Source organism: Balaenoptera borealis, assembly GCF_965194805.1.
Source record: "Balaenoptera borealis genome assembly, chromosome: 8".
In the NCBI taxonomy this organism is placed as follows: domain Eukaryota; kingdom Metazoa; phylum Chordata; class Mammalia; order Artiodactyla; family Balaenopteridae; genus Balaenoptera; species Balaenoptera borealis.
Genome location: NC_138865.1, coordinates 97,110,803 through 97,182,732, shown reverse-complemented (window position 1 = coordinate 97,182,732; position 71,930 = coordinate 97,110,803). Strand labels below are relative to the sequence as shown.

The 71,930-nt window shown below is 44.0% G+C and overlaps 1 protein-coding gene and 2 long non-coding RNA genes across 6 annotated transcripts; 2 read left to right on the top strand and 1 right to left on the bottom strand.

Annotated features, from left to right (window-relative positions):
- Positions 1 to 14,554: 14,554 nt before the first annotated feature.
- KLF4 (KLF transcription factor 4) lies at positions 14,555 to 19,389 on the top strand. 3 transcript variants are annotated; one of them, XM_082404042.1, is made up of 5 exons: positions 14,556 to 15,172; positions 15,283 to 15,403; positions 16,054 to 17,044; positions 17,135 to 17,299; positions 18,300 to 18,464. In XM_082404042.1, exons 1-5 carry the CDS (start codon positions 15,168 to 15,170, stop codon positions 18,323 to 18,325), a joined length of 1,308 nt encoding a protein of 435 aa, XP_082260168.1. In that variant the 5' UTR covers positions 14,556 to 15,167; the 3' UTR covers positions 18,326 to 18,464. The 3 variants fall into 3 exon arrangements, with proteins under 3 accessions (XP_082260166.1, XP_082260168.1, XP_082260167.1); XM_082404041.1 differs by having other exon boundaries at positions 14,558 to 15,172; positions 18,322 to 19,389; XM_082404040.1 differs by having other exon boundaries at positions 14,555 to 15,172; positions 16,054 to 17,299; positions 18,322 to 19,389.
- LOC309634333 lies at positions 19,325 to 32,087 on the bottom strand. Of its 2 annotated transcripts, none has more exons than XR_014247991.1 (2): positions 31,988 to 32,087; positions 19,325 to 22,669 (listed from the first exon to the last, which is right to left on the bottom strand). It is a non-coding gene; the product is annotated as an uncharacterized lncRNA (long non-coding RNA). The 2 variants fall into 2 exon arrangements; XR_014247992.1 differs by having other exon boundaries at positions 31,927 to 32,033.
- A 308-nt stretch (positions 32,088 to 32,395) lies between these two features.
- On the top strand, positions 32,396 to 42,132 carry LOC309634309. The gene is made up of 3 exons (XR_014247966.1): positions 32,396 to 32,502; positions 33,185 to 38,277; positions 38,639 to 42,132. It is a non-coding gene; the product is annotated as an uncharacterized lncRNA (long non-coding RNA).
- The last annotated feature ends 29,798 nt before the right edge of the window (positions 42,133 to 71,930 follow it).

Genomic DNA, 71,930 nt, shown 5'->3' with positions numbered 1-71,930 from the left:
TGAAATTGCTAAGTCCTAACCACTGGGCCACCAGGGAATTCCCCACTGTATGTTTTAAACAGGCAACTCACCACCAGAGGCTGCACTACTGGGGAACACAAGAGGAGGTACGTGGGCGAATGTCATTAGCTGGATAATGCATGCGCTTCAGAACCACAGAAATGGTAAAAGCTAAGATACAAAAGAGAATCCAAGCCCATAGCCTTCTTCCAAAGGAGGCAGTGGCCCTTGCTAGTCATAGAAATCAGCAGTTTAGACAGAAGAGATTCTGCTCAATCACTAAATGTGAGACATGAGTGATAGACGAAATAAGTAAACTTTTTGTTTTTAACATCTAAATTGCCTTGATAAACAACAAGGTCCTACTGTATAGCATAGGGAACTATATTCAATATCCTGTGATAAACCATAATGGAAAAGGGTATGAAAGAGAATGTATATATATATGTATAACTGAATCACTTTGCTGCACAGTAGAAACTAACACAACATTGTAAATCAACTATACTTCAATAAAATAAATTTTTAAAAAATACAAAAAAAGAAAGAAAGAAATTGCCCTAGAATTGTTGTGGAATGGTTTTCAGCAGAATGGAATACAAGTACCACTGATAGGACTCAAGGTGATTTTATATGGCATATGGAGAAACATTTATTATTTGAATCATTATGCATTTATTGTATGATGTGTTATAAAACATTGAGCTAGCACAGCCAAACTGTGATATTGCACAAATTATTATGAAATGTATTTTAAAGTTTTAAAATATTTTTTAAATGAGTGGACTTAAAGAAAAAGTGTTATCATGACTGGTAGAACCTATCTATGCCAAAAAAATTTAACATAGTTCTAGAATTACTGGAAGTATAGAAAATACAACTTTAACCTGCGGGTCGTGAGCAACTGTTTGATTTAAGGGCAGTCATGACACTGGGCCCCTCAGTTTTTGTCCCCAAATGACTTTCCAGAGATTCCCAATCCCATCTACACACTCTACTTCGGCCCCACTGGATTTCACACCAGTCCACCTACACACCCTGCGCTCTCCCACCTCCATGCCTTGTTTGGCCCGGACACACCTTGTCTTCTCTCTCTGCCAGGCCAACCTCAAGCAGAATCAATCTCTCTCTCCTCTGGTCTCCTGCACAGTCTTGTGCACGATGCTTGCTATTATGACCTCAGCACCTTGTATTACAATTGCTTTCAGGGGTGGTCCTAGGCAATGCCTTGGGTTTTTTTAAATTATTTTTTTCTTTATTGAAATGTAGCTGACGTGCCACATTATGTGAGTTTCAGGTGTACTACATGGTGATTTGACATTTGCATACATTATGAAATGATCACCATAATAAGTCTAGTAAGCATCTGTCCCCATACAAAGTTATCACACTAGTATTGACTGCATTCCTTATGTTGTATATTACCTCCCCGTGGCTTACTTATTTTATAACTGGAGGTTTGTCCCTCTTAATCCCCTTCAGCTATTTTCCCCAACACCCCCTCCCCATTCTCTGAAGCTATGAGTCTTTTTGTTTTGTTTATTTTGTGCTTTGGATTCCACATAGGCAATATCTTGTTTGTCTCTGTGCCCTGAGTCCCTAGCCTAGACCATTAAACAACTTAAAAAAATTAATAACTTAGAAATACCATTGAGGCATGCTAGGTTTAGAAATTTAAAGGCATAAATACTTGTCTTAATCATCGGGGATCATAGGCCACAAGGAGAACATGACTTTCCTCTCCCCACTGTACTCCTTGTACACCCCAACTAGGCCAGTTCCCCTTTTATAAGCTTCCCTGCCCATTGCCTTCTCTTTCATAGCAGTGTTTACAGTTTGCTATTATTTTTTGTGATTATTTGATTAATGTCTTCTCCCGGCAATAGACTGTAAGCTTCCTGTGGGCAGGATCACATCTACCTGTGTTCACCATTGGCCTTTCAATCAATGCTCAGCACTGAGCCAGACACATAGCTGGTGCTCCCTAAATATCAGTCGTACGAATGAATGAATGAGCTTTTCTCCCTACACACACACACACACACACACACACACACACACACGGGCTTCTAGCACCTACATTGTTGTATAGATCACTGAGTAGGCAGATGGTTGATACAGACCAGTGTAAACTCTCCTGTTTGTTTTTCAGACAGATTACAGCGGAAACACGATGCTTGCCAACTAGAAGAGGAGAAATTCAAAATGGTAAACGGAGCGTTGTCGCTCACGGGGCTCGAAGAGGGCTTCACAAACAACAGGGAGCCAAAATAAATGTGTCAAAAGTCTACTCCAGCAAAAGAGAATTGACCGTGTCCTTTCAAGAATGTTCCCAGCCAGCAAGAATAAAAACTGTAAGGACTGGACTTTGAAGAGGACTCAGGAAACCAGGGAATATATTATCTGTGCCGACAGCTTCTCAGAACTTGGAGGACTCTGGGACAACAGAAAGAAAGAAGAAGGAAGAATTGGTGTCCTACTGAAAGGAAGGCAAAGCCACTCTAAGAATTGCTTTTGTCCAGCCAGACAACAGATTTTCTAAAAGGATCAAAGCTACTTTACCAGCTCAGTTTTCAGCAGAGTTGCAGGGAGGGTGAAGAAGAAATGTCTCAGCCTTGAGAGCTAGCAGATTTGTTGCTTTTTCCCTTTCTTACTTGAGAATATCTAGGCTGATGCCATCCAGACAAATTCAAGAATGGACCCAACCATCCAGATTAATCCTGATACTTTGGAGCCACAAGGGACTGGCTCCACTCCCTCCTTCATGTGACAGATGAAGAGCCCGAGGTGCAGACAGAGCCAGTGACTGACCCCAGCTCACGCGAGTGTGAACTAGAGGCCAGACTGCCCAGTTTTGTGGTCAGGCTCACGTCCCTGCCCACCCTGCTCTGTGGCTGCCCCAGACCAAACACCAAGCCTCTTCCTGCCCCCAGCCCGCGTGCCAAACAAAGCTGATTGGCTGCAAGCTTTGCTTTAAGATCAGCCAGTTGAGGGCCATGTTTTAGCTCGTCCGTGGTCGTTATCGAAGTGGTTTTTCTATCCCGTGGGCATTCCTGAGGCATCCGCACTCAGTGCCACCTTGTAAACAAGCAGTGAGCCTCTTGGTACTATCTTTTCTTAAATATCTACTGGTTTCAGGCAACCTAAACTAATCAGGTCCCAGTGGTCTGGAATACCAGACAACATATGTTGACTGGTCCTGGAGCTCCTTGAGGGCAAGAACCATTTTTTACTTATTGGTGCAGGTGCAATGCCAAGGCTAGTGTCTGGCTCATGGCAGGATGGCAAAATGGGAGGATATCCAAAAAGTGCACAGAATCTGAAATTGAAGCCAGAATGAACTGTGTTAGAATCCTTGGCCAGAAGCTTACAAAGATGCCCGACCTCTGTGGGCTTCAATCTTCTCATCTGTAAACTAACACAAATACCAACTACCTAACAGAATTGCTACAAGGACAGAAAATGATCTGCGTAGAGCATCAAGCACGCGGGATGCTCCATCAGTAGCCCTTACAATGATGCCCTTCATCACCGTAGATGCAAGGAAAAGATGAAGTAAGGCAAATTTTTGTTTTTCGGCTGCGCTGTGCGGCATGCGGGATCTTAGTTCCCCAACCAGGGAAGGAACCCATGCCCCCTGCACTGGGAGTGCGGAGTCTTAACCACTGGACTGCCGGAGAAGTCCCGTAAGGCAAATTTTAAATTGGTTCTTTTCTAGAAGCAAGAAATAAAGAAAAGGAAACAACAAATGCAATTACCCAGCCTGTGAGTGGTCAGACTTTCCTCTGCTATTTATTGTCAGAGCTTAAGGCCCTGCTTTAAAGCCAGCCCTGCCTTATCCCAGCTTTTGCTTCATCTCCCACTGAAGTCATAACGCTGGGCTCACTCTCTGTCTATTGACACAGAGAGCCTGTGAGTCACAAATTCAACAGGATGACTTTGCTGCAGTGTGATTGACTGGAAAATGTTCCCTCATCTGAAAAACTTTTTTTCAAGCAAATGGACATGCTTATTTTTGCAACATGGAGCGCAAGCTCTGTGTTTATTTGACGTTGGTCTCTGTGACATTCCAGCTGGGCCAAGGGAGGGCTCACGACGTTCACGACCTGCCTTGCAAAGTGACATATATTTTTCCCTCTCCTTCTTCCTTGCTGCCGACTGTTATATCTAAAGCAAACAGTCGCGGCACAATAGTTAGACTGCACTTCAATTTGGTGTTTACTTGACATTTACACACAGGCCATGCTGGACAGCTCAGTCATTCCGGTACGGGGGCCCGGCCAGCAAGCACTGGATTCCACTTGTGCTCAACCCCAAGCAACACAATCCTGAACCAGCTAGATGATGTCTTGAGAAGTGCTTGTGCGGCTGGGTTTTACTCTTATGCCTGAATTAGTGTATGTTAGGGGAGGAGGTGTCAGAAGGTCCTCAGCCTTCCCAGAAAACATCTCCTTGATCCAGGCAGGGCAGATGGGTCTTGCTAATACCACCCCTCCTCCCTTTAAAACCAGCGCACACACTGTCTCTTCATTCACTCTAAGACAGATCTAATCTAGTCCCCGGTGCGAAATCTCCTCAGGACTGGGCACAGATGACTCATTTGATTAACTTCATCTCCAGTTCATCCATTTCCTCCTCTGTATAATGGAATGAATGATACCTGCCTCACAGGATTATTGAGGGCACACAATAGGCAAAGTACCTGAGGCAGGTTGAAGTGCTTAGAAGGTGCACTGAAAATGTTGCTTCCCATCCCCTCCTGAGGTCCGTGCTTCTGGTTGCAGGAGGGAAAGGGGCTCAGGGAAGGGCAAGTTATGGGGGTTCCTGTCAGTGCAGTTTGATGCAGGGAGGGAGGCTGGGACTTGACTGGGAGCCAGGACACGGGTTCTACGGTCCCAACTCTGCCAGTGTGTGGCACGGGCAGTCACCTCTGTTCCCTAGGCCTCTGATTCCATACGTGCAAAGTGGAAGCCTCTGATTACATTCAAACATTGTCCAATTTCCACACCCGCAAAATCTGGAGGCAGTCCAAACAAACTGCCCTACGAGGTTGACTAGCCCCAAAGCTGATATGTGGAGATGCCAGTATTTCAAAGGAGTAGCAGGGAACTATACTCAATATTTTGTAATAACCTATAATGAAAAAGAATCTGAAAAAGAATATATATATATACACATATATATAATACTGAATCACTTTGCTGTACACCTGAAACTAACACAGCACCGTAAATCAACTGTACTTCAATTAAAAATAAATAAATAAAAACAAATGAACTTATTTACAAAACAGAAACAGACTCACAGACTTCAAAAACAAACTTATGATTACCAAAGGGGAAAGTGGGGGAGAGGGATAAATTAGGAGTTTGGGATTAGCATATACACACCACTATATACAAAATAGATAATCAACAAGGACCTACTGTATAGCACAGGGAACTCTACTCAGTACTCTGTAATAACCTATATGGGAAAAGAATCTGAAAAAGAATGGATATATGTATAGGTATAGCTGAATCACTTTGCTGTACACCTGAAACTAATACAACATTGTAAGTCAACTATACTCCAGTATAAATTTAAAAAACAAAAACAAACAAAAAACATAATAAATAAATACATACATACATACATAAAGGAGTAGCAAGAGAATAAGATGCCAATACTCAGTGCTGGGCAGCATGTAATACCTTCACACCTGGCTAATGTGAATGGAAATGCTGATGGGAATGTAAATTGATGGGAATGTAAATTTTTTGAGGAGCAATTTGATAATGGGTGACAATGTTAACCTAGTAAAACAATCTGTATAAACTGAGCCTAAGGAAATGAGCGAATACATCTAAGGGTGCACAAGGAAGTTCTGGAATAGTGAAAAATTGGAAACAATCTACATGACCATCAATGGGAGACTGATTAAATACCAATATTAGGAACTACTAGGATGTGTTTAAAAAATAAGGTATATCTATGCATTAACATGTACAGCTGTCTGTGGTACAGCTAAGAGAAAATAAAAGCAAATTTACAAAGCTGTGTGCAAATGATAATTGGTATTTAAAAAATAAATTTTAGTATTTCTATAGATGCATAAAAATCCTGAAAATTTGTACACCAAACTGCTAATCATAGTCATATCTGGATTAGCAGGATGTGGATTCATTTTTCTTAGAACCACATTATTGATTTTTTTTAAGCAAGCAAGCATTAATTTTTTAATAAATTTATTTATTTGTTTTTGGCTGCGTTGGGTCTTCGTCGCTGCACGTGGGCTTTCTCTAGTTGCAGTGAGCAGGGTCTACACTTCGTTGCGGTGCACGGGCTTCTCATTGCGGTGGCTTCTTTTGTTGCGGAGCATGGGCTCTAAGCGCACGGGCTTCAGTAGTTGTGGTGCGTGGGCTCAGTAGTTGTGGCTCGCGGGCTCTAGAGCTTAGGTTCAGTAGTTGTGGCGCACGGGCTTAGTTGCTCCGCGGCATGTGGGATCTTCCCGGCCCAGGGCTCGAATCCGTGTTCCCTGCATTGGCAGGCAGATTCTCAACCACTGTGCCACCAGGGAAGTCCTGCAAGCATTAATTTTTGAAATCAGAAAAAAAACCTACTTTTAAAAAATAAAAGGAGCAAAGGATTTTTTATTAAACGTAGTGTATTCAACAAGTGTGATGCTCCTTCTGACGCCCCGTTCAGATGACAGTAAAGGAATTGAAAAGGCAAAACCTACCAGGACAAAGAGGATGGGAGCTGGGAAGCAATGGACATATAGCCACAAACTTAGATCAGAGGAAGTGGAAAACTAGGCACACTGATTTCAAGGTGCAGGACCCTTGGAAGGCTCAGGATGTGGAGACACCAAGTTACTCAGAAAGTAAGGTGCATGTGGGAATGGAAACAGGACTATTGATTGAAAGCCTATATAAGTAGCTGTTGGAAAATCCATTAATCTATCCATCCATCCATCCATCCACCCACCCACCTACCCACTAATCCATCCATTCATCCATCCAAGCAGTCAAGCCCTAAGATTCCCCCGTTACCCGATGCAACAGGATGACTACTTTTCCCCCAACTTGAGAAGAAGATTAGAGCTTTATTCACTGGGGAAACTGATCTAAGAACTCTGGATGGAGGGAAGCCCGGCACAGCTGAGGACAGGAGCAAACAAGGATGACAAAAGGGCAGGCCAAATAAGGAGAAGTGATGCCACAGGCCTCTTTCCCCACGCGGGCTCCAAGAACACTGGCTGCCTCACTTACTTAGCTGCACAACCTTGGGCTAGTCAGGTTTTTTTAAAAACTGTAAAATGGGGTTCACTTGTTAAACAAATATGTATTGAGCACCTACTATGGGCTGGCAAACTGCATTACATTCTGGAATAAGAATAAGTCAGCCAGGGCCCTTGTCCCTTGAAGCCTGCATTCTAGCACATCAGTGGCAGTGCCAACCTCAGAAAGTGCTCAGCACAGTATCTGGTACCGTGTCTGATAGTCGTGATGTTAATTATTACTTTGAATGTCCCCGCTTCTTCTGAGTCCTGGAGGGAGAACACGGCAGACCCTTCCAGTACTCCCAGGAAAGACAAGCTTAGAACTTTGCCAAGATTGTTTACCAGCATATAACTCTTCAGTGGTGAATTTGACTTTGAAACTCCCCGCTGTCCAACCTAAGTCTTGACTGGCTTATGAAGGGTCAAGGTCACTGTCTTTCTAGATCGGATACAGCCCAAAAAAGGCCTTTGCAAGTCATGGCACGAATCCAAGAAGTGTGATTCCCAAGTTAATTTATACCTGGCCCTACTTAAAACGGTGCCTTTGTGAGGTTTTAGGTGAGCTTGGTCCTTAGTTGTTGCATCTGCAGTGATGCTGGGTATAGGGGGGGTGGGTAGAATTTTGGGAAAAAGCATTTTGGTCTTCAAACCAAGATACTGTATCATCTCCCAGTGTTGGGTACAACAGAACCAATTTCAAGCTTATCAAATGGGGATAACTATGTCAGGTTTCATTGCTAGAGTGGAGAAGCTAACACTGATGGTGCCTTTCACACCCAATGTCTCAGGGCTCACAACAGCTTTGTGAGGCAGGTACACTCATAGCCCCATTTCACAGACAAGGAAAGTAGAGGGCAGCTAGATGACATGCCCAAGTTCATCCAACTAGTAAGAGGCAGCACAGGGCCTGGAATCCAAATTCTTGGGTGGCAGTCCCAGCCATCTCCCCCTGAGTGTCTGCACTTTCATCCCAAGCTTTTCCTTCATCCCCCATAAGCCAATGAATTCTGTCAAGACCTCTCCTTCACTGAGTTGAAGCAAGAGGGGGCAAAGAATCAAACTCAGATAATGACACTCTAATCCACACTCACATAGACCAAAGATACTGTCTTGTCTTTAAAGAAACCCAAAGGAGTCTCTATTTTAATGGAAAACCGAGTTTGCTGAATGAAACACAGAACATTGAAATTCAACAGTTCAGTGTTTTCCATAAACACTTGACTCTGAAAGCTTTGTTGGGTAAGTGTAGCAATCCGAAAAATTCATCAGTAACTGACAACATAGACCGAGTGAGTCTCTGAATAGATTACCTTGTTGAATCTCTATTATGATGCTGGAAATTCCTCTAAGATTAGGTAACTATTCTAGGGCTTTCTCTTTCAAGAAGCTTCTGATCATCCCTTGATATAAGAAAAGCCTGTGTCTAGATTTGAGCTAGCAACTTTGAAAAATACATCAAGCACAATATGAGATATTTGAGGGCTGCCAGAAATTTATTTTGACCTTTTTTTTTTTAAACACTGACACTGGCCATCCTCCCAGCACTCTTCCCACCAGCCAGTATATTAAAATTGATTAACAAACACAATGTTTGTGAGAAAGAGTGAACCGCAGGATAATCAAATGTATTGTTATTATTTTTTTAAAATCATTTCCTTGGCCAGGAGTACATAATGTCAAATTGGCAAAAATAACCTATCCTCTTGTCTGGCCCACAAACTGGGAAGAAAATTAAACACAGAATTGTTTGTTTCTTGTTTGCATTTCTCAGGGTGTGAAACACTCATTTTCAAACGCTCAAAATCTCTACACTTTCCATACTGCAAAAATCTGACTTCCATTCTGATTTAAACCAGGGAACCATGTTTTCCTCAGAAGGGCGACATTGTACTGGTCTAAGAATCTGAGGTACAGAAACTTTTTTTTTCCTTCAGTTTTACTGAGATACAATTGCCATGCAGCCCATGGAGGCTTTTAAATTAAGGAGATAGCATCTTCCAGAGTATAATAATGTTTTGCTTCTCTTTTCAATGCTAATTTTCCCTGGGGAAATTCTTTACCAGGCCAGGAAAATTTGGTGAACCAAGTCAAGGAGAAAATTCCAGGAACAGGTTTCTCTGCTGATTTGCCTTCTTTGCTGATTCATTTACTTTAAAAGCTAGATTTCTTTTCAAAAGCATATAGTATCAGGATTCTTCTTGTGGCCTTAAAAACAATCATAGTTGATAAAAGATGGTAAATGTTAGACCCTAATAATTTGTTAAGATTAATATTACTACTATGTCTCTTACTCTTAAAAGATATTATGCTGTACTTAGACATTTAAAAATAAACAATCTAAAAAGAGATTTTGGTTTTTGTTTGTTTGTATCCTCTTACCATCTCAGAACAAGCTGAGGACACTGAAAAGCCCGAATTTAACATATTGCTGTCAGAATAGTTTAAGTCTTTAAGATAATCCCATTAGGTGTAGAATTTCTTTTTAAATAGCTTAAAGAATGTATGGGCCTCACAGTTTTGGTCTAAGAATGTAGCTTAAGTGATCAAACCTAAAGGTTCATGAAAAAGATTTTAATTAAATTTCTGAGAATTGATTTTTTAACGTCTGCGATTCATTCTCTGCTCTAAAAACTTCAAAACCCAATGTTTGGGTTTTGAAAGGCAATGGATTTGGCTCCAGAAAAGAGTGGACACTTTCTCTGTCTGGTTTTGGTTTGGCTTTCGGTTATTTTTGTTTGTGTTTTCTAGTTTGTTTTATTACAATGCCTTGGCCTGGGCTGTTCCCTCGCTTTTTGTCCAACTGTTTTGAGAGAACAGAATTATGAAGGACTTTATTTTCTGTCTCCTTCATAGAATTTTTTCAAAGAAGAGAAGTGGGTGGTAGAAGAGAAGGGACTGGAAAGCAGAGACAGTGAACTCTCCACCAGAGACAGACATTACTGATGAGATAAGGGCAGGGCTCCCAGATGAATCCTTTCACCAAGGCAGCTTTGCTGGCTCCCTTCATGCTACAATGTATACTCGCTGGGCATTTGTCCTAAAGACGCCCCAGGGGAACAGGAGCCACAGACAAGTAAGCAGATAATTGTAGTCCGCTGGGTGAGTAGCGTAGAGCGAGTGGCTACATGGCTTTATTAGAGCTCAGAGGAAAGAAGATGAATCTAGACAGGGACTAACAGACCAAGGGACAATTAAGAGGGGCTCAGGAGTTTGAGGCCGTTGAGAGCCCGAGGGGAGAAAACAGAGGAGGAAAATGCACATTGTGTATTCAGAGACTTGAGAGAGCATCCAGCTGAAGTTGAGGGAGGGTGGGATCAGCGTCTGGAGCTGATCCTGTTAGTCTGTCTAGAGCCAGAGTAGGAAGAGTTTGGTATATCAGCCTAAGGAGTTTGGTTTTGCTCCTTTAGGCAAAGGGGAGCTGATGGAGGGCAGTTGGGCAGAAATGGAACTGTGGTGATTTGAACAAACTCGATTAGATCTGGCAGGGAAATTCCAGGGAAACTAGGATTCTTTTTTTTGGCCACGCGGCATGTGGGATATCTTAGCTCCCTGACCAGGGATCCAACCCGAGCCCCCTGCAGTGGAAGCACGGAGTCTTAACCACTGGACCACCAGGGAAGTCCCTCCAGGGGGACTATGGGGGAGGTGGAAGAAGAGGACAACAGTTTAGAGGCTTACAGCAGTAATTAAAAGCGATAAATGAGGAGGGCTTGAACCAAGGCAGCCCAACTTGATCGTAGGAAAAGGATAACAGATGTTTAGGAATAGAAGTGGTTGAACTCTGCGGATGCCTGGATGCCCAGGTCAAAGAAAATGAGGCAGGAGCGGAGGGGAGTCTAGGTTTCTAGCTTGGGAAGCTGGGGAGGGTGATGAAATAAGGTGGGGAAAATTAGGGTACGAGTCTGAGTGGATTGAGGTTCTTGACCCAAAAGGGGATTAATGAGCATACAGGTGAGAGCGGAAAGGGAAGTCCTGCACTAAATACCTTACTTGGATGATCCCATTTATAGTCCTCATTATTTTAAGCAGTAGATACTATTAATATCCCCATTTTGTAGAAGAAAAAACAGGGAAAGTGAGGTCAAGGAACTTGCCTAGCTAGAAAGCAGCAGAGCCAGAACACGAACCCAGGAAATCTAGTGTTACAGCCCACTTTCTTAACCTCTGCACGAGACTGAGGTGAAAAAGAGGCTGAGAGTTTACCAGGACATGGGAGTCACTCAGAGGCTGAGAAAAGCTCTGCCACCTTGAGAAAGTTGCAAGACCCTCTCCCAGTTATGTATCCGTAGGGATTTCATTTCAAAGTAATGGTTACTTAAAAGCATCTCTTGCTTTCACCTTCTGAAAAAGCAGCTTTTCCTGAGTTCTGTGGCATTTACGCACAGACACCAGGCCAGGGTGCTGCCAGGTACCCAGATCCAGTGTCCAATTCTCCCTGCAGAGTCCTTCCCTTGAAACATTATGTAGCCTCTTCAATCTATCACACCCGTCCATGGCTCCACATTAACCCCTTGGCACTAATGGTTTCCATCCCATCTTCTGCCAACTAATGCAATTTGTGCTGGAAAAAAAATCTATTTTATAACTCCAAGGACATTAATAATTAACTTCCATACCACAAAACTTGTAGTATCAGTTTGCTGAAATAAAGTCACCAGTAAGTATTTAATTCTCCTTTAAAGGGTGTCTTCCATTATTATTTCAGAGTGCAATTTAGTCATCAAACGTTTACTCAGTCTCATGTTTATAAATTATATAGGGCAGGGATTTAACTCTTCTGGACCTACCTGTTCTGAAGAGGAGAGGGAGGGTCATAACCCTGATGTCACACCGGGCACCTGCCTTGAAAGGAGATGATTTGTGAACTTGAAGTTCCTTACCTCTTTTAGAAATCTGGAGCAAATCTAGAGATTTCCCTTTATGATGCAATCAGAGGAATAACCAGAAAGTTGCCTGCCACAAAGAGGGACTGGCTTCCCTCCTCCAGAAAGCTGTTCGGAAACTACAAGTTGGTCTTTTTAATTGAGTTTCAGAATCTTCTCTTGATTATATGACACAATAATAGTGGTTTTCCAATTCATCTGTGTAATATTGTTTTTTCATTGTGGTGGTTACTTTTGTCGAAGGGGAAGGGCTACTGCCTTAGATAAATGGGAGAGAAGCAGAAAACTCCTCATGCACTGGCTACCTAAATAGGAAATTCCAAGTCCTGACAAACATTTACATCATGAAGGTGATGGCTGCCAATCAAGGCTTATCCAAGTTCAATGCAGTTTAGGAACCCTGGCCTTGATGGTAAAGTGGATAACTTCTCCATGCAATCCTCAAGTCCTAGTATCCCAAGAAATGTTTGCCATCACAATGAAAGGAACAGCGGGAGGAGGTAGCAGGTATCTTTCTTTCTTGGTTCCTCCTTTTGAAAAGGGCAGTATTTTCAGACTTAAAGTAACTGGCTGGCTCCTATGGGGTGGGGTTGAAACCCTCCAGGCCGCGGGAGGAGGTTCGGGGCGGGGGGGTTCCTGCCAAAGCATGACCTTCCCCCAGCTGCAGGATCTCGCAGCCATTGGCCAAAGCCGGGCTGGAGGATGGAAGTCATCCGGACTGAGCGGGATTCCTGGCCTTGGCATAAAGGGTCGAGTGGATTCATTCGGGGAGCGATGCATTCCAAGAATGCTTCTGTGGTTGGCAACGAGTGGAAAAATCAAGGATAACAAATATTCTGAGGAAACCTAATAGGTACCAGGATCGCAGGACTCAAACAAACAAGGTGACAACGACTTAAAGTACGAGGTAACTGGATCTCGATGAGGGTGAGCGCACACTGCCCAGGGCAGGGGCTTCGATCCTTTTCCCGGCCCGCCTCCTACCTTTTCTCTCCTGGGCTGACACCCGGACGGGAGCGGCCGCGTTTACTGACAAGGGGGCTCGGTGGAGAGGGCGGGCGGAGCCCTGTGCTCGCCTGAATCCAAACAAAACACCTCGCGAGCCTACGTTTAGAAAGCGATACCGAACACCACACTCACGTTTAAAAAAAAAAAAAAAACGGCGCTGTTCGCAGAGAAGATGAGAACGAAAACATTTCCCGGCTGGAAAATTACTGATCACAAACTAAGGGGGAGTGGGGGAGGGGAGGCAGTTACAAGACTGAAATAACGACCGCCGTTTCCTCTTCTCTACCCTGTGGGCAGGCACGGCTGCCGCGAGCTCCGTGTGCCCTTTTCGGGAATCGGGGTCCCAGCGCACCGTTCCACTTTCTGGCACGGGGACACTTTCCAGCTAAGTCCCTTTCGGTGGGTTTGACCGCTCAGAGCCTAAGCCAAGGGAGAGAGTTGCCGTTTGACCTTTACCTCGCCATTTCACCTCTCTCTGACTCAGTTTTCTCATCCATAAAGTGGAAAGGAGAGCTGCGTGCCTTGCAAAGTGCTTTGATTCCACCTTGAAAGGTGTCCCCACGCCTCACGCCCTTCTCCTCTCCCCCAACCTCACAAAGTGAATCTTGAGCCCTTTCACTCCCTTCCTCGCTCCTTCAAATATCAAAACTGTAGTTCCATTTCCAATTCCGGCCTCTTTCCGCCCTTTCCAGGCGGGGAACACCCCTCCGGCCTTCTCAGGCTCCCGGTCCCAGCCACGCAGCGCTGGGCACCCGCCTCCTCTCTGTTCCCCCACCCCCATCCGGCAGAAGAGCCCGCGAAGAACCGTGCGAGGCAAGGCCAAGCGCCCGCACTGGAGCTCGGGCCCTAGAGCCGCGGTCCTGAGTGCGTATAAGAGGGACCCGGGCTGGAGGAGTCACGCGGATAATCGCGCTCTTCTCTAGAGCGCAGACAGCTCGACGAGCGCGTCCCGGGACGGGGGTGGGGGCGCGTTACCGTCCCCCTTCGCCCCTACCGGCCTTCTCGACCGTGGGCTTCGAACCCAAGGAGCCGCCCGTGGCGACACCGACCGTCCTGGTCTCGCGGCGACCAGACCCGCGCCCCGTACCCAGAGCCCCACGCCGGGCCCGCTGCCGCCACCGCCGCCGGCGTCAGCGCGGCTCCTGCCCGCCAGCTGCCGGGCTGGCGTCACAACCCGCCGGGCCCCGCCCGCGCCCCTCCCTCCTCCCCGCCCCCACGTGCGCCGAGTTTGTTTATTTAGCTGCCACGGCAACGCGCGGGGGGGCCGCGGGGGGGAGGAGAGAAGAAAGGGAGGGGGCGGGGCCTGGCGGCGGGCCCCAGCACACAGCGGGTAGGAGGCGGGGGGGGAGGGCGGGAGCCAAGAAGTTATAAGTAAGGAGCGCGCCGGCGGGCGCCGGCAGTTCCCCGGCCCGAGAGAACGAGCGCGGCTGCGGGCGCGCGGGGAGCAGAGGCGGTGGCGGGCGGCGGCGGCGGCACCGGGAGCCGCCAAGTGCCCCTCCCCGCCCCTCCGGCCCCCCACCCAGCCACCCGCCCGCGGCCAGCGCCCATGGCCGCGAGCGGCCCGCGCAGCCCCCCGGACTCCGCGCCCCGCGCCGCCGCCCAGTCCGCAGATCCGCGCCACCGCGGCCAGTCTCACCTGGCGGCGCCGCCCGCCAGCCACCCCGGCCACAGCCCCAGCGCCCACGGCGATAGCCGCGGCGACCGCGACAGCGGTGGCGGACGCTGCTGAGTCGAAGAGAGCGCAACCCGGCCACCGGACCTACTTTTACTCGCCTTGCTGATTGTCTGTTTTTATGAGTTTACAACTTTTCTAAGAACTTTTGTATACAAAGGAACTTTTTTTTTAACACATCTCCCTTTTATATTTAATCCAAAGAAGAAGGATCTCGGGCAATTTGGGGTTTTTGGTTTTGGCTTCGTTTCTAAGTCTTTTTTTTCCCCTCTTCGTTGGCTTTGGGGTTCGGGTACCCCACTGCTTCGGACTCCCGAGGATCTTCTGGGGCCCCACATTAATGAGGTAGGTGCGGCGCCGGGCGCAGGGAGGGGTGAGGGCCGGTGGGACGCGCCGGAGCGGCAGTCGAGAGTGGCCCCTGACTCCTGCCTCTGTGCTCCCCACCCGGCCCGCAGGCAGCCACCTGGCGAGTCTGACATGGCTGTCAGCGACGCACTGCTCCCGTCCTTCTCCACGTTCGCGTCCGGCCCGGCGGGAAGGGAGAAGACACTGCGTCCAGCAGGTGCCCCGAATAACGTGAGTGTTGCTCCGGGCCTTTGGGATCCTCCGGTGGGCTTCTGTGGGTGGGGTGGGGACGGGCGGAGCCCTGGGGTCACCGAGAACCACCGGACGACGGGGAGGAGTGGCCACCGCACGGGCTCCGCAGCCTTCCCGGGATGGCTTCCGCGCCCTTGTCTCAGCTGTACATGCGTGTGGTCCCGACGCTGTGGAGCGGCCGGGGGTGCACACCGGGTCCGCACATACCCCGGAGCGTGCAAGCGGCAGGGCGGGAGGTGTCTGTGTACCCAGACGCTGGCTGGGCCAGAGTGAGCTTGGCGCGTAGGCGTCCCCCTGGCGAGGGCGCACCGAGAGAGCCTCGGTGTCCCAATTCCGGGGCGGCGGGAGCGTCCCCAGGATCCGGCGGGGGAGGGACCCAGGCTGGCGAGCCGCGGCGCTGGCTAACACGCAATCGGGCCGACACAACATAACATCCTCCATATCGACGCACTGCCTCTCCTCGGACCCGGGTGTGGGCCATGACTGCAGCGCTGGCACCCGTAGTCCCCGGGCGCTTCCTGCCTGCCCAGTCCCCGTGTGTAGGCGGTGTAGGCGCGGCGGGCCCACCACTACATTGGGTGGCGGTCAGGGACAGCACTGACGGTCTCTCTCGCGTCCCGTCCCCGCAGCGCTGGCGGGAGGAGCTCTCCCACATGAAGCGACTTCCCCCGGTGCTTCCCGGCCGCCCCTACGACCTGGCGGCGGCGACCGTGGCCACCGACCTGGAGAGTGGCGGAGTCGGCGCGGCTTGCGGCAGCAGCAACCCGGCTCTCTTACCCCGGAGGGAGACGGAGGAGTTCAATGATCTCCTGGACCTGGACTTTATCCTCTCCAACTCGCTGTCCCATCAGGAGTCAGTGGCCGCCACCGTGTCCTCGTCGGCATCAGCCTCGTCCTCGTCCTCCCCGTCGAGCAGCGGTCCTGCCAGTGCGCCCTCCACCTGCAGTTTCAGCTATCCAATCCGGGCCGGGGGCGACCCGGGCGTGGCGCCGGGCAGTACGGGCGGCGGCCTCCTCTACGGCCGGGAGTCTGCACCCCCTCCGACAGCTCCCTTCAACCTGGCGGACATCAACGACGTGAGCCCCTCCGGCGGCTTCGTGGCCGAGCTCCTGCGGCCCGAATTGGACCCAGTGTACATTCCGCCGCAGCAGCCGCAGCCGCCAGGTGGCGGGCTGATGGGCAAGTTTGTGTTGAAGGCGTCGCTGAGTGCCCCTGGCAGCGAGTACGGCAGCCCGTCGGTCATCAGTGTTAGCAAAGGCAGCCCGGACGGCAGCCACCCGGTGGTGGTGGCGCCCTACAGCGGCGGGCCGCCGCGCATGTGCCCCAAGATCAAGCAAGAGGCTGTCTCTTCGTGTACCGTCGGTCGGTCCCTAGATGCCCACTTAGGCACTGGACCCCCTCTCAGCAATGGCCACCGGCCGCCTGCGCACGACTTTCCCTTGGGGCGGCAGCTCCCCAGCAGGACTACCCCGACCCTGGGTGCCGAGGAACTGCTGAGCAGCAGGGACTGTCATCCTGCCCTGCCGCTACCCCCGGGCTTCCATCCCCACCCGGGGCCCAACTACCCTCCCTTCCTGCCCGACCAGTTGCAGCCGCAGGTCCCACCGCTCCATTACCAAGGTCAGTCCCAGGGATTCATATTTGGGGCTGGGGAGCCCTGCCCTGGCGGGACACACGGGATGACGCTGACCCCACCTTCTTCACCCCTAGAGCTCATGCCACCCGGTTCCTGCATGCCGGAGGAGCCCAAGCCAAAGAGGGGGAGAAGGTCGTGGCCCCGGAAAAGGACGGCCACTCACACTTGTGATTACGCAGGCTGCGGCAAAACTTACACGAAGAGTTCTCATCTCAAGGCACACCTGCGAACCCACACAGGTAGGAGGCCAGAAGCCGCGGAAAGGAGGGGGGCTGGTGTCCAGCCTCATCGGCTGACTACGGACACTCCTCAGGGCCTCCCTTGGGATGTGGGGCGCAGTCTATCTCCTCCATCTCCTGGATCACAGGAGAGAAAGCAAACCGGCGCCTACTATTTTGCTCAGGAGCCTTTTGCTGGGCGGATGGTATCAGCGCTTGAAAATGCAGTTTTGTTAGGCCTTTGAAAGGCAGGGAGATTCCAGGCTGCATGTGGGCCTCTTCTAGCTTGAGCAAACCATTGCCCTTGTAATCAAGAAATTATACTTTGCAAAAAAAAAAAAAAAAGAAAAGAAAAGAAATTATACTTCGCAGTGCAAAAACATGGTATTTTTTTAAATCAGTTTTTTGTTTTCTAGGCTATTTTTATTGATTTTTTCCTTTCCCAGTTTCACCCCTCCCCCTTTCTAGTCTTAACAATTAGATTTTATTTAAATCCCAAGGACTTAATGGTTAGGCTTGCTGAGATTCTGGTTTAAGATTGTCACCGCAGAGAATTTGTTTGTGGATGTAAGTAGGTATATAAGGTCACTAAGGCATAGCAGTCATGAATAATGTTGGTACAGGAAAAGTAGCCTCCTGTCACTTTTTAGAACCAATTATAGTGGGACAGGATATTACTTATTTGGACTAGGAAAGGCACTATAGCAGCCATAATTTCTAAATTCATTTCCTCCGCAGCGATATCTTAGCTCAGAAGAATGAAAACGTTAGTCCAACAGAAGTATAGGTTTAAGTGGTCTTTGTTTTCTGTGATAAGGTATCTAACTTCCCCTAAAAAAAAGACAAGAGCAAAAAATTTCTATATTCCTGCTTTACGATCTAAAGTTTAATCTGGCCTTAAGAGGAGGTATAAAGACGTTCCTGGATCCTTTCGGAATGGGGAGCTTGGGGAGTTGGTTGAATGTTTGGCCTCTAGCTTAAAAAAATGGCCAGTTCTTAATTCTTTCACAATCGCTTCCAGTGGCTTTATTTTCCTTTTCCAGGTGAGAAACCTTACCACTGTGACTGGGACGGCTGTGGGTGGAAGTTCGCCCGCTCAGATGAACTCACCAGGCACTACCGCAAACACACCGGGCACCGCCCCTTCCAGTGCCAGAAGTGCGACCGGGCATTTTCGAGGTCGGACCACCTCGCCTTACACATGAAGAGGCACTTTTAAATCCCCAAACAGTGGATATGACCCACACTGCCAGACGAGCATTCAGTATTTTTTACCTTTCACACTGTCTTCCCGGTGAGGGGAAGAACGCAGCTGGAAAGCACTACAATCATGGTCAAGTTCCCAACAAGTCAACTTATGAATGGATAATCAGGAGACCTGAGGAAACCAAATGACAAAGAACAGATGGGGTCTGTGACTGGATCTTCTATCATTCCAATTCTAAATCCAACTTGAATATATATTCCTGGACTTACAAAACGCCAAGGGGGTGACTGGAAGTTGTGGATATCAGGGTATAAATTAGATCCGTGAGTTGGGGGGAGGGGAAGACCAGAATCCCTTGAATTGTTTCAATGCAATATAAGCATAAAGATCACCTTGTATTCTCTTTGCCTTCTAAAAGCCATTATTACGATCTTAGAAGAAGAGGAAGAAATTCAGGTACAGAAAATGTGTTTTAATAGCCTAAATGATGGTGCTTGGTGAGTCTTGGTTCTAAAGGTACCAAATGAGGCCAAAGTTCTCAAACTGCTGCATACTTTGACAAGGAAAATCTATTTTTGTCTTCCGATCTACATTTATGACCTAAGTCAGGTAAATACACCTGGTTTACTTTAACCTTTTTATGCAGACAGTCTGTTATGCACTGTGGTTTCAGATGTGCAATAATTTGTACAATGGTTTATTCCCAAGTATGCCTTAAGCAGAACAAATGTTTTTTTCTATATAGTTCCTTGCCTTAATAAATATGTAATATAAATTTAAGCAAACTTCTATTTTGTATATTTGTAAACTACAAAGTAAAAAAATGAACATTTTGTGGAGTTTGTATTTTGCATACTCAAGGTGAGAATTAAGTTTTAAATAAACCTATAATATTTTATCTGAACACCGTTTTTGGTTTTTGGTTTTCCCCTTGAAAAGCACATAACAGAAACTGCAGTTTAAACCCAGTGGGTAGGCATGTGAAAAGCACACCAAAAAGCCAACTTTATCTCGACAGATTAAAAGAAGACTTTTTAAAGACTAAAACTTACCTGGTTCAGGTTCCTCTTTCAAATGTACTTTAAAAAGTGCATGAAAGCAGTTTCCCTACCTATGAACTTCCAGGTAGAAACGGCTCAATAATTCTTCAGTTTGCTCAGTTTAATATAAGAGTAGTTGTACACGTTCACATTTTAAAAGATCTTTAAAATTAAATGAAAATATAAAAATCTTTTTCGAGGCCTGCCCTTGCACTCAGAACAATTTATGTAACAAAAGAACCTCCCCACCGCGGAAAACCCCAAAGAACGTGGTTCCACAGTGCCCTCCTGAGGATTAAAGGATTCACTTACGCTTTGTGTAACAGATGCATTACTTTTAGTTATAGCCCCAAAGAAGGCAGAACCAAAGTTTCTAGCAGATTTTTAAAACTTCTTCAGTCCTCTGAAGACAAGCCAGCCCCATTGTTTCAGCTGACTGAAACTAAAGAGGCAAAAATGACTCAGTCACAAAACCAAGTGTAAAGTAAATTTTAAATGGTGTTTTTGTAAGTTGGTAGCATATTTCTCAAATTATTAAAGCTTAAAACTTTTTTGTGGTAGATACCCAAGAATCTGAAGTTCATTTGTGGCTGTCACAAAATGGAAAAAGCATTTGTGACACTTGTTGACACTATATTTGTAATGGTAATGTGGGTGACTAATTAACATTGTCAAGCGGACAGAAGCTGACTGGCATTTTCTTTAGACTGCTTATTACCTATCCATTATAGCTAGTGTTCAGAGGTGTGTTTGCACTGTGGGTACATTTTATAAATGGAATGAAAAACAGAAATTCATAAGAGGCTCATGGTGGATCAACAGAAAGTATTTTCCTTGGCTTTTAAGAGTCCAACATGACTGGAAAACGTGGCATGTGTCTTAGCTTAAAAGAAAACAGGTGCATCAATAGGATGGAATTTTATGTGGCCAAGAGCATATTCAAAGCATATTTAATGACATGAAAAATGCTCATGGTATGTTAAGTGGAAAAAGCAGGATATAGGACTATAAACAGTATGATTCCAATTGTTTAAGTTCAAATGTGTGTGTGCATTGAAGGAGAGAGAGAAGCAATCGAAAATTAAGAGAAAAGACTGGAAGGAAACACCAAAATATTAATACTGGTTTTCTCAGATTAAATTTTCTAGTTTCCAAATATTCTCAAATAAGTGTCTATTTTAAATGGAGAAACTCTTTAAAAAGAGTACTGGTGCAATTAAAAGCTATTTATTTTAAAAAGCGCAATTAAAGCTATTTAAACAAAAAGCCTACATTCTAATACTTTTTTTTTTTTATTAAATTGTGGTTCCTGCTCTTGGAACCCACCTTTCTCTTATACAGAGGTTTCTGGCACATAGTTTGTGTATGGAAAGTGTTTATCAAAAAGTTCCACCGTTTTCATTTTCACTAAGTGCCTATCATCTCAGGTAGAAGAAACGTCATTGATAAAATATCAAGACATTTTAAATGTATTCAAATTTTTCTGATGTCATAGGGAAACATCACTTGCATTAACTTTTTCTAACCTGAATAAGAAAGCTTCGGTGTCTAAAATGAGGAAGATTTTCCAAAAATGTAACAGGACAAAACTATTCAAGATGCACAAATAGCTAAACTATTTACTTTAGTACCTATCAGTTCTGAGCTCCTAGGTGTACTGTCATTACTGCATTACAGAGCCGTTTACACTGTATAATAAAGAGTACCTAATAATTGAGATGCCTGCTTATTACATTTTTCTCATGACATTTAATTTGTATGTCCTAGATTTTAACTTGTGCGCACACACACACAGGATTAACAACAGTGTTTCCTACACATCAACAGACTTTCAGTCTCTCTCTTTTCCAACAAAGTGCCTTTTCCAACAAAATATTCTTTCAACCTGAGAACCTGTTTGACTCCTACTGTCTTGTTTGGGTTTGTTAAAACAAAACAGGAACCTTCACCATCTCAAGTAGGATAGTTGGGGATTAATCCTCTTCCTTTCAAAAACTGTTCCAGTTTTTAGAAATAAGCAATGTTATTCCATATTTGGAGATTCACGATTTTTACATATAATTTCTTTACATATAAGAAAGTCCAGGTAAGTCAGTCCTTATGCTATGGAAGCAAGTCTGCAGGGAAAATACTAAAACAAGCCGTGGTGGTACCCGCTGTACTTTGATCTATGGGAATATCTAAATTTAGCAACCTATGTAGCCACCTGTTCTATGATACGTTCTGGCTTCTGAAGCTCCATTCAGCACAATAAGAATTTGTAGTCCTTATTCTCTCTCTTTCTCCCCACCTTCACCCTTCTCCCTCTCTTATAAAATGCATAGACACCATCCAGACCTACACAAACCTTTTTTGTGTATTTATTATTTTGTCATTTTATTTATTATTGTATATTAACCTTTTATGTATTTTATTTCCTCGTCTTTTCTTAGCACCTTTTACACGCTGTTGTATAGTGACATGTTTTTATAGCGATAAGCTGAAGCTATGTACTTCCTAAAGGTCGTTTATGAAACTATCATTCACTGTTCACATGCAGAGTACTCAGTCAATAATGTTTCATACAAAACCACCAAGAACTCTCTACATAATGAATGCTGTGGAATATATCACGGAATGTTCTACCTGTGAAAATGCAGAGAATACAGTTGCAATCAGAATGCTGTATAAAGTTTTTTTTTTTCACATTAAGTGAAACTAAAATGAAAGTTGAGAACAGACACCCTTTGGAAAGCTTTACCTTAAACAAAAGAGTAAATTTTGAGTAAATTTCTCACCGTCTCCTAAAAAACTAACAAATTCTTAAATCTTTCTGAAGTACCTAGGGGTTCAATGCCCTGGTCACAGTCAAAACACAAAGGAAACCAACTGCTAAAATGTTAGCATAAACACAGAAAATCTTTCAGGCTGGTCTCTAGGCTACCATAGCCAGCTGACTTAGTTGAGGGGGAGGAAGTGCATGGGGTAGGAATATCAGTCAAATTGCTTCTCTGGAAATATGAACATAGGGAGCCTATCTTTTTAATTGTTTTCCACGATGCCAGTGCTATAATATCACTTTTTCGAATTGCTTCAGTCTTCTCAACACCCTAAATGAGTCAGCATGTTGCAGCCCGTCTTCCCAAATGTCCTGTGCCACTTGTTCTTAAAGGAAAAGGAGGAAATAAATAGAAATCTCATTTAATAGCAACGACAGGAAATAAATTCACACTTCCAGACTCCCTTTGACATCTGAGTATACCTCCTAGAACATTTTTCATTGATACAACCCAATAATTATAATGATATCCCAGAGTATGAGGGCCATTTGCTATCCTTTTGTGTTTCTTTTCATGTCTATGTTACATGTTATCATCTAAACAGAATAAGAAACGAGAAGTAGCTCTTTATGGAGAGATAGATAAACAGACGGATAGATGAAGCCACAGGTGGAGATTTGACAATTATCTAAAATCAATTAGGGCAAACAGTCAACCATGTCCAGTCCAAGGTATCTGAGGCCAGGAGGTTGAGTGGGGTTACAACACCTATCTCACCTATAATATTTGAATCTGTACTAACTGGCACTAAATAACATATTACTGAATGGTGGTCAGATCATCATGACACAAAGCCAATGCACTCAGGCACTTTACCCTGCATACCCTCTTAAAAGCTAAAATGGATAAATAACTTTACAGGGAAATTGAAGGAACTCTTAGATACACTTGCTGAAAGCCAAGGAGATATGTGAATTGGTGCAAACCATAAGCAGAGTCTCTTAGACATGACACATGGAAAGGAATTTTTCAGTAAAGACAAGCATACCTCTTTGCTGATCGGGTCACTTTTTGCTGGTGTATAGTCACCCCTTACTTCTGCACAACTCTGTGAGGTCTATGAAGCATTTACACACTCCATTACCTCAATTAAGCCTCACAACAAAAGGTAGGGGTGGGATTTCCCTCTCTCATCCCCATTTTATGGACGAGGAAACCGAGGTTCCCTTCACAGATTAGTGTTTTGTTTTTGTTTCTCATTCTTGCTGACATACTCAAAGCATTTCTCTTCTAATGCTTTTGTCCTCAGTCTGCTGGGCAAGTAGGGCTACAGGCAAATGGATACACCCCAATTCAGAAGGGTTTACTAACATCCAGGTTCTTCCAGTAAACCTGTTTAGGAGTCAAAAGCCCCAGACTTTCTGTCTCCCAATTAATGTGCTATTTCCTTTGTCAAGGTAGACAAGATGGGGAAGTTTCCTGCAGAAGTTTTCTGAGCTGGTCACTATGCCATGAATATGATCTATACTTTTAGTTTGAGGTGGAAGAAAAGCACCTGTTTCTGTCCCGGCACACAGCTCTCCTGGTCAAACAGATCTGGTCAAGCCCCTCCCCTACTCATTACCTTCCCAAGGTCCCTAGGGCCTAGTGGATAAAGAGTTAAATTGTGGCCCCCGGCTATCTGTCCAGTATCATCTCCTTAAGTACCCAATCACACCTTAAGTGTACCAGCCATGCAAAACTACTCTGGACCCCCCAACACACTATGCCTGCTTCAGCCTTTGAGCCTTTGCTGGCAGATGTTGGTCTCTGCTGCTTCTGGAAAGATCCATACTCCCCTGACAAGCACTTATATATCCTTCATAGCGAGTTCTTAATAAGCCCTCCCACCCCCTCGATCTAGATTTTTCATTAAAATCATATTCTGGACTTCCCTGGTGGCGCAGTGGTTAAGAATCTGCCTGCCAATGTAGGGGACACGGGTTCCAGCCCTGGTCCGGGAAGATCCCACATGCCGCGGAGCAACTAAGCCCATGCGCCACAACTACTGAAGCCTGCGCGCCTAGAGCCCGTGAACCACAACTACTGAGTCCACGTGCCACAACTACTGAAGCCCGAGCGCCTAAGAGCCCGTGCTCCGCAGCAAGAGAAGCCACTGCAATGAGAAGCCCGCGCATCGCAACGAAGAGTAGCCCCCGCTCACTGCAACTGGAGAAAGCCTGCGTGCAGCAACAAAGACCCAAGGCAGCCAAAAATAAATAAATAAATTAATTAATTAAAAAAAATCATATCCATATAGATTACAAGATTTTATGCACACCACTATATATAGATAACCAACAAGGACCCATTCTATAGCACAGGGAACTATATCTATATCTTGTAATAACCTATAATGGAAAAGGATCTAAAAAAGAATATATATACATGTATATATATCACACATACAAACGTATATATATATATATATATTATATATATATATATATATAATGTGTATATATATAACTGAATCACTTTGCTGTATACCTGAAACTAACACAACATTGTAAATCAACTATATTTCAATAAGAATTTAAAAAAAAAAGACTTTACGGGTTTGGCTCCCCCAACAGACACGAGCTCCTGAAGTTTACTGGGAGCTTTCCTTCTTTGCCCTTGAATACCCCCAGTTACTGGATTTAATTGAATACAACTAATCATTTATTGAATATTTAGCCCAAATCCTGGCATTTCTTTTTAGAGGACTCCTCCTTGCCTGGTGATTTTCGGCATTGATTCTGGAAAGAATTTTGTTCATATGGGCGGGGGTTGATGTGTATTAGGGGAGGCAGATGGGTGTCAGGTGACCCACTGGAAGCAGTTAGGGGACAACTGGGCATGGCCTTCAGGAAGCCAGAATTTGGGAAAAGGAAATATTTTATTCTTCCCTTTGGAAAACCCATTGTGCCTCCCTCAAAGGGCAAAAATATAAGTGTACTGTGAACATATGACAAACTATGAAGTTTTTTTTTTTGTTTTTGAAAAAAACACACTTTAAAAGCTTAAAGAAGGCACTTTCCATTCTAGGATCCTGGGTGGGCTAGTCTGTCCGAATGAGGAAGGGTCACCTATTCTTCTTCAAGTTTGCTGCTCTTCAAGCTTGAGACTCTCCTTGCTGCTTGGATGACAGTAATTTTCTGACTTCTGAACATGTCTAAACTGTTCTAGAAAACTGACTCTAGAAAACAGTGCACGGAATTGACAAATGCCCCTGCCTTTGAGGCATTGTTACCGCCTCACAGAGGAATGAGTAACAGATTGCAGGCACTGAAAGCTATAAAATTACACAGGCTGTCTGAGCAGGAAAGGGTCTTCAAGACCTTTTAACTCAAGGAGAAAACTGAGGCTGGGATAAAAGACTGGACTTGCCCAAGGTCACATCAGGTGGGGATCTGAACACCAGCCAGGGCCTAGGTCTCGCTTAACAAGCCAACGGCTGATGGCTCTATCCTGAGAACCCAAGGGAACATTAGAGGCTAATACAGATTTTTTTAAGACACATGCAAAAGGATGGTTTTAAAAGGAAAGTTCTAAATTCAATGTGATGTTGTGCTCTGGTGTCCAAAAAAGTGTTTCATTGATCTCTATTGTGCTTCTATTAGAGTATTGTGTTACCAGCTAAAACAAGGACTATTCACTTACTATGGTGCCCCTCTAGGGAAAACATAAGAAAAAATGTAAAAATATAATTCTGACTTTGTTCTGCTTTCTATTTCCATGCAACTTCATTCAAACATATATAATCTGTTGAACACCTACCTTAACAGCAACTGTGCAAAGAGTGACGGAACCGAAAATGAATAAGAATATATAAATATGCCTGTCTACAGATATTTTTTTCCTAATGCAGTTGCTCTGCTAAGGGTATAAAGTGTAAGTTAAATGAAAATCAGCATCCTAACTCAGTAAAACTTGTTTACCTCTCTTGGAAAAGTGATCGGATAGTTCTTTGAGAGACTCAACCACTTTGACTACAACCACATGAGCCATTTTATTTCCCTTCAGTTTTCTTGATTGCTTATTATTTTAGATACCTCCAACTTGTTTATCAGACGCATGTCAAAGCATGTTAAAACGCGTTATTCAGGTTCAGCGTGAAGGATTTAGCCTTATTTGACAAGATATCACAAACTTCTGTTGAAATGAATGATTCGAGTAAATTGGAGCTTAACCTGCAAACCCAGGTAACTTGTGTTTCTATAGATTGCAGATTGCATAGCTAGACCGGGGGAACAACCTGATTTTGCTTTAAGCACAATTAACTTTATGGCTAGGCAGCATAACTGACTTCATAGGCTATTTTGGTGCCTGGTGCCAAAGCTTGTAGAAAAAGGGGAGGATTTGGGATCCTAAGGGATTCTTTGCATTAAAGACTTTGTTAGGCAAAGCCACTCTGGCATGGGAGTCTGATTTGCAATTTGTGCCTTTGTAAAAGGATTGAGATCCCTATTGTTTAATGTTTGGATCTCAATTTGCATTTGGAAGCACACGACCTCTTCTAGGTTTAGAGTTTTTTATTTTCATTTTCTTGTTCTGATATACAATCAATACTGCCTGTGAAAAAATTGATAAAACTGCAAGGCCAAATGTTTGCACTGATTAAGGAAGTCAGGTAGATTGGTTTTCTCTGTGAATGGTGGATTCTACCCGGGCTCCAGCAATAGTGAGCCAGTAATCTATTTAGCAACTGACAAATAACTCATAGGTATAGGTAAACAAACATTTTCATTTATTATTTCCTTAATTAGAATGCATGGCACTTTGTTAAAAAAAAAAAAAAAATCACTACAGAGGTCTGACCAGACAGTGGATCTACAAAATGAACTGAAAGAAAAAAATCCTCTGACCACCTCAGGACATATCTGAATACATCCATCCAATGTCTTCCTTTATAAAGAAAGGTTTGAGAAAAATTATTTTAGGTTTGTGATAACAAAATTCTCAGCTGTACATGATATTTAACTACCTGTCCTTTGGTAAACAATTTTTAACATTTGCTTTGACAGTGTTCCCAGATTGGCCACATAAAACTTGGAATAGAAATTGCATGAGGAGGGGACTTCCCTGGTGGCACAGTGGTTAAGAATCCGCCTGCCAATGCAGGGGACGCGGGTTCGAGCCTTGATCCGGGAAGATCCCACATGCTGCGGAGCAACTATGCCCATGTGCCAGAACTATTGAAGCCTGCATGCCTAGAGCCCGCGCTCTGCAACAAGAGAAGCCACTGCAATGAGAAGCTCTTGCACAGCAACAAAGAGTAGCCCCAACTAGAGAAAGCCCAATCACAGCAACAAAGACCCAATGCAGCCAAAAATAAATAAATGAATAAATAAATAAATTTGTATATAAAAAAAAAGAAATTGTGTGGGGAGGAACAATTTCTTAGATTGTGGGTTTAGGAAGCATGGTTTATTTGTTTTCTTTTTAACTCTTCAGTGTCTTCATCCTTTGTCTTTGCCATTGACCACAAGAAAACATATCTTGCATGTTTGGAGGAAGGTCCTGGGAACTAGTTGAGCAAGCTGGAGGTAGAAGGAAAGCATTCACATTCATGGAGCACCTATGGCATGTCAAGGACTTTCCTAGATGTTTAGGGATTTGTGATTACGCCCATTTTGTGGGGGAGAAGACTGAGGCCCAGAGGAGGCAAGTGACTTACCCAAGGTCACACAGCTGTGATGGGAAGCCAGATCTACCCCATTCCTAAGCTCAGGCTCTTTCTGCCACATCATGTCACCTCCCAGGTAAACTCAAGTTAAACTTCATTTGGGGGGTTTTTCTGTTCCTCACCTCCTTGGAATGTGTTTGTTTTTTAAACTAAACAGGGCTTAATTTGGTGCACAGGAAGCTATAAGGACAAGACTGACCTAATCTACCCTTCTTTCTAATAGAAACAAGTAATCTTATCTGTCATTCCATTAAAATATACCACATTCTTCTGTGCTCCAGTTTGGATAATGACTCAAGAAAAGGCAGTCCATTTCTGCATTATAGCACCACCACAGCCTCTATAAAATCATCAAAAGTAAATAAGCCATGCTTTTCTTCCTGGGTATTTCATTCACCGATTCCAAAGTACTTCACACATGTATTCATTCTATTAGAATAAAGAACTAGCAGCCCTTTTGATAGTTGGGCCAACTGGAGGTTAGCCTAACAGAGTATCTTTTGCCGAAGACTGTACACTCTGAGGCCCCCTTGAATGGAGAATGCCCAAGAGGAAGTCAGCCAAAAGGAGTGGCACGCTGGAGTGCTGTACTTTGAGCCCACATTCTCAGCCACATCCCATGGGAAACACTCCCTCTCTGCCATCTTCCAAAACGCTCTGCCAACATTCTCCTAATGTTCCCAGTATCTGAAGATAATCCATTTTCCCCTAAACGGGACCTCAACCTAAAATAGATCTGGGTCTGTGCCTCGGGGAATGGACAAGTGACTCAGAGGACCATTTCAGATCTTGGAAGCAGGGAAGTCTCTTCAGAGCACGGGAGCACAGTCTGGGAGCTGGTTAGTACTCAAGGAACAAATGAATGACAGAGCCAGAAGGAGTTCCAAGAAACATTTCACCTGAAGTTTCCTTTGCACTCACGAAGAATCTGAGGCCCCCAAGTCTCCCACAGTTATGCCGCTGCAGAACCTAATTCCAGCCTAAGACTTTTCCAGACCCTTCTCAGCCTGTATCAGGCCATAGGCTGACTTGCTAAGCAAGACCCAGAGGTCCCCAAACCTTTTTATTTTTTGGCTGCGCGGCATGTGGGATCCTAGTTCTCCGACCACAGATGGAATCCGTGCACCCTGCAGTGGAAGCACGGAGTCCTAACCATTGGACCGCCAGGGAATTCCCAAGAGGTCCCCAAACCTTAAGTGTTGATGGTAAATGGACAGATTTTTAATGTGTGTGATTCAGCTTCCAGGGTGGCAGAAGGAAAAAGAGTCTCAACTAAAAAAATGTGTTGATGTGGCACATTTCCTACATTTGGGTTTTGTTTTGTTCCTGTTTTATTTTTCTCCTTTAGCTAATTCATATCATCTGAGTTAGGTTTACATACAAATCTTTCTGTCCAGCAGTACGGCATTGGTTAAGTAAGCCCTAGTTCTCCTTAGAATGGACTACCATGCTCCATTAAAATTATCTGGTAAACAATAATAAATAAGGGCTAACCTTTATTAAGGTTTACTACATGCTGTCCCTATACTCAGCATTTGACATGTATTTTTCTCATTTAGTCCCCTCAATAACCCTATGAGGCAGACATTATTATTCTCCACATTTTAAGGATGAGGATCTGAGGCAAAGAGAGCTTAGGGAACCTGCCAGGAATCACAAAACCAGTGAGTGGTGAAGCTGGAATTAAACCGGATTCTACCCAGTCCCAAGCTCTCGAGCCATATACTCTTTATATGCAGAAGAATGTTCAGGAGAAGTTAACTGGAGGGGGAGACACCTACATAGTGCGATCCAACTTGGTAAAAATATATCTACGCTTATGCGTTTGGGGGTATATTTGCATTGCGACAGTTATAGAAGGACCGCTCAAACGTCAGTTCCTTGGAGCAGCCTTCTCTGACCATACTAAAAGAGCCCTCCCATTCTGTCCCTGCTATTATCTTTTAATGTGCTTGATTTTTCCTCAGGGCACGTGGCATTACCTGAGATGTAACATATACCAGATACATTTACTGTCTAGCTCCCCTATAGAAGGAGGGGTAACATATGCCTAACAAACTGCCTGGCATGCAGTAAGTGCTTAATATTTGTTGACTCGAACAAATGTACTAAACCCTCAATTTTTTTTTTTGTTTGTTTGTTTTTTCTCCTCATTTTTTAATTCCACGAGGTCACAATGGTAGCTCTGAAACTAACATATGCACCTTTTATTATTTGGCAAATATTTCTCCAACAGATATAAGATTATTTTTGTTGTTGTCTTTTGTTTTTTTTAAACATCTTTATTGGAGTATAATTGCTTTACAATGGTGTGTTAGTTTCTGCTTTATAAAAAAGTGAATCAGTTATATATATACATATGTCCCCATATCTCTTCTGTCTTTCGTCTCCCTCCCTCCCTCCCACCCTCCCTATCCCACCCCTCTAGGTGGTCACAAAGCACCTAGCTGATCTGCCTGTGCTATGGGGCTGCTTCCCACTAGCTATCTATTTTACATTTGTAAACCCTTAATGTTGATGGTTTTTTTCTCTCTCTTGCTGTCAAACAGAAACAATTTAGATTCTTGATACTTAAATGGATTTTATTTTATTTTTTTATGTTTCCTCTGAAATCCTATGAGTAAAAAAGAAAAAAAAAAAAAAGCGCACTCCAAGTAAAGGGTAAGAACCTAAAATGGTTTACTTGAAAATGCAAAATGATCTCCTCCATGCTGGACACACACTTTCTCAAGAGCAGAAAGTTCTTTGCAGAAGAGGAGACCATTGGAAATCCACTTAGGTGAACTCGCCTTGAGTCAAATGAGATTCATTAATGTTTCAACTGCTAATCCATTTAGTGTCCTATTCACCCAGATGACTTTTCAGAGCATCCCTCTGGTGGTTTTAGAAAGAAAACCCTTCCAAGTCACTAGGCTCAACTGAGCAACAGCAAAAGACAATTGGCTGCAGATGAAGGGATTGATCGAAGCGTTTGAGATGAATGGAAGACCACCTATCTGGCCCGTGTGAAAATGAAAGGAACATTTGAAATGAGCTGATATGAGTTGGGCAGGTTTTATCCCCAAAATAAAGTCTCTCCTTTCTCCTCTAAAAAGGATTAGGCCTGTGGATGGGAGTCTTGTCTTCAAGTCCCATGGCCTTGACCTTCCTTTGTATTGTTCTACTCACTTTAAACCACGGGTGGTAGTGGTTTGTGATTTTTTTCATTCTCAGCCATGCCCTTCTGAAAGGGGACTTTCACCCCATCAGCAGCTTCAAGAACCATCTACAAGTCAGGAGCACAGTATTCCTGCATTCCAGGCAGAGGAGGGGGCTGCTTTGGCTCGCTTCCTTCCTCTTCCCCAAACAGAATCCAGCTCCTATATAAAATTCATAAATTCTTGGCAGGAGAGAAATCCTCCCATTGGAAGGAACAGATGTTCTACAAGTAACTTTTGCCATCATGACTCTGTTCCTAATATCATAGTTTTAAAGTGTGGGGGGATGTTAATTTTTTTTTTAAATGTCAACATGTTCTGGGCAGCTTTTCCATCTCCATCTGTGGCATACACATCACCAATCCTCCCACCGCCCCTTTTTAAATTTCCAGAGACTAGTTGGGAATTGGAAAGATATTAAAAAGTGAAAGCGGAAAATTCAATTCAACAAGTATGTTAATATATAACCTAATGCAAAGTAATATGATATTTCCCTCCCAGTTGTAAATCTCAGATACATTCTTTTTCTCCTTGTCTTAGACCTTGGAGGGGTCTGCAAGACTTTTAACCGGCAAAATGACCAATTAACAGTCAGGGGTTATTACTGGTAATAGAATTCCTTGAGAGTCACCTATTCATAACATTCCCTTTCTAAGGAAAGCCTCAGTTGGGGCTTCAAATTCAGGAGGCTACCAGGCCATTTTCACTTTGTTATCACCTCGTTAAACTGCCCACCTTAAATGCCTGTATCGCAGGTGACCGCGGAGAAGGGTCACGGTCGGTGGATGCCTCTTACCTCGCCCGGAAATAACTGGAAAGCGTGACCCCACCTCGGTCCGAGGCGGGGTCCCCTCCCCAGGGACAGCGATGCCCTCTTGCAGCTGCTCTGGCGAGGGCCAGAGCGCCTGCTGGCTGTGGCCTGGCCCCAAACACGCCCGACCACGTTTGGGTTCAAAGTCAGAATTCGGTGAGCGGACTGGGTGGGGTGTGGAATCCGCAGGGCAGAAGGAGAGGAAGGTGACAGCGTGGGCGGGGTGGGGAAGCAGCGGCCCGACATTCAAATGTGCCGGGTATCCTCCCGCCGCTCTCGGTTCGGGTTTCCTCTTTCTCTGCCCAGTCGGAGCCAGTCGGGTCTAAATCCCCAGATCCCCGGCGGGCCCGTGCCGGGACCGCCCGCGTCCACCCCGGAAGACGAGGTCCCTGCAAACTTTCCGTGCGCAAGTGGAGGTGTGAGTGAGTGCGCGTACGGCAGGGCGCCAGGGGGTGTCCTTGTGGACCCCGATCGGCTTCGTTGGCATCCCCCGCGGGAAGGTTGGTCCGCGCTGGGGGGCCGGGTCTGGCGGGGGCCGAGGTAGGGGCGAGAGAGGCGCACGAGGGTGCGGCTGCCCCAGGGCGTCCGTAGCTGGAGGCAGGCGTAGCGCAGCGCGCGGTCTGCAGTGCCCCCAGCCGGCCGGCCCGGCTCAGGACGGCACCCGGCCGCAGGTCCCGGAGCCGCGCCGTGCCGCACCTCTGCGTGCGAGGCTCGCCCCTCTTCCTCCCTGCTGAGGCTGACCAAGTGTTACGAAATTTAAAATCAAGTCGAGGTGGATTCTCAGCCTGGTTCTGTCACTTACTGGCTTCCTGCTCCCGGGAGCTCTGGACATCTGCCTCCCTTTGGCTAATGTGCATAATATACCAGACAAAGTTTATGAAATAGAGAGAGCGTGCCATCAAGTGCCTGGTATATAGTAAGTACTAGGTAAATGGCGATCACCACCACCACCATCATCGTCATCATCATTAGCTGGCTAGGCTTTGGAAGGGGGTCTCACTGACGTCTCTGCTCTTCTATGGCGGGTCTGAGGGGAGGACAGGGAGAGATGGTTTCTGCCTCCCCTCTGAAGTGGAGAAGGAACCTAAGCACCCAGCTGGGGGCCAGCCTTGCTGTGCCTTCAACTCCACCTGTAACTGTGGACTCAGCCGTCCTCTCTTTGAACTCATATCCTCATTGCAGAACAGGAATAATCATACCCAACTCACAGACTTGTTGCAAGACAAGAAACGCAGAGCTCCTGGTACATAGTCGGTGCTCAGAAAGCCTCACCCCTCCACGCCTTCCCCGTGGCCCCCAGCCAGCAGGTCCCAGGACGCCTGTACCTGCAGCACATGGTAGGTGCAGTGCAAGCCCCTTTCCCCTACGTACTAGCAGTCCGCCTGCGCAGTCTCTTTCCTAACACACGGTAGGTGCTCAGTGCAAGCCCCGCCCACCCCCAGCTATCAGTCACTATGCCATTTATTGAGTCCTTACTCTGTACCTCTTCTATCCTCGTCTGACTGGGACAGCTTGGGCTGCAGGAGGCTTTAACTCTGAGGTCCTTCTCTTTCACGTCCCCTGGAAACCCTCTCCCCAAGAAGCCTCAGATCCCTTCTGGAAATTAGTAGTGTTGGAAATAATAAGAACACACACCCCTGATCTTGGAGTAATGGAATGTACAGTCAGAGGACCTGGCTGTCAAGAGCAGCCCTGCCAGTTCCTGTCTTTATCCTGTAAACTCTCTGAACCTCAGTGACCTCAGCTTTTAAAAATGAGGCGGGGCTTCCCTGGTGGCACAGTGGTTGAGAATCCACCTGCCAATGCAGGGGACACGGGTTTGAGCCCTGGTCCAGGAAGATCCCACATGCTGCGGAGCAACTAAGCCCATGCGCCATAACTACTGAGCCTGCGCTCTAGAGCCCGTGAGCCACAGCTACTGAGCCCACGTGCCACAACTACTGAAGTCTGCGCGCCTAGAGCCAGTGCTCCGCAACAAAGAGAAGCCATCGTAATGAGAAGCCTGCCCACCGCAACGAAGAGTAGCCCCCGCTAGCCGCGACTAGAGAAAGCCCGAGCGCAGCAACGAAGACCCAATGCAGCCATAAATAAATAAATAAAAGTAACAATTAAGAAAAAAGAAGTCATCCTGAATTATCTGAGCGTTTGTGTAACCATATTTTCTGCCAGCCATTCACATGTGATTGATTTTGTGGGACTGTGTGATAAGATGCCAGCAACTTTAGGGTCCCGTCCCTGTGACTTCTCTAGCTCTTGAATATGACAAACTCCAAATGGGAAAACAAACAAACCAGTGTCCAATCTTTAAATGGGCCTTAGCAGTCACAGGGCATTTCTGTGTCCGTTACATCCATATAATCCTCAGTACAGCCCATTTTCCAGATGAACCTCGTTGAGGCAGATGACTGACTCAGTGCTCCTTTCTATGACACAGACTTGCCTCTGAGTCCTGCCTCATCTCCATGCTGCTCTCCCAGGCTATGACGCGGGGCTTTTCACTGGCCATCTGAACAAGCGTTCTTAGAGACACTTTAGAAATGCTAGGACATGAACTTTATTAATACAGAGCACTAAACAAATTAGAGAGTTTCCCCATATTATGACAAGGTATGCGACAGCTGTTACTTTACCACAACTATTCATTATGGGGCTGTTTGTTTAAAGGTTACCCTGGTGGCTTGGGGACAGTGCCTTTTGCTCTCTGACTCACAGGAAGCAAAAATAAGTTACTATCAGGTGATGGTCATACTTAGAAGCCAAGCTAATAATGAGAAGGTTTGTCATCCCCAGGAGTAGGGTGGTTAGCTTAACTTTTCAAACTGTTAAGTGCCAGGCAGTTCAAAATTTAAGATTTTCTTTGTGTCATATTTGGTTTTTGAAAATCTATTCAAACATTTGCTGAGTAATTCCAGTGTGCCAATTTCTGTGCTTGGCAACACACAAAGGGATATTCTGTGGTCTCTGTCACCCAGTGTATCACAGTCCGGAAGGAAAGATGCATGTATGAAGTGCATCCAATAGTCACCTCATCTGTGAAGTGGGGATAATCACAGTACCTGCTTCCTGGGGGCTTATGAGGCCAGGCCGTGGAAAGCACAGGTGAGAAGCAGTTGCTGAGACCCCAACCCAAGGCAGGCTCTTATATACATAGAGGTTGTATTAGCCCCATTTTCAGACAAAAAAATTGAGGCTCTGAGAGTGGAAGAGATTTGCTGGTTCACAGCACAGCCAGGATTCAGATTCAAAGATTTAATTCAAAGCAACTTTGTATTTCCCTTCCAGGCCAGGGCAACTCCTCAAAGAGCCTTTGCAGAGCCTTCTCTTTTACTGGTCTCCGTATACTGTGGAACTTAAAGGTTGCCCAAGTGTTTGCTAGCTCTTTGGCTTATGAGATTTCTTGACCACGTCAAATGCATTCCCTGTCCTCCACTCTATTTCAGTTTTCCACAGAGAAGTATGCCTTCCTGTCTCTATTTGTATTTATCCTGGAAGTTTACATGCAACGACTTTCTTCACTCCCTCCCAAAAGGATGAATTTTGTTTAGTACACAAATATATCAGGGATCTCACGTTCTTTGAGGACAAGTTTTTTTATGTGTTTGTTTTCTTATTCAGCTTTGTTGAGGTATTATTGTATACCCCCAAACCGCATTTTTTTTTTCCTTTTTAAAAAATTTTATTTATTTATTATTTATTTGGCTGCATTGGGTCTTAGTTGCAGCACGTGGGCTCTTCATTGTGGCTAGAGGGCTCTCTAATTGTGGTGCGTGGGCTCCAGAGCGCAGGGGCTCAGTAGTTGTGGCATGCTGAGCCCACGGCATGTGGGATCTTAGTTCCCCAACCAGGGATTGAACGCACATCCCCTGCATTGGCAGGTGGATTCTTAACCACTGGACCAACAGGGAAATCCCTGCATTTGTTTAATGTGTACAATTTGATGAGTTTGGACATATGCATGCACCCATGATTCCACCTCCACAGTGAAAGTCATAAACATATCCATCACCTCTAAAAGTTTCCTTGTGTCCCTTTGTGTTTGTGTGTGTGTGTGTGTGTTTGTTGTTGTAATAAGAACACTGAACATGAGATCTACCCTCTTAACAGATGTTTAAGTATACAACACCATATTATTAATTATAGGCACTATGTTGTATAACAGATCTTTAGGACTTATTCATCTTGCATAACTGAAATTTTATACCCACTGAGCAATAATTCCCTATTTCCTCCTCCCCACCCCCAGCCCTTGGCAACCACCAATCTATTTTCTGCTTCTATGAGCTTGACTATTTTAGACACCTCACAGAAGTGGAATCAAGCAGTACTTTTCTCCTGTGATTGGCTTATTTCACTTAGCATAATGTCCTCTAGGTTCATCCATGGTTTCAGAAACGGTAAGATTTCCTTCTTTTTGTGTTTAAGGCTGAATAATATTCCACTGATGTTTTCTTTATCCATTCACTTGTTGATGGACATTGGGTTATTTCCATATCTTGACCATTGTGAAAAATGCTGCAATGAGCATGGAAGTGAAGATATCTCTTCGAGATCCTGATTTCAGTTCTTTCAGATATATACCAAGAAGTGGAATTCCTGTATCATATGGTAGTTCTATTTTTAATTTTTTGAGGACTCTCTGTACTGTTTTCCTATTGACTGCACCATTTTACATTCTCATCAACAGTATGCAAGGGAGGGGGTTCCCTGGTGGCTCAGTGGTTGAGAATCTGCCTGCCAATGCAGGGGACACAGGTTCGATCCCTGGTCTGGGAAGATCCCACATGTCACAGAGCAACTAAGTCCGTGCACCACACTACTGAGCCTGTGCTCTACAGCCTGTGAGCCACAACTACTGAGCCCATGTGCCGCAACTACTGAAGCCTGCATGCCTAGAGCCTGTGCTCCACAATGAGAGAAGCCATCGCAATGAGAAGCCCACACACTGCAGTGAAGAGTAGCCCCTGCTCGCCGCAACTAGAGAAAGCTCACGCGCAGCAACAAAGACCCAACACAGCCAAAAATAAATAAATTAAATAAATAAATAAATAAATAAAAACGATATACAAGGGTTCCAATTTCTTCCCATCCTTACCAACATTTATTATTATTTTTTTTTATAATAGCCAATCCTAACAGGTGTCAGGTAATACCTTATTGTGGTTCCGATTTGTATTTAACAGATGACTAGTGATGTTGAGTACCTTACCTAGGGCCATATATAAGTCTCCTTTGGAAACACATGTATTCAAGTCCTCTGCCCATTTAAAAAATTTGGGTATTTGGGTTTTTTTGCTATTGAGTTTTATGAGTTCCCTGTATATTTTGGATATTAACCCCTTATCAGATAAATGGTTTGCAAATATTTTCTCCGTTTTCACTCTGTTGATCATTTCCTTCACTGTGCAGAAGTTTTTAATGATGTAGTCATGATGTAGTCCCATGTGTCTATTTTGTTGCCTAAGCTTTTGATGTCGTACCTGAGAAATCAGTGCCAAGGCCAATGTCAGGAAGATTTTTCCCAATGTTTTCTTCTAGGCGTTTAGGGTTTCAGGTCTTACATTTAAGTCTTTAATCCATTTTGAGTTGATTTTTGTGTATGGTGTAATATTGGGGTTCTGTTTCTTTCCTTCTTTTTTTTTTTTGCATGCATGTTGATATCCAGTTTTCCTAACAGGATTTGTTGAAGAGACTATCCTTTCCCCACTGTGTATTCTTGGCACCCTTGTCAAAGATCAGTTAACTATACATGCATGGTTTATTTCTGGGCTCTCTATTCTATTTTATTGGTCTATATGTCTGCCTTAATGCCAGTACCATACAGTTTTAATTATTATAGCTTTGTACTATATTTCAAAATCAGAAAGTGTAATGTCTCCAGCTTTGTTTTTCTCAACATTACTTTGGCTATTCTGGGTCTTTGGTGGTTCCACTGAATTTTAGGATTTTTAAATATTTCTGTTAAAAACACCATTGGGGTTTTGATGGGGACAGCATTGAATCTGCAGATCACTTTGAGTAGTATGGACATTTTATCAATACAGTCTTTCAATGCATAAACATGGGATATCTTTCCATTTACTTTTGTCTTCTTTGATTTCTTAATGTTTTGTAGTTTTTAGTGTACAACTCTTTCATCTTCTTGGTAAATTAATTCCTAAGTATTTTTTTTAGGTTTTTATTTTTTAATTTTTAAAATGTTTAGTATTTTTTTCTTTTTGATGCTATTGTAAGGGGGATTGTTTTCTTAACTTGTTTTCAGATAGTTTGTTGTTTCTGTACAGAACACAATTGATTTTTTTTCTTTTTTTTTTTTTTTTAAATTCTTTCTGATTTGCAGGTTCTATTTTTTTTTTTTTAATTATTTATTTATTTATTTATTTATGGCTGTGTTGGGTCTTCGTTTCTGTGCGAGGGCTTTCTCTAGTTGCGGCAAGTGAGGGCCACTCTTCATCGCGGTGCGCGGGCCTCTCACTATCGTGGCCTCTCTTGTTGCGGAGCAAAGGCTCCAGACGCGCAGGCTCAGCAATTGTGGCTCACGGGCCCAGCCGCTCCACGGCATGTGGGATCTTCCCAGACCAGGGCTCGAACCCGTGTCCCCTGCATTGGCAGGCAGATTCTCAACCACTGCGCCACCAGGGAAGCCCCACAATTGATTTTTGTATGTTGATTTTCTATCCTGCAACTTTACTTAATTTGTTTATTAGTTCTAACGGTTTTTTGGTGGAGTCTTCAGGGACTTCTATTTATAAGATCATGTCATCTGCAAACAGACATCTTACTTCTTCCTTTTATATTTGGATGACTTTTATTCCTTTTTTTTTTTTTTTTTTCTTCTGTTTTTGCCTAATTGCTCTGGCTAGGACATCTGGTACTATGTTAAATAGAAATGACAAGAGTGGGCATCCTTGTCTTATTCTTGATCTTGGAGGAAGAGCTTTCAGTTTCTCCACTGTTGAGTGCAATGTTAGCCATAGGCTTGTCATATATGCTTTTTATTATGTTGAGGTACATTCCTTTTGTACCTAGTTTATTGAATATTTTTATCATGAAAAAGTATTGATTTTTTTCAAATGCTTTTGCATCTACTGAAATGATTATATATTTTAATCCCTCATTCTGTTAATGTGGTTTATCATATTTATTGATTTGCATATATTGAACCATTCTTGCACCCCAGGGATAAATCCCACTTGATCATGGTGTATGATCCTTTTAATAAGCTGTTGAATTCGTTTGCTACTATTTTTTTAATAAATTTATTTATTTCATTTATTTTATTTTTGGCTGTGTTGGGTCTTCGTCGCTGCATGCGGGCTTTCTCTAGTCGTGGCGAGCAGGGGCTACCGTCTTTGTTGTGGTACATGGGCTTCTCATTGTGGTGGCTTCTCTTGTTGTGGAGCACGGGCTCTAGGCACGCAGGCTTCAGTAGTTGTGGCACACAGGCTCAGTAGTTGTGGCTCACAGGCTCTAGAGCACAGGCTCAGTAGTTGTGGCACACGGACTTAGTTACTCCACGGCATGTGGGATCTTCCCGGATCAGGGCTCGAACCCCTGCATTGGCAGGCAGATTCTTAACCACTGCACCACCAGGGAAGCCCTGGTTTGCTACTACTTTGTTGTGGGTTTTGCATCTATGTTCAGGGATATTGGCCTGTAATTTTCTTTTCTTGTAGTGTCCTTATCTGGCTTTGATATCAGATTAGTCCTAGCCTTGTACAATGAGTTTGGAAGTGTTCCCTCCTTTTCAGTTTTTTGGAAGTGTTTGAGAAGTATTGGCATTAATTCTTTCACTGTTTTGTAGAATTCACCAGTGAAGCCATTTGGTCCTGGGCTTTTCTTTGTTGGGAGGTTTTTGATTACTGCTTCAGTCTTCCTAGTCATTATTGATTTGTTCACATTTTCTATTTCTTCATGTTTCTAGGAATTTATCCATTTCTTCCAGGTTATCCAATTTGTTGGCATATAATTGTTCATAGTAGTTGCTCCTGATCCTTTGTGTTTCTGTCATCAGTTGTAATATCTTCTATTTTATTTCTATTTTTTAACAAATTCGAGTCTTCTCTTTTTTTCTTAGTCTAGCTAAAGGTTTGTCAATTCTGTTGATTTAACTTTTCAAAAAAACAACTCAGTTTTGTTGATCTTTTCTATTGTTTTTCTATACTCTATTTCCTTTATTTCTGCTCAAATCTTTATAATTTCCTTCCTTCTGCTAACTTTGGGCTTTATGTGTCCTTCTTTTTCTAGTTCCTTTAGGTGAAAAGTTAGGTTGTTTATTTGAGATATTTCTTCTTTTTTAATGCAGGTGTTTATTGCTATAAACTTCCCTCTTAGTACTGTTTTGCTGCATCCTATAAGTTTTGGTATGTTGTGTTTTTATTTCCATTTATCTCAAGATATTTTTTGATTTCCCTTTTGATTTCTTCTTTGACTCATTGGTTGTTAGGGGTGTATTGTTTAATTTCCACATATTTTTGAATTTTCCAATTTTCTTCCTATTATTGATTTCTAGTTTCATATTGTGGTGGTTGGAAAAAAATACTTTATATGATTCCAGTCTTCTCAAATTTTTAAGACTTTTGTGGCCTAACATGATCTATTCTGGATAATGTTATGTGTGCTCTTGAGAAGAATGTGTATTCTGCTGCTTCTGGGTGAAAAGTTCTGTATATGTCTGACGTCACTCCTAACAAACAAATATATGAGCATATAAAGAGAAGAACTTTTATTACCTACTGTCCTTTAAATGCATAAGCTCGAAAGCATTCTCAACATGCACCCCTATGTTCATAGCAGCACTATTTACAACAGTCAAGACATGGAAACAACCTAAATGTCCATCAACAGATGAATGTATAAAGAATGGAATATTACTCAGCCATAAAAAAGAATGAAATAACGCCATTTGCAGCAACATGGATGGACCTAGAGACTATCGTACTAAGTGAAGTAAGTCAGAAAGAGAAAGACAAATACCACATGATATCACTTATATGTGGAATCTAAAATACAACACAAATGAGCATATTTACGAAACAAAAACAGACTCAGTCATAGAGAACAGACTTGTGGTTGCCAAGTGGGAGGGTGGTGGGGGAGGGAAGGACTGGGGATTTGGGCTTAGCAGAGGCAAACTATTATATATAAGATGGATAAACAACAAGGTCCTACTGTATAGCACAGGGAACTATATTCAGTATTCTTTGATAAACCATAATGGAAAAGAATATTAAAAAGAATGTATATATATGTATAACTGAGTCACTTTGCTGTACAGCAGAAATTAACACAACATTGTAAATCAACTATACTTCAATAAATTATTTTTAAAAAAGCATTCTCAGAGGAAAACGTTAATAAAGAAACTAATATAAATTGAAGGTCTTTTATCATTTAATTCTCACAAATCCCTGGATAGGAGGTATTATCCCAATTCTAGAACTCGGGAAGCTGAGGCAGCATAACAAGCCTGAGATTCCAGTCTCTGCTTTATATCATAGTCACCCCAGGAATTTGAAACAATATAGACCCCTGGGCTGCCTGGTGTCCCAGAGCATGAACTTTCCTGAGGGTGTGACCTGCTCTCCTGTTGTTCTGCAGGCAAACCTACACCAGTCATTCCAGTTACTGTGGCTCAGATTCTACTCCACTACCCTCCAGTTATTAACGTTAGAATAGAGAAGACAAAAGATGGGAAAATAATGGCACTACCATTCTTACCTCTACTTGCCTTTTGCAACTGTGTGAGTTTGGCATTTCACAAACTCAAACATAGGAGGGACTTGACTTACCTTGATTCATTGCTGTATCAGCATCTAGAACAGTGCCTGGCATGTAGTGGATGCTTAATAAATATTTGGAAAGAATGGGTGAATGACTAAGGACACCAATGTAGGAGAAATCAGGTGATTCAGCGGGTTGTCACTCTGATCAAATCAAGCCCTCCTGCTACTGTGCCACAGCCTAGTGCACAGCTAAAAGGCTGTTCCTTCCTAAAATTAGCCCCCGACTGCTGACTATGGCTGATGGTGGCAGCTATTGAATAAAAAGGTGATCTGTTAAATGTGAGATGATCTGAAAACTTCAGGACTTGGAGCAGTAACCATTGTCCTGTTATGCCATTTAAGAAATAGTGTTGAAACCAGCAAGCCGCTTTCAGGTTTGCCCAGGCAACACAGTTGTTTGGACTTTCTTTACAAAATGCCAAGCAGGCTGATCATCATAAATACGTCATTCTATGCCTGATCATGTATCACATGTCTGCTTGGGTAGCAGAATAAAAAAATTGGCAGCCCTGGGTCAAATCTCTACTTAGTCAGAATAGCCATGGAACCTTGTGGAGTTCACCAAACCACTTTGAATCTTATGTCTGTACTGTTTTAGATGGGCAGTTAGAGGGACAAAAGGAGACAACCAATGGGAAGTATCAGTGCACACCTGGCTGTTTTGATATGAACTTTGGAGCATATTTGAGAAGCTCTACATGACCCTCTCAAACTTCTCCAAACACTGGCCCCCAAAGGCCCATGGTTCTCACTCTCTTCCTCATGGTACTGTGGTTAAAGAAATCCAACACTGGAAGCCTAGACTCAAGCGCTGACAGATTTACTTGCTAAGGATGGGACCTTGGTTAGGTTACTTAACCTGGCTAAGCCTCAGTTTCACCATCTGTAAAATGGGGGAAGACAATAGGGCTTGTTAAAAGTAAGACTATTAATAAGAATTAAATGGGATAATTCAGTGTCTGCCTCATAGCAAGCATTCCATGAATGTTGGCTATTTTTATCACCATTATTAATTGGGTCCAATTTCCTGGGTGTTGGGAGAAAGAATGCAAGCTGAGGTTCCATTACTAAATAATGCTGATAATGCCATCTCAGAGAAGAGATTGCTGGAGTGAAATGCTTCAGGCCTCTGATGTTTGACGGTTTCCGGCTCTAGCTCATCCAATCACTGGCCCCGTGACCTCGGGATCTAAGACAAGCCCCTCCCCATCTTTTGGCCTTAGTCTCCCACCCACCATCCCCATACTGCCCATTAAAGGAACCGGTCTAGGTCTCTAACAGCGCTGAGCATGCTCTCTGCTACAATTTGGAGGACCTCATAAAAAAAATTCTTCATTTCTCTCCTATCCTATTCCAATTCCTTGCCCTGAAAGCAGGAAAGAATCCAAATTAACCTTACCATGGCTGCAGGCTGCGAATTCCAAGGACCAAATCTGGCACCTTGAGACAAGACTCCATACAGTCAAAACCTAATATAAAGTGACTGACAAAACTTGACATATGTACAATATAGCAGCCAAAGTCCTGTATGGAAATATGTGTAACTGATCATTGAAGTTGAACGGAGTTGAATGTCCCCAACCTTAGGAAATATGCACTGAAGTACTTAGGGGTAAAAGGCCATCATGCATGTAAGTTCATCTCAAACAGTAAAATCTTAACAATAGGTGAACCTGGGTAAAGGGTATGTGAGGTGACTTGTACTTTTTTTTTTTTTGTAACTTTTGTAAGTTGGAAATTATTTCCAAATAAAAATTAAAAAATAAAAACCTAATAACGGGGGATGTAATGTACAAAATGATAAATATAATTAACACTCCTTTATGTTATTTATGAAAGTTATTAAGAGAGTAAATCCTGAGAAGGTAACACAACATTGTAAAGCAACTATACTCCAACAAAAATTAATTAATAATAATAAAAAATAATATGCCCCAGTTTATTCATTCATCTCTTCATAAACATGTGGATAATTTCTCTTTTTCAACTATTAAAAACAATGCTACAGTGAAAAATACAAAAAAAGAGAGTAAATCCTGGAGGGTGGGGAGGGAAGGCAGCCATCAGGGAGCCAAGGAATGAGAGGAGAAAAAGACATGGAGCAAGTGAGCGTAAAATGCTTCCCCAAAACACATCCTGAGAGGCAGGGGAGAACCAGGGTAGTAATTGTAGCATGGGCTATGTTAAGGAGTACTGAACTGAGGTGAGAGAGATGGAGCATGGAAAATGATGGACAGGTTGAATTTGAAGACACAAAAGAAGAAATTAAAATGGGGAAAGATGGGAAAATGCATACAGACGGTCCTCGACTTAGGATGGTTCAACTTACAATTTTTCCACTTTACGATGGTGCAAAAGTGATACACGTTCAGTAGAAAGCGTTCTTCGAATTTTGAATTTCGCTCTTTTCCTAGGCTAGTGATATGCGGTACAATATTCTCTCATGGTGCTGGGCAGCGGCAGCGCAGCTCCTAGTCAGCCACGTGATCACAGAGGGGAAAAAAGATACATTTACAACCATTTGGTAACCACACAACCATTCTGGTTTTCACTTTCAGTACAGTATTCAATAAGTTACATGAGATATTCAACACTTTACTATAAAATAGGCTTTGTGTTAGGTGATTTTGCCCAACTGTAGGCTAATGGAAGTGTTCTGAGCACATTTCAGGTAGGCAAGGCTAAGCTATAATGGCTAGGTGTATTAAATGCATTTTCAACTTACTTACAATGGGTTATCGGGGCATGACCCCATTGTGAGTCGAGGAAGATCTGTAGACAGACAGAGAAATCAGTCTCATATAAAAAGGCACCTACTTCCCCTCCATAATCAGATATGATAGAAGAACCCACCACTGTGCAACCAACTAACAGATAAGGGAACGTGCCTCCTTCTAAGATTTTCTAATATGTGAGAACAAAATGCTGGAATGAGAATATCATGAGTTTGCAACCCCCAGTGAATCAACGGATCTAGGCATTGAGCATCAATGTCTGTTAACATCAAAAAAGGAATGAAAACAAGACATCGTGTGTCCTCTGATGAAAGAATGCAATGCCGCCCATAGGATTGCCAAAGGGATCACTCCTGTGTCTGATCAAGCCTTTGGGTCCAGCTGTCACTTTGGAGGGAATACAGAGGACAGAGGGAAATACTGAGCTGCACCCAGAGCGCTCAAACAGCCAAATCCAGACTGAGAAACTTTATAGGTCAACCTGTAGAGTTCTTCACTATATAAAGTGTATGGAAAGGAAAGAATGAATGGGAAACCCATAGATTAAAATAGACTTTAGAGATATAGCAAGTTTTTTAAAAAAGGTAAAACTACTATAATGTTTAGATATGCCTAATTGGATGATAAATTCAAGGAAGTAACTACTCTAAAAATCAAGAATTGTGGTTACTTTGGAGGGAGGGCTGGGGCTATGAATAGAATGAGGCATGTGGAGGGCTTCTTGAGGTTCTGGCAAAGTTCTACTTCTTGACTTGGGTGAAGTTTGAAAAGATGTGTGCCTTATAATAATAATTCGCTAAGCTATACATTTGTGTGGCTTGCTGTACCTGAGCTCTATGTTACAAGGCTAAAAATATCAGAGGCAGCATTCTCCAGTTTATGTGCAGGTGGCTTTAAGCTCTGGCATCCAAAGCAACAGTCAAGGAGTCAATGACTGTGATCCTTCAAAAACCCTCACCATTTCACAGGTGTTGTCTTTTCTCACAACATCACCAGGAAGGAGAACTTGTAGCCTGACACAGAGAAATAAGGGATTTGGAATGAGATAGACCTAGGCTAAAGCCTGCTGTCTGCACTTTTTACTTGTTGCCTTCTACCTTATAGCCGCAATGTTGTGTAAATTCCCCAATCCCACAGAGCTTCAATTTCCTCATGTATCAAATCAGGATAAAATATTGTGAGGATTAGATAAATGTGGGCAATGGTATACAGCAGATGCGCAACTGAGGCCATCACTATAATTATTCCTATGAGTAATAGTAAAGAATAGGTTGGCAGGGTTCTAGGACCTGGAAAGTGTGTGTGAGTGCACTGCCATGTTGGGTAGTCATTCTGATTGTTCTCACACTTGCTCTAAGCCCAGTGGTCTTGCTCTAAGGCTCCTGTGGTCTGCCTTATCCAGGAGGACAGGCCCACGCAGGGAAGCCCTGGGTCACATCTTTGAGTGCTGGGAGCATGTGACCTTCTTTGGGGTATCCTTCCCTGGAGACATTACATAGAGAATCTATGTAATCCATGTAAGGGTGAATCCATGAGGCACCCTCTCAGTGATAAAGTCAATGACAAAAACTCCTTCATCAACTATTCCTGCCCCATCTGAGGTTCTGAACTTGGGGGGTGTAGGCTCATCTGCAGGAAGGCTTCTGCTCTCCAGGGTCCATCTTTAGCCAACACCCCGCACGACCACAGGCCACAGGACCAGTCCGACACTCCACCTTTCTAGAGACAAGTCTGGGTGACATCCTCCTCCTCCAGGGGACATTTGGCAATGTCTGGAGATTTTTGCTATTGTTCTCATAACTGGGAAGAGGCTACTGGCAGCTAGTGGGGAGACCAGGGATGCTGCTAAACATTCCAGAGATTCTCACAGCAAAGAATTCTTGGGTCCAAAGTGTCAATACTGCCAAGGTTGAGAAACCCGATCTAGAGGGAGATGGGCAAGGAGGCTGTGACCTGCGACCTGTAGGGTCTGCCCGGGCAACCTGGCATGTGCCCAATGTACAGATGGAATGCTTGAGGCTATGAAAGGTTATAGGACTTTCCCAAAGTCATTGAGCTGTCAGAGAGATGGCTTTCTTTTCTTTTTTTTTAAGTATCTCATTGTGATTTATTTTTACATTTTTCTTATTTTTTGAATTTTTGAATTTTATTTTATTTATTTTTTATACAGCAGTTCTTATTAGTTATCTATTTTATATATATTAGTGTATATATGTCAATCCCAATCAGGGAGATGGTTTTCTGACTCTAAGGCTCATTCTGTTTAGAGATCTGCCTCAAGGTTTCCTGATAATTAGGGTTTATGGGAACCCTTTAAAATAAGACCTTTAAAGGACAAGGTGAGCCACAAGAAGGAGGTGATGGTTTCCCCCTGCCTTGTGAGTTGCTCATAGCACAGACTTTCAGTGGTTGCCTATTCTTGACTCTGAGATGATCCAGTGCGGCTCCTTAGCCAGGCACACAAGCCCTTTCAAGTTCAGGCTCCATTCAGTCCTCCAATCTTACATCACAATCCTCCCGCCTCACGTTTACTCTTTCAGAGTTTCCTCCACACCCCACATTCTTACTCATAGCCATGCCTTTGTTCACTTGTTTGCCAAATGTGGTACCCATTCTACCAGATGATTTCAGGGGGATAAAAGGATGACCGTTTTTCACTTGAATACCTAGGTATTTATTTTTATGTGTATTAGGAAAAAACAAACTAGCAAGCAACCCCACAATATACTGTGTCCCTTACTTTTTTTAATTTTTAAAATTTTTTACATTTTTTACTTGAAGTATAGTTGACTTACAATATTATATTAGTTTCAGGTGTACAACAAGGTGATTTGATATTTTTATAGATTATGCACCATTCAAAGTTATTATAATATTATTGACTATATTCCCTTTTGCTGTACACGACATCCCTGTGACTTATTTATTTTATAACTGGTAGTTTGCACCTCTTAATCCCCTGCACCTACTTCAACCATCCCCAACCTCTCCCCTCTGGCAGTCACTAGTTTGTTCTCTGTATCTGTGGGTCTGTTTTGTTATATTTGTGTTTTGTTCTTTAGGCTCCACATGTAAGTGAAAACATACAGTATTTGTCTTTTTCTGTCTGACCTACTTCATTTAGCATAATACTCTCCAGGTCCATCCATGTTGTCGCAAATGGCAAGAATCATTCTTTTTTATGGCTAATATTCGTGTGTGTGTGTGTGTGTGTGTGTGTGTGTGTGTGTGTGTACACATATATATGTCACATCTTCTTTATTCATTCATCTGTCAATGTAGTATATCCTTTTTTTTCAAAAATTTATTTATTTTATTTATTTTATTTTTGGCTGCGTTGGGTCTTCGTTGCTGCACACAGGCTTTCTCTAGTTGCGGCGAACGGGCTACTCTTTGTTGTGGTGTGGGGGCTTCTCATTGCGGTGGCTTCTCTTGTTGCGGAGCACGGGCTCTAGGCGCACGGGCTTCAGTAGTTGTGGTACGTGGGCTCAGTAGTTGTGGCTCGCGGGCTTTAGAGCACAGGCTCAGTAGTTGTGGCACATGGGCTTAGTTGCTCCGTGGCATGTGGGATCTTCCCGTAGCAGGGCTCAAATCCGTGTCCCCTGCATTGGCAGGCGGATTCTCAACCACTGCACCACCAGGGAAGTCCTAGTGCATCCTTTTTAACTACGTGCGTTTAAGTTTAAGAAATAGTTGATTAAAAGTATTATCTAGATATTGGATAGGTGGTAGTCAGAGGAAGTACAGATCGTGAAAGTGATGTACACAGGCCTGAAATAAGTCTTTGCTCTTTCTCCGTCTTGATGCCTTTTCTCTGCCTGGTCCTCCTGTCTCCTCAGCCTTGGCACCCCTTGCCCCGCTGATGCCTACTCCTGCTTGAAAACCCAGCTCAGGTTTTCATTCCTGCAGAAGCTTCTCTGACCCCCACCCCCTCTTCGAGCCTAGGCTGGGTCAAGCATTTCCTCTGTGAATTCCAGGAGACGGGACACCCAGCTAAGTGAACCCTGGAGTAAAACCGCCTGGCAGCGCGGGACAGAGTGGAGGCTCTGAGGAATCGTCATCGTTATTGAATGGCCCGCACAAAGCACTGCTTTTCACCGTGAGGCTGCTCTCTGGGGTTCAGCCTGTCCTGAGAAACGAGCTCCTGATCAAAAGAAAACCTTAGCAACAAGCCAGGGCTTGGGAGCAATTCGACTTCATCTCCACGTTCACCCTGGACAGGCACCAACCACCGTGTGCTGTTGGACCCCAACCTGGTCTGTCCCGGCCATCGCTGTGTGCCAGGAAGTCTCTGAACTCGGCACCGGGAGACCTGGATCTGTTTGCATTTGGCCAAATCAGTTTTCCTCTCTGAGCTTCAGTTTCCCCATCTGTAAAGTGGGAAAGGGGAGTAAAACCCACCTCCCAAGGTGGCTGTGAGTTGTGCCCTGAGTGAACAGCTGCAGAACTACTTTGGAAACCATAAAACACTTGTGAATGAATGGAAAGGGTTGTTATTTTTAAACTCATAAATGAGGCCAGCCTGGTGCTCTGGGCTTTTCAGTATGATGCTGTGTAACTAGAAGAACCGGATTGCATGTTCCTGCACCTGTACCTACATGCGTGCACACACGCACACACCCTGATTATAGAAGGTGGCTTTGAGGCCTCTCTGAGATCCAGCACACGCAAGTAGCTCAGAGAGGACGATTAGGACTCTACAGCTTGGAAGGGCAAAGCCTGAGAGGAGAGACACATGATCAAAATCCAGAAACAGTTTCTTCCCTTCCGACAGTCAACAGCACTTGCTTGAGCAGCTCTTGTGAGCCAGGCCCTGGCAACAGGGAGATACAGAATATGTCTCTGCCCTCAACAAGCATCTATTTCAGCAGGGAGGACCTGCTGTGAATAAGCCATTCCATGCCCAGCGATGGCAGTAGGATTCACGGCACCCAGGGTACCACAGGAATTCCCAGATGTAGCCCCCAAATCCTGGGGTGCCAGAGCTCCCTACAAGGCAGATGAGAAAGTTGTTTTAAGATGAAGGAAATGAAATACTACCTTACTAATCATTTTATACATGAGTTACAAAGAAATATAGAATGTCTTTATTTTCCAGAGGTGTTTTAAAATTGCCTAAGTGTTTGGGTAGAGCAACAGATTGGCAGCAAAAGGCACAGCTGAATCATGAGCCCACCTTAGGGCTGGAGCTGCGTCTCCTGCTTCCCTGCATCACCCCGGGTTGAGCAGGGTCCTCTGCACAATGATCTAAGCTACCAACAAACGCAGAGTCAACATCAGCCCAGTCTGACAGTCAGCAAACACTGCCTGCCAAGTGCTAGGCAGGGCCTGGGGGTCGGAGGAGGATGAGAGCGTGTATGCAGCGACGAGTCAGGAAGGCAGACTGCGATGACGCCTGATGCCAGGACTGCCTCTGCCCGGGTCGAGAGCCGGAAGGGAGACCTGCACAGAGGAGGCCATCCACGCCAGCGATGAAACCAGCTCCATTCCCACCAACCGTTACTGCTTCTGAAGCACATCCTTGGGGCCACCAACCAAGGCCCAGAAGAGCCAGCGCCTGATTCCACGACTGTGGGTCCCTACAGTTCACACCCTCCCAAATCTTTGAGCAACTCTAGACCAAGGACCAATTCCTCTCCATCTCCAAATCCCTGGCACGACGTAGGGACTCAGAAAATGGTTGTTGAATGAATGAAAGGTTAGAAGACTATTCCATATCCATAGAAGACCACATGCCCTGAAACCCTGTATCTCAAGAGTTACATGTGGCTCTAATTTAGATCTCATTTAATTTATTTGAGCGTTTCTGTTGGGCACCTCTGCATTTTCTTTTTTTTTTTTTTTTAATAAATGTATTTATTTATTTATTTTTGGCTGCGTTGGGTCTTTGTTGCTGCACGCGGGCTTTCTCTAGTTGTGGCGAGAGGGGGCTACGTTTCATTGTGGTGCATGGGCTTCTCATTGTGGTGGCTTCTCTTGTTGCAGAGCATGGGCTTTAGGCACGTGGGCTTCAGTAGTTGTGGCACATGGGCTTAGCTGCCCTGCGGCATGTGGGATCTTCCCGGACCAGGGCTTGAACCAGTGTCCCCTGCATTGGCAGGCAGATTCTTAACCACTGCGCCACCAGGGAAGTCCCTGTATTTTCTTATTAAAATTATCACTAGTATTAGGAGGCAAAATGCATACAAAACATTTATACACTATGTATGTAAATTACGAAATATAGCTTAAAAATGAATACCTGTAGTCCACCACCCAAGTTCACAATAGAGCATTTCTAGTACTGCTGCATCCACCTGGGTGAGCCTTTCCTAACTCACCCTCTTGCAGACTGTCACAGACCTCTCATGGCCTTTCTGTTGAACTTTCTGTTCCTTATTCCCTTTGTTTTTCAATGACTTCACTCCCAATGAATAAGAAACAACCTATTACTTAGTTTATTTTGTTTTGCTTGGTTTGCGCTTCATGAAAAGGTGTCCTACTCCATCAAATCCTACACAGCGTGCTTTCTTTACTCATTAATTCCATGTCATTGCATGTGGCTATAACTCATTCATGCCCCTTGTGTGAATATATGGTCACTGTTATTCATTCCCCTGTGGGTGGACATTATGCCTGTTGCCAGTCGTTGGCCCTTATTTCCAAGGCTGCTATGAACATTCTGTGTGTATTTTCTGGTGTACGCAAGCAGGCTTCACCGAGGGTATAGACCAAGAAGTGGATTGCTGGGTTATAAGGTTCTGACTTGGCCCAGAATACCCTCTAGTCTTGCCCCCACGACCCCTGCCAAGCCCACCCCTCTGTGTTCCATTCCCAGAACGCTGATTTGCCATGTACTTCCTGTCTCTAGGACTTCAGACATGCCTGGAATGCCTTTACTGCTCCTCTTCCCTCTCCTCTCTTCTCTTTGAAGTCCAGCTCAAAGCTCCACCTCTCGGGCGGCCTGACAGACAGTCTCCCCTGCATCTCTGCATGCTTCATTTGGGCCGAGGGAGGAAATATTCAACGCTAAGCCCCACTCTACTGTCCCCTGGTGTTGGGATTTTAAAATGTTTTTTCGTCTCTCCCAAGCTCAGATCTGCATCCCTAAAACAGAAGGGAAATGTTACCACTCCTGAATGTTTACTGGGGCCAGGCTTCCATTTCTTACAGTCATTGGGCAATTAATACACTGTGGTGTCAGGTTGTGGTTAGGATTATAAGCTTTGGAATGAGATCATCCTGGGCTTGAGGATTAAATGAGTCAATGTATATAAAACACTTAGCACAACGCCTGGCACATTGAAGATGTGGAGTAATTTCTAGCCATTGTTAACACGCCCTTATGAAGGAGTCACTATTTTTATTCCCAATTTACAGATAGGGAAACCGAGGCACAGAGAGATTATATACAGTTTGCCCAAGGTATACGGTCGAGTTAAGATTTGAACTCTGACAACCAGCCCAAGCCCCTAACTGCAGTTTGAAGATGAGGGGCTAAAAACAAAGCATTAAAATCAGAAAGCATTTTCTCCTTTTCTGCCTGCTGGATATTTGGCCAAATCACTTTGACTAGTGCCTGAATCTCTTATTTTTCTCTCTCTGATGATAGAAAGTTTCAGATGGAAAAGCCTGGCCTTTTTGCATCTGGTACCTTCCCGGTATAGCTGGGGCAAAAGGATGCGTTTAAAAATGATCAGAATGGTTCATTATGAGGGACTCTCCTTGCTAGGAGCTGTTGCCTCTCTCTGTCTTTCTCTCGCCTAAAAAACCCCCAAGTTCATGAAGTAATAAGCCTAAACTGTAAACATGTTTTTCAATTCACTACCATCTGTCTGGTGAGTCATAAAGCTCCTTGAAAATGAGGTATGAATGAGGACCATCCCGACAATGACAAGTTTAAACTTTAGGTTTTAAAGTTGTAAACTGGTAACTGGAAGTCTTCAGACCATTTAGGTCTTTTGAAGAATAAACACCCTGCCCTGTGCTTCTCTGGCCCGTTCACCCAGGTACCCCAAGCACTTGTCAACAGGATTTGGTGTTCTTTCAACTTAGCACTAAGAGGCAAGGATTTTATTGTATGCCATTTTTTTTTTAAAGATGAACTTTTTTTTTTTTTTTTAAGTCTTTATTGAATTCGTTACAATATTGCTTCTGTTCTACATTTTGGGTTTTTTTGGCTGCAAGGCATTTGGGATCTTAGTTCCCCAACCAGGGATCGAACTCGCACCCCCTGCATTGGAAGGCAGTCTTAACCACTGGACTGCCAGGGAAGCCCCTGAACTTTTTTTAAAAAATAAATTTATTTATTTATTTTTTATTTTTGGCTGCGTTGAGTCTTCGTTGCTGTGCGCAGGCTTTCTCTAGTTGTGGCGAGTGGGAGCTACTCTTCATTGCGGTGCGAGGGCTTTTCATTTTAGTGGCTTCCGTTGTTGCGGAGCACGGGCTCTAGGCGCGTGGGCTTCAGTAGTTGTGGCTCGCGGGCTCAGTAGTTGTGGTTCGCGGGCTCTAGAGAGGCTCAGTAGTTGTGGTGCCTGGGCTTAGTTGCTCTGCGGCATGTGGGATCTTCCCGGACCAGGGATCAAACCCTGCATTGGCAGGCGGATTCTTAACCGCTGTGCCACCAGGGACGTCCCTATGTCATTTTTAATTGTGATAAAATACACATAAAATGTACCGCCTTAACCATTTCAAAGCATACAGTTCAGTGGTGTTAAGTACATTCACACTGTTGTGCAAGCAACACTACCATCCATCTCCAGAACTTCTTCATCTTCTCAGACTGAAACTCTGTACCCATTAAACACTAAGTCTCCATTTCCCTTTCCTCCCAGACCCTCATAACCACCACTCTGCTTTCTATCTCTATGAATTTGACTGCTGTAGGTACCTCACAGAAGTGGAATCACACGTTATTTGTCTTTTTGTAACTGGCTTGTTTCACTTAGGATAATGTCCACAAATTCATCCGTGTTGTAGCATGTGTCAGAATTTCCTTGCTTTTAAAGGCTGAATAAAATTCCATCGTATGTATAGACCACATTTGGTTTACCTACTCATCCACTAACAGACATTTAAGTTGCTTCCATCTTTTGGCCACCATGAATAATGCTGCTATGAACATGGGTGCACAAATATCTGTTTAAGACCTTGACTTCAGTTCTTTGGGGTATATACCCAAGAGTGGAATTGCTGGATCATATGGTAACTCTATATTTAATTTTTTGAAGAGCTACCATACTGTCTTCCACAGTGGCTGCCCCTCTTTACACTCCTACTAACAGTGTACAAGGGTTCCAATTTCTCTAGGTTCTCACCAACACTGTTATTTTCTGGGTTGTTTTTTTTTGTGTGTGGGGGTGGGGTGGGGTTGTTTTGTTTTGTTTTGATGGCAACCATCCTGATGGGTGTGAGGTAGTATCTCATTGTGGTTTTGAAGTCACTAAGTCTTTGTTACCTCTTGTATTAGTCCAGGACCTCCATGAAGTAGGTGCTAAGGTGGGATTAGACATGGAGGGATTTTATTAGGAAAAACACCTGTGAGGAGAAACCAGGAGGGGGCAGTGGGAGGCTGAGGAAGCTGGGAGGGGTGGGGGGATGTGAGGAAGGGAAGAGAGTTGTCTACATGCTATCTCAAGAGGTGGAACAAGGGTGGACACAAGTCTGTCCCCAGTGAGGGAGACAAGGATGGAAGCTTGTGTAGACCTATCTATACTATCACGCATCTATACTATCTAAGGAAGATTCAGCAAGGTTGTGGGGAGTCCTTGAACCAATGCCACCTCACAGAAGAGTCCTGTATCTCCCAGGAACAGGGCTGCCTTGGTGTGCCTGTTGCACTCAGTGAATGGTTGGGATCCACCTGTGGCAGATGCAGCCAGTACAAACACAGTGCTGGATTTCAGAGCAGCACTGGGTCAGTGACGGCCAATTACTCTCTCTGTAGTTGGAAGCCTAAGTGAAATGAGGTCATACAGGAGTAGGGTGGGTCCCTAATCCAATATGACTGGTGTCCGTATAAAAAGGAGGAATTTGGACCGGGACGCGCACACAGGAAGAATGCCATGTGAAGAGAAGTTAGAGATGAGTGATGCTTCTACAAGCCAAAAGACGTCAAAGACTAGCAAACTGCCAGAAGCCAGGCGAGAGACATGGAACAGTTTCTCCCTCAGAGCCCTCAGAAGGAACCAACTCTGCCGACACTTTAATCTTGTACTTGTAGTCTTCAGAACTAGGAGACAATACATTTCTGTCGTTTAGGCCATTTGGTTTTTGGTATTTTGTACGGCAGCCCTAGCAAACTAATATAGGAGAGGAAGAAACAGGTTATCACGATCATCACATATCACATCATCACTGTTTAAGGAGCATCTATACCACTATAATGATTACATTAAAGAAAATTATGTTACTAGAAAAAAAATAGTTGCTTATCAGGAGATTATTCTGATGTGGCAATACACAAATGTCTTCAAACAGCTGGTACCTTGTAAAAAGAGGCTCTTGTAAACAGGATATTCCTGTTGGCATGGAACTGCATATTTGCTTAGAAAAACAGTGCCCTGTTTCTGCAACAACCAACCAATGCAAACAAGGAAATATAGTTGGAGAAATAAGAAAATGTATATGTCATAGAAAATCCCCTGGACATGAACGTAGACAAGACCAGCTGAAGAGTGACAAAAGATGTCTGGCAAACTTAGAAGCTTGCCCTTTGAAATGTCTGACATTTTCCTGGAAAAGTCACGCTCAGGTACTATGAAAAGAAAAACCATAGAATGTCAAAGTGGGAAGGGAGCTTAGGGATAATCTAATCTATCTACCTAATTGTACTGGTTGAAGAAATGGAAGCCCAGAGAGGGGAAGGGACTTGTCCAGGGTCACACAGCCAGCTGGGACTCCTGAACTCAGCTCTTCTGTCTCCAAGTTCACAAGTCCTTCCCTCTCTGCCATCCTCTCTTTCATTCTTCCACATCTCTCCCTGTGCCTGCTTCCTTACTGGGTTGTTTGAGTGCATCAGAAAAAAAAAAAAAAAATCACTTTCTACCTGGCAAGTGAACTCTCCTCACTGCTCTCGTTATCCCTGGGATTTTGGCAGGGCTGGCTTTATGCTCTCTCCCACTGACCTGGGAGTGCCTGAGAATTATTCCAAGTTATGTCAGTAGAGCTGACAGGCAGGGTGACATCCTTCTCCCCCAGCGCCTGATTTATTGCCCCAGGGGGGCAGGGAATTGAATGCCCAGCAAAGTCCTTTCTCCCTGGCTCTCTCCATCCCCATGAAGACATCCAAGGAGACACTTAACCTTGTGACAGGTGGGAGGGGAGGGGCTGGGGGCAACCACATCACAGCATGCAGCACATACCACGCCACACACTGAGGTCTTGCAACACACAGCAACAAAGCCCCCAGAGGAAAGAGGCAAGCTCCTGAGGAGTCCAGACGTGGGGAAATGCTTAGAGGGAGAGAGAATGGGCTTCCCCCGCTGGGTTTGAATCTGGCTCTGTCCTAACCTTGGGCAGGTTCCTGAATTTCTCTGAGCTTCCTTTTCAATGTCTGAACACGGGGTGTTAAGAGGATTTGATAAGATGATGCACCGAAAATGCTGGGTCCCACGCTTACTGCTGATGCGCGGCTGTCCACGTGGCTGTTTTCATATGAACGGCTGCTTGTCTAGGTTTCTGATCACTTCCACTCGGGAACTCTGGGGACCAAGAAGACCAATACTAGTGGGATCTGACAGGCTCGTTGTGCCAGCCTCCTGACTAGTCTCTCTGCCTCAATTCTCTCCTCTCCTCCCCACTCCACCTGCCCTCCCAAGGGATCTCGATGAAGGGCCAACCTGTTCATGTTCTTCCCTCCACAAGAACCTCCTTCGGCTGCCCTTCATTTCCAGGATCAAGTCCAAACTCCGGGCTTTGGACACGAGTCCACCATCAGCTGCACCTGGCAACCCACCATGTTCGAGCCTCCCAAAATTGCTCGCCGCTCTCTAAACACCTGCTGCTTTTTCACCCCTCCACGTCTTTGCACAAACCTCCCCTGCCTCCTGGCCCACCCTTCCTCCTCTTCTTGATCTAGCCTGGTGGTTCCCAAAGCGTGGTCCCTGGACCACAGGGATCACCGCATCCATCACCAGGGAGCTTGTTAGAGATGCAAATCCTTGGGCCCCACCTCAGACCTACGGAAGCAGAAACACTGAGCATGGGAACCAGCAATGTGGGTTTCAACAAGTCCTCCTGGGGATTCTGATGCACCGTTACGTTTGAGACCCGCTGACTAGTTAAAGCAGACTCAACTAAGATCAGCTGTTGCTTTTTTAGGATGTCCTTCCCAACTCCCTGTCACTCTCTGCAGAGGGAATGCTTCCTTCTTCAAAGCTCCTCAAAGTGTTCATTGAACACTGAACACACCTCCTAGTGCTGCGGACCACCTCCAGTGTCTGTAATTGTTCTCTCTTCACACTTATGTTCCCACACTAGCCAGGAGAGCCTTGAGGCCAGGGACCTGGTCACACAAGTCTGTGTCTGCCCCAGTGCCCAGCGTAGGGCCAAAAACATGTGATGAATGTGCCTATGAACCTTCATGTCCTGAAGATCTGTAAAACTTATATTTGCCTACATTTATAAAGCACATCAAACCCTAGAACCCTGGACCAATTTCAGGAGCATGGGACAACAAGGCCTCTAGGAGGGTTTCTCATACTCATTACTCTGTGATTCGTGAACTTTGCCTCTCTCCCTTCGCCACATTCAAACCCTATCCTCCCCTCCCCCACACCGCAAACAGCCAGAAAGTCATTGCCATCTCATATATTTTATTCATGTACTTGTGCATTCTATTTCCTCATATACTTGTGCCAGGTTAGTTTTTTTTTTTAATCTTAATTTTTAATTGTGGTAAAATACACATAACATAAAATTTACCATCCTAACCATTTTTAAGTGTACAGTTCAGTGTTGAGTATATTCACTTCAGTTGAGTATATTCACTTCTGTGACAGTTTTAATAGCGAAAAAATAATGATTTAAATTACTAGGAAACAAGGGAATTCCAATGGTTAGGACTCCGTGCTTTCATTGCCGAGGGCCCAGGTTCGATCCCTGCTCAGGGAACTAAGATCCCACAAGCCGTGCAGCACAGCCAAAAAATAAGATGAAATGAAATGAAATGAAATAATAAAATAAAATAAAATAAAATAATAAAATAAAAACGAAACAATATCCTGCCTTTATTTAAAAAATAAATTAAAATAAGTTACTAGGAAACAAGCAAAATTGGCAATCCAAGAATATTCTCACATCCACACTGAGATCTGCAACTCTCTGAGAGGTGTGCACACCCCATTTTGAGAATAACAGTCACAGCCAACATTTATTGAACGCTTAGTAAGTTCCAGGCACTATGCTAATTGCTTTCAAGCATCTCTTATCTAATAGTTACACCAAATCTAGGAGGCAAATATTATTATCATCTCCATACTACAGAAGAAGAAACTAATACATAGAGAAAAGGAGTAATTTTGCTAACGAGCTGTGGATCTTTGGATCCAGACCTCAGGGCTGCTGTGCTGAAGCACCCGGCAGTGCCCAAAGCCTAGGTCCCAGCCTTCTAGAAATACCAAAGTCTCTCAAGTGTCCAGCGGTTCCCCTTGACTTCCAGATTCATTCTCAGCTAGTTGGTCTTTGCATCGGTAGACCATGAATGACCCATGCAATCTTCTCTCCAGTCAGGCCATTTCGCTGCCATTCAGGCTCGGCCTTTGCTTAGCCTCATGGAATCACAGGCCCTTACTTGAAACGGGACCAGAGCTGGAATCCTCAGTCTGTCACTTGGCACCTCTGTGGCCTAAGACAATTGGCTTCTCTTGCTAAGCCTCAGCTCTTTCCCTTGTAAACTGGGAATCATCTAGCATCACAATCTCTTACCTAAAACCCTCCAGGCCAGCTGTGTCTCAGAGTTCAGCGTTTCAGAGTTTCAGATTTTAGAAAGGTGACAAGCATACATACTGTGTATTATATAACATCCCATTGGAGTCTGCAACACAAAATCAAACACACTACTATTTTTGCAGCAAGAGTCTAAATATTCACACTGAGTGGGATAAAGACTTGTATTATTTCAAATTAGATTCTACCACTAAAGAAGTTACAGAAGTGTTTTCAGTTTTTAAGCTTTCTGGAATTTGGAATGGAGATTATGGATTTGTACCTGCCTCAGAGGGTTACCACAAGGACTAAATACACTCGAAGTACATGCAAATACTTTTAAGAGGAGGTGCAGATACTACTGGAGAAGCAGAAAGTACTTAACAAAAGGCAGCCCTTCCTTCTTCATCCCTTTTCCAAATCCTACATGTTCCTCCGGCTCCTTCCAAACTGTCTTCTTTGACTTTCCTGTTCATGACCCATTTCCTGAATGTGCTCCTCCCAGATCAAGACTTGCTTTCTTCACATCCTCCTAACTGGAATCTCTCCAGAAAAGCAGTCTTTTGATCTCATCCTCCAGCTTGGAAATGTCAACTTGTACGCCCTCCAGTCAGTTGGCCTGTACCATTTTTCAGGGCTTTTGGAGGTAAGCTAGGGTGCTTTCTTGCAAAAGCATGGTCACATGTAACCCAAGTGTTTTTAGAAAGATGAACACGATCACTCTCCTACCAGAAACCCAAAACAGCCCTCTCTTGCTGACAAATGTTTGAGGGAGGGTGAACCAAGAGGTGATAAGCCAGCTGGGCTAATCTCTTAGTCTTCTGGGGATCGGCCAACTCTAGGTCCTTTTAAGGTCTAGCACTTGCTAGCAGTCAGGGTATGACCACACCATGTGCGGGGGATGCCTTTGGAGTACACAGAAATGTGGCGACGTCAGAGGCAAGGCATCCGTTGCGGACCTACGTCAGTTCGCAGAGTGATATTGTTGCCCTGATGACGATATTGCCCCACGGAACGGGAAAGGCCCTTACCTGATCTAAGCCGTTATTACGTGGGTCCTATTCTGGCCACAGACACCACGTGGGTAGTCAGGCCTCTGCCGTTATTTCAGCCTCCGGGGTGAAAACACCCGAACCGTGGAAACTTTTTTGTTCCTGGCTCCAGTTCGAACTGCGCAGACTCTGGATTCACCACTGTTTGTCTCCACCAATCACCACGGCAGGCAGAAGGGCCTCCTGAGGCACATCTACTCTCCTGCATCCTGTGTTTCTGGCTGCTTCACAGCTGGCACCCTTGCCGCCATTTTGGCAGAGGCCCAAGGCCTAGAAAATGAAGGAATCTAGCAACCGCTGGGGACATAGCCCTGCTGGGTGAGGCGGGTGGAGGGAGCATCGTGCTGGAGGGAGGTGGGGCCTGAGTCGCGCTAGCCGGCCTGCGTTAGACGCGGAGGTGGGGAAGGAGAGGCTGCCAAGGGGCTGGGGAGCAGCCAGCGCCGGCCTTAGCTGCTTGCGCCCCTCGTGGCGCCCGCAGGAACTGCAGACCGAGGTCCGGGCTTACTGTTAACTGTTGATTTCAGCAGCTTTGATGATGCCTGGGCTGGCCTCTTCGGAGGAATGTAGACCTGTCTGCACCCGAAAACCAAAACGGAGTCCAAGGGGCGTGGCCGGGCCGCCGGCGGAGAGGCCCCACCTCACTTGGGCGGACACCGGCGGCTGGAACTAGGCCTGGCAGAGGGGGCCCGGGAGGTGGCTCCCGGCTCAGGGCCAGCCACGCTGCTTTCCCACGTGGGCAGGCGCTCGCTTCCCTAGAACGAGCGGACTCCAGGAAGGGAGGAAGTCTCCCCAAGAGAGGAAAGCCGGGGGCTTTTCCCTCTGTGTGCAGCGTCCTACCCCCGGAAGCAGCTGTTCCAAAGAGCCCAAGTGGGGCTTTCGCAGGGATTCTAAGGATTAGTCGTGAGATACTCAGAATCATTAGAACCCATGAGTGTGATCCCTGGTTTAAAGCTCTCCCAAGACTCCCATCACCGACCACAGGCCTGCCCAGTACTAGCCACTAGGAGCGTGTGGCTGTTGAGTACTTGAAATGTACTCCCAATCCAGCAGAGTTCAAAGAATTAGTATGAAAAAAGTCATTATTTTATTAAAAACGTTTGTACACTGAGCTAAATAAAATATATTAAAGTTAATTTTACCTTTTTGTTTCATTAAAAAAATGTGGCTACTAGAAAATTTAAAATTACACTCATGGCTCATGTTGTATTTCTATAGTCCAACATGCCAAGCTTCTTTCCTGCCTCAGGGCCTTTGTACTTGCTCTTCTCTCTGACCAGAATGATTTTCTTCCAGCAGGACACCCTTCTTTCTCCTTATTCAGATCTCAATTCAAAGTTCTCATACCTGACTGCTAAACAGTCCCCCTCTATCCTCCTTTCATCATATTATCCAGTTGTATTGTCTTCACAGCACATAACACTCTTTTCATATTGTGTTTACTGTTCCCCCCAACCCCCATCCCCCCAAGAAAGAAAACAACCCAGTGTCTCTTCATCCTTAGAACAGAAGCTCCTTGAGAGCTGAGACCTTGAACAGCCTGGTCACTGTGGTCTCCTCGGCGCCCGCAGTAAATATTTATTGAATGAATGTTGAGAGGGGGATATCCTTCAAGTGCCTTTGTTTGCCTTCAAGATGGCCAAAGCCAAAATTCTCATCTGTGTGTCTTAAATAGACATTCTCATTGCTCCTTTGTTTTGCCTTTTCTGCTTGTCCTGGGAAATGGAAAAGCAAATTTGAACTTGCATTACTGTCACAGTGCTTTCCTTTGCTGGTTTACAGTTGAGCTTCAAGGTTAAGAGTTCAGGCTTTAGGTACACGGGGTACTAGTTTTGGTTCTACTCATCAGTTCTGTGACCCTGGATGGGTCACTGTCTACCTTGGAGCCCCAGTGCCCCCTAAGTGCTGATCTCTAAGGGTCCTTCCTGCCCCAATGTGAGGATTTGGGTGTTTGGATTTAGGCCCCTGCGAAGGGCAGTTCACCGTGTCCTGCACTCCAAAGCCACCTTGCTGGCACTGCAGTCTCCATTAACCAACTAGCCAGAGTTCTTGGGGCAAGAGGTGCCCTGGTTCATTTAACTTCCTGGCTAAGTGTCAACTAACAAAAATATCCTTACTGAAAATATGAATAGTATGTGAATCCATTTTCCAGCTCTAGGAAGTTACTTCATTAAATACAATGACAGATTCTTAGAAAGTATTAAGGAGGCATTGCTGTTTCCCTCTCAAATTTAAAACTAAGTACTGGGGCTGAGTCCGAGAGACCTTTGGGGGTCCCAGCTCTGTTAAGCACAGCTGTGTGACTTCAGGCAAGGCATGGCCTTAACCTTCAGGGCATCTGTTTTCTTGTGACGGTGATAGTACCCAGCTTCCAGGGATGTTATGAGGATGAAAGGAGACACATATAAAGTGCTTAGCAAAGTGGCATGTAGCAAGTGCTCAATATTTATTATTATTGTATGCAATGTCTCTGACCACTGCAATGTACTGAGCCCTACACTTAATTAAGGGAGGGAAAGTGCCAGGACAGAGCTGGCCTCCAGTCCTGACCTGCCCCTGAAATATTCTGGGGCCCTGGGTGAGCCCCACCACTCCCAGGCCTCAGTTTCCTCTTAGGTAAGATAAGGCATCTGGTTAATATGTGATTTCCACGAAGGTGCTGGAAGCAGCCAGGCTCGGGATGCCCTGGGGTCTTTGCTTCAGGCAAGCTTGAGTCTCTGACCCGCTCTGGAAGGTGGAGCCCTTCTGGCTGACCCAGCTCCTTTCAGGGACCTCCCAGCCGCTCTGCCCCAGCCCCCAGCCCCGAAAAGTGGTCCTGTGACGCCCTCTGGAGGAAGCAGGGCTCCCTTTCCTCTGCTGCCAAGTGCTTGGCCTCGAATCCCGGGCCCCAGCTGCACAACAAGAGAAAAGTGTTGAGCCTGCAAATGCATGCCAGCTCGGGGACAGGTAGACTGTTCTAATCTTGCCTCTCAGGCCCTGCCTGGGCCTCCTCTCTGGGCTCCCTGCCTCCAGACTCTCCCACCAATGCCCTTCTAGGCTGCCCCTGCTTAAAACCCTTCAAGGCTTCCAGTGCAAAGTTCCCCCCAGGAAGCCCAAGGCCCACTAGGATGGCAACTCACAGACAGCTCCAGACTCACTTTCACAGCGATCCACTCTCCAGGACTAATTTATCAATTAGGTATTGCAGATGTAGCTACAGAAGGATTTATTTCCAGAGCCTCTCTTTCTATATAGAGGTACATTCCCCAAAAATGATAAAACAAGAAGGCTACCAAGTTTAATACATGTGTAATTAAATGTCTACAAAATGTAACTTTATGTCAACTGTCTTTGCAGCTGGCCTCATAGCTATTTATAACTCATATTTAATATGCAATGTGGGTGAATTTTAACATGCATGATATGGTGTGAGGATGGGGCCTTGGAAAATAACCATGCCTGGGGCCTCCAAGGCCTAACACCATCCCTGTCCTTCACACCCTCTGCTGTAGCCATTCTGAAACGCCTGCTCTTCCTCCCATGGGCTCACTTTCCCTGGATTCCAGCCCTTTGCACCTGCAGTTTTTCTGCTCGGGATGCCCGCTCTTTTCCGTCCGCACCCCTCACCCTCTCCACCTTACCTGGCTGATTCCCATGAATCCCTCAATAGACATCTCAGGAGCCATTTCCTCTGATGAGCTTTCTGATACCCAGGCAGAACCCCTACTACAAGCTCCCTTTTGCTCACGTCTGTGAGAAGAACATGGCAGGAAGGCCCAATACCAGCATCTTTTGCCGCCCCACTTGTATTTACATTGGCCCTGACTACCCTGAGGACCTGAACTGGGTCCGATTCATCCCTGTGTCCCTAGCACCTGGCTCAGTGCCTGAGTCCTAGTATCCTCTCATTGAATGTCTGGTGGATGGACAAGGAAAAGGGTGATGGATGGATGGATGGATGGATGGATGGATGGGTGGATGGGTGGATGGATGGGTGGGTGGATGGATGGATGGGTGGATGGGTGGATGGATGGGTCAATATATGGAAAGTTCCAGCATTTTAGTGTAGGAAAGGAGATCCATCATCTGGTGTCTGAATTTCTTCCTGGGCACCCCTGCCAACTGACAGTTTAGGCTTTGCTGGACGTCTTCAAAGGGCAGGAAACATCTGGCTCCACCACTTAGTCTGTGATCTTGGTCATGTTGCTTTCCTTCTCTGAGTTTGTCTTTTCATCTGTAAAATAGTCTCGTAACACCTAGATCATACGACCACATGGGGTTAAACAAGATGACTTACATAAACTGTAAGGTCATTTTGACACCTGACATTATTATTGCTTTGGTTCAAATTCCATTCAGAAGCTATAAGCAGCTTCTTCCTCAAGTTGATCCAAAACTTTCTTCCCCATACTCCTCCGGCTCAGTGACCACTCTGGAGTCTTGCATGCTGAGGAGGGCCAGACCATTTTAGTGGCAAGCCTGGTCAGTGCGCTGATGTAGCAAGGGACAGAAAAAGCAACAGCACTGCACTTTCCTTGAGCCGACTGCCCTCTCCTGCCTGAGCACTGGACCAAAGGCACCAAAGAACCAGCCTCCAAGTTTAATGATATCCTGGGGTTGCAATCAGTGATCTCCAGAATGTGGCCAACTCTACATAATAGGACAATACTTGCCAGAGAAAAACAACAACAAGCAAATTGCAAGAGGAAGAAAAAAAGACAGAGAAGGAAATTTTAGACTAAAAAATCCAGAAAAGACACAGCAACCAAATGCTAAACATGGATTTTGTTTGCATCTTGATTGGAACAAACCAACTATTTTTTAAAAACAATGATGCAATCAAGCAATGTAAACACTGGATGGTACTAAGAAATTGTGCTTAATTTTTTAGGTGCAATTATGGTATTTTGTGTGTGTGTTTAATTCTTATCTTCTGGAGGTATCCACTGAAATATTTATGAATGAAATCATTTGAGATTTGGTTCAAAATGATCCTATATGTATGGAGAGTGGGATATGGGGAATGCATGAAGGTATAGATAAAATAAATTTGCCTATGAATTGATACATGCTATAGCTGGGTCCATGGAGGTTTATTATACTGTTCTTTCTAGTTTTGTGTATGTTTGAGATTTTCCATAATAAATAGTTTTTAAAAACTTCATGAACTATTCTGATTCCTGGAGACACCTTGAATTCTGCTTTGGTGTGAATGCCTATATAACCCTTCTTTGAGGGTGAGAGATGGAAGGAGTCAGAGTCCTGGGCGTGGTGGGAGGAGCAGGAAGGAAGGATGAGCACCGAGCACCATGTTACCCACCTCAGGGGTTAGCTCTGGACTGGCCACCATGTTTGATCCCCCGCAACATGCCAGCCTCTGTCCTAAGCCCTCTTCATTCCCTCACCTCAATTCACCCTGTAGGGAAGGCGTTTTCCTCACAGGCAAGAAAGCTGAGAGCCAAGGAGGTCACATAACTTGCCCTAAATCACAAAGCTCAAAAGAGTCCAAGTTCCGCCAGGGGAGTAGGGGGACAAAAAGGAAATACAACAGTTAAATGAGGGAGAAAAGAAACAAAAGACATGGGATCCATGAATAGTTCCATCAACCTAGGAAAGCAGTGAAAGAAGTTCCCAGGTAACAAGAGGCCTGGAGAGGCAAGACCAGATTGGAGCAAGAGAATGAGAAATCTCAAGAGAGGAGTTTCTGGAAACACTTGAAGGAACACCCTCTTTTATTACATAGAGGTTACATTATATGTGATGTTATATTTCTTGCAAAGAGTGTAAGAAATTATTAGTTTAAAAGTTAAGCAGAAAAAATTTTTTGCAAATGTTCTAGAATAAAATATGAGGACATTTTAAAATGTAAAATAAAAATGTTCTAGAAAAAAATATATAATTTTTGGGGGTAAATCTTTGAGTTGGGAAGGTACATGTTCACAAAACTAAAAATCATTTTTTTAAAATGGGCTTGGTAGATTCAACTATATGAAAACTAATTTTTTTCCTCTGCATGGCAAAAAATACCATAACAAATTTAAAACAATTGAAAATTGTTTTATTGGAAACAATTGGCAATTGGAAAGATTATTTGAACACATAAATCAATAAAGGGCTAATTTTAGTAATATACATAATGTAAGCAGTGCTAAAATTTAATAAGTAGATCAAAAAGCCAATAGAAAACTGGGCAAAGAACTTGGACAGACAAGTCACAGAAAAGGAAAATGTGCTTAGAAATATATGAAACGATGCTCACTCTTACACCTAAGAGAAATGTGAATTAAAACTATAGTGAGACACTTTGAGGTTCATAAGAACTAAATTGTTTGATAACACCCCCAGTTGGCAAAAGGTGTGGAGCAAAGGCACTCTTATGGATTGCTGTAGGGAGTGTAAATTGCTCCAGCCTCCATGGACAGCCCTTTGACAACATCTATCAAAATTAAAAATGTATATCTTGTTTGGAAAATTAAGTTATTTGTGTTTTATTGTTGAGTTGCAAGAGTTATTTATATATTCTGGATACTAGACTCTTATCAGATATATAATCTACAAATATTTTGTCCCATTCTGTGTGCTGTCTTTTCACTTTCTTGATAGTGTCCTTTGAAGTACAAAAATTTTTAATTTTGATTAAGTCCAACTTATCTGTTTTTTCCTCTGTTTTTTTGTGCTCTTTGTGTCATATCTAAGAAATTATCACTTAATCCAAGGTCACAAAGATATATGCCTATGCTTTCTTCTAAGTATTTTGTAATTTTAGCTCTTATAGTTAGGTCTTTGGTTCACTTTGGGTTAATTTTTTGTATATGGTGTGAGGCAGGGGTCCAAATTCATTCTTTTGCTGTTTGATTTTTTAACTTTTAGAATCAACCTGTACTCAAAATATGGCAGACTTAATCATGATTGCTGAACCTGGACCAAATATATTCAACCTGAAAATACAAAGTAAAAGTGCCCTGGGAGGGGACTTCCCTGGTGGTCCAGTGGTTAAGACTCCACACTTCCACTGCAGGGGCATGGGTTTGATCCCTGGTCAGGGAACTGGGATCCCACATGCCATGTGGGCGTGGCTGGGGTGGGGAGTGCGGGTGGGGTGGGAAGTGCCCTGGGAGCAATCAGCACACCTAGCACCCAGATCTTGGTTTTGAATGCCATTCTCCAAGAAAAGGAATCAGAGCTCCTTGGAGAAATGAGCCTGAAGTATCTTGTAGTGCCAGAAAGTAAGGGAGTGCTCAAACAACAATAACAACTGTGATGGGGGTATGTCAAAGGGACACAGGAGGAGCCAACTGAAAGAGCTCCCAGGGGCCAAAGCTGGAGCAATTTGAGCAAGAAATAAAGTAGCAGTGAATTATAAACCAAAGTGTAAAATAAATGTCTATGAGTCCATACTGATATAAATAAATGACTGAATAAATAAACAAATAAATAAATAAATGACTGAATAAATAAACAAGTAAATAGGAGAGAAGAGACAAATATCCTGTGCAGTAGAATTCCAAATAAATTTTATAGTTACTCTACCCTATAGGAGGGGGAAACATAACTCCCATTCCTTAAGTGTGGGCTGTGTATAGTGGCTTCCTTCCATATAGTAGAGTGTTGACTGGGGAAAAGTATGTGTATACACATTAAAAATTTCTTTTCTACCAGAGGAGTGAATCAAAATGAAATATTTTTATAGTGCAAAAAGCATAGACTTTGAAGCTAGACAAACCAGGTTCAGATTTTCACTCTTCCCCTTGCTCACCCAGACACTGATTGGGTCTTTTAATCTCTAGATATATCACTTAATCACTGCTCTAAACACCACTACGTATAATGTAAGCTCCTTTTGTTTGTTCTTTTCATTGATGTATCATCAGTACCTAGAATAAGACCTGGTAGAGAGAAAGTGATTAATAAATGTGTTTAAAAGAACTACTCTCTGAACATAAGTCTTAGTTTCCTCATCTGTGAAATGGGTATATTTTAAATATATACATTGCAGGGTTGTCATAAAGACTGAAAGAAATCCTATGTGCCAAAGCCCTTTGTGGACTCTGCAACTTTATATAAATTTAAGGGGAGCTGAAGAGGATAAGGAAATAGCTTGGTGGGTGGGTTCTGATACCTCCTGAGGTTCATCTGGTTACCCCTTAGAATACTGTTTTCTTTTCTAGATTTTTTCTAACAGACCCAATTTACTTACCTATTAAATTATTTTTCTATTGCTACATAACAAATTATCACACATGTAGCAGCTTAAAACAACACCCATATTATTTCATGGTTTTCCCAGGTCAGGAGTCAAGGTGTTGTCTGACTTGTATTCTTATCTGAAGGCTGGACTAAGGGATGATCTGCTTCTAAAACCCCTTAGGTTGTTAGCAGAATCCACTTCCCTGTGACTGTAGAATTCATAGCATCCTGCTTCTTCAAAGCCAGCAATGAAGAAAGAGAGGGAGAGGGATAGGGAGAGGGAAAGACAGAAAGAGATTGGGAAAGGCTTTGCTGCTTGGAGCGTCTGGGTCAGGCCCACCCAGGACATTCTTCTTTTTGCTTCACTTAAAGTCAACTGATTAGGGACCTTAATTACATCTGCAAAAGCTCACCACCTTTGCCATATAACACAATGTAATCACAGCAGTGCTATCTCATCACCTTTACCGTATTCCATTGGTTGGAAGCAGATCACAGGTCCTACCCAGCTCAAGGGGTGGGATTATACTGGGCATAACACCAGAGAGGCCATCTCAGAATGATAGCTACACTCTTCATATCAATGATAACTCTGGTTTAGGTCAGAATGTCTATATTGCAAATTTACAATGTAATGTATCAGAGAAGACCAATAAGCTGTTTGGGACGTCAGTTGTTTTAGTACCTGAGAACAGGCACTAAGTGCCTTGAACCTGGGCCAAGAAAACATGGTTCTGGTTCCAACTCCACTGCAGCAAAATGGATGAGTTCCTTCCTCTCTAAGCCTCACTTTCTTATCTGACTTATGGAGATAGTTATAGTCATGTCCACCTTCCAGGGTCAGTATGAGAATTTCTGGATTGGAGATCTTGTAAACATGTACTACCACCTCCCCACCACTTCAGCAGTCACACGCTATTCCTCTTAGTCACATGGCTATCTCAGCTCACGTGCCCCCCCATCTCACAGAGCCATACAATAGGCCTCTGTAACTCATCCCATCCCTCAAAGCCACCTAAGGGCCTTGGCTCTTATGTCCCTCCCACCCTGTGCAGTGGTCATGCCACCATATGCAATTCCACCTTTGCATTAACACAGGCACGTGGATTTAACATATGACTATCCCCTAAGGAGAGAGAGGAAATAAAAAAAAAGCAAAGAAGAAAAGCATGACCTTTTAAGGGAAAATGAGCACAGCATACACTTGTCAACTTGAATGTGAATTCCTACCCTTCAGACAGCCGCCAAAGCAAGAACAAAGAGCTGCACTCAACCTGACTAAAGCTTATGATGCTTTTACTCCCTCTGAATTTATGATGACATTTGGTCCAGAGTGGCATAGAACCAGCTTTAACGCCTGCTGTAAAACTTCATGCACATGACCCCATCCATTAAAAGGAGGCTGAAGCCTGAATGGCAGCAGATGAAAGCCCAGGGCCTTCAGGGGTGACTCTGGCTTCCTCTGTCGCATCGCTTTGCCACCACAGTGGCTTTCTCTGCCCTGGGTATTACCCCTCTTCCTTTTTTAGTTTTTTGTTTTTTTTTTTTTTAGTAATATATATTTAACATGAAATTTACCATTTTAACTATTTTTAAGTATAGAGTTCAGTGACATTAAGTACATCCACACTGTTGTCCGACCATCACATGTATCTATCGCCAAAATTTTTCATCTTCTCAACTTCCCACAGGCTGCACTTATTAAACAATAACTCCCCCGACTTCCTCCCTGCAATACCTTTCTCCTTTTTGTCTCTATAAATTTGACTATCGAGATAGCCTCATCCACCAGAGGGCAGAGAGCAGAAGCAAGAACTAGAATCCTGCAGCCTGTGGAATGAAAACCATATTCACAAAAAGACAGACAAAATGAAAAGGCAGAGGACTTTGTACCAGATGAAGGAACAAGATAAAACCCCAAAAAAACAACTAAATAAAGTAGAGATAGGCAACATTCCAGAAAAACAATTCAGAATAATGATAGTGAAAATGATCCAAGACGTCGGAAAAAGAATGGAGGCAAAGATCGAGAAGATGCAAGAAATGTTTAACAAAGACCTAGAAGAATTAAAGAACAAACAAACAGAGATGAACAATACAATAACTGATATGAAAAATACACTAGAAGGAATCAATAGCAGAATAACTGAAGCAGAAGAAAGGATACGTGACCTGGAAGACAGAATGGTGGAATTCACTGCCGTGGAACAGAGTAAAGAAAAAAGAATGAAAAGAAATGAAGACAGCATAAGAGACCTCTGGGACAACATTAAATGCACCAACATTCGCATTTTAGGTGTCCCAGAAGGAGAAGAGAGAGAGAAAGGACCTGAGAAAATATTTGAAGAGATTATAGTCAAAAACTTCCCTAACATGGGAAAGGAAATAGCCACCCAAGTCCAGGAAGTGCAGAGAGTCACAGGCAGGATAAACCCAAGGAGAAACATGCCAAGACACATAGTAATCAAACTGACAAAAATTAAAGACAAAGAAAAATTATTAAATGCAAGAAGGGAAAAATGACAACATACAAGGGAACTCCCATAAGGTTAACAGCTGATTTCTCAGCAGAAACTCTACAAGCCTGAAGGGAGTGACATGATACATTTAAAGTGATGAAAGGGAAGACACTACAACCAAAATTACTCTACCAGGCAAGGATCTCATTCAGCTTCGACGGAGAAATCAAAAGCTTTACAGACAAGCAAAAGCTGAGAGAATTCAGCACCACAAAACCAGCTCTACAACAAATGCTAAAGGAACTTCTCTAAGTAGGAGACACAAGAGAAGAAAAGGACCACAAAAACAAACCCAAAACAATTAAGAAAATGATAATAGGAACATACATATTGTTAATTACCTTAAATGTGAATGGATTAAATGCTCCAACCGAAAGACACAGGCTCGCTGAATGGATACAAAAACAAGACCCATATATATGCTGTCTACAAGAGACCCACTTCAGACCTAGGGACACATACAGACTGAAAGTGAGGGGATGGAAAAAGATATTCTATGCAAATGGAAATCAAAAGAAAGCTGGAGTAGCAATACTCATATCAGATAAAATAGACTTTAAAATAAAGAATGTTACAAGAGACAAGGAAGGACACTACATGAAGATCAAGGGATCAATTCAAGAAGATATAACAATTATAAATATATATGCACCCAACATAGGAGCACCTCAATACATAAGGCAAATGCTAACAGCTATAAAAAAGAAAATAGAAAGTAACACAATTATAGTGGGGGATTTTAACACTTCACTTACACCAAAGGACAGATCATCCAGGCAGAAAATTAGTAAGGAAACACAAGCGTTAAATGACACAACAGACCAGATAGATTTAACTGATATTTATAGGACATTCCATCCGAAAACAGAAAATTACACTTTCTTCTCAAGTGCACAAGGAACATTCTCCAGGACAGATCACATCTTGGGTCACAAATCAAGTCTCAGTAAATTTAAGAAAACTGAAATCATATCAAGCATCTTTTCCGACCACAATGCTGTGAGATTAGAAATAAATTACAGGGAAAAAATGTAAAAAACACAACCACATGGAGGCTAAACAATACATTGCTAAATTACCAAGAGATCACTGAAGAAATCAAAGAGGAAATCAAAATATACCTAGAGACAAATGACAATGAAAACACGACAATCCAAAACCTATGGGATGCAGCAAAAGCAGTTCTAAGAGGGAAGCTTATAGCTATACAAACCTACTTCAAGAAACAAGAAAAATCTCAAATAAATAATCTAACCTTACACCTAAAGGAACTAGAGAAAGAAGAACAAAAAACCCCAAAGTTAGCAGAAGGAAAGAAATCATAAAGATCAGAGCAGAAATAAATGCAATAGAAACAAAGAAAACAATAGCAAAGATCAATAAAATTAAAAGCTGGTTCTTTGAGAAGATAAACAAAATTGATAAGCCATTAGCCAGACTCATCAAGAAAAAGAGGGAGAGGACTCAAATCAATAAAATTAGAAATGAAAAAGGAGAAGTTACAACAGACACCACAGAAATACAAAGCATCCTAAGAGACTACTACAAGCAACTCTATGCCAATAAAATGGACAACCTGGAAGAAATGGACAAAGTCTTAGAAAGGTATAACCTTCTGAGACTGAACCAGGAAGAAATAGAAAATATGAACAGACCAATCACAAGTAATGAAATTGAAACTGTGCTTTAAAATCTTCCAACAAACAAAAGTCCAGGACCAGATAGCTTCACAGGTGAATTCTATCAAACATTTAGAGAAGAGCTAACATCCA

Excerpts from the sequence above, each read along its gene's own strand:
- KLF4 (XM_082404040.1), top strand. Across the intron at positions 15,404-16,053 it reads CAGCAGGTGCCCCGAATAAC|CGCTGGCGGGAGGAGCTCTC; the intron begins GTGAGTGTTGCT and ends CCGTCCCCGCAG. Across the intron at positions 17,300-18,321 it reads ACACCTGCGAACCCACACAG|GTGAGAAACCTTACCACTGT; the intron begins GTAGGAGGCCAG and ends TTCCTTTTCCAG.